This window comes from Rana temporaria, chromosome 7, assembly GCF_905171775.1.
Source record: "Rana temporaria chromosome 7, aRanTem1.1, whole genome shotgun sequence".
In the NCBI taxonomy this organism is placed as follows: Eukaryota; Metazoa; Chordata; class Amphibia; order Anura; family Ranidae; genus Rana; species Rana temporaria.
Genome location: NC_053495.1, coordinates 5,896,568 through 5,957,992, shown reverse-complemented (window position 1 = coordinate 5,957,992; position 61,425 = coordinate 5,896,568). Strand labels below are relative to the sequence as shown.

At 46.2% G+C, this 61,425-nt stretch overlaps 1 protein-coding gene across 1 annotated transcript; it reads left to right on the top strand.

Annotated features, from left to right (window-relative positions):
* The first annotated feature begins 34,904 nt into the window (after nt 1-34,904).
* Nucleotides 34,905-59,498, top strand: GNAT1 (G protein subunit alpha transducin 1). The gene is made up of 9 exons (XM_040358774.1): nt 34,905-35,192; nt 45,847-45,889; nt 47,103-47,244; nt 48,796-48,953; nt 50,250-50,378; nt 51,690-51,819; nt 53,778-53,931; nt 56,177-56,371; nt 59,358-59,498. Exons 1-8 carry the CDS (start codon nt 35,087-35,089, stop codon nt 56,365-56,367), a joined length of 1,053 nt encoding a protein of 350 aa, XP_040214708.1. The 5' UTR covers nt 34,905-35,086; the 3' UTR covers nt 56,368-56,371; nt 59,358-59,498.
* The last annotated feature ends 1,927 nt before the right edge of the window (nt 59,499-61,425 follow it).

Genomic DNA, 61,425 nt, shown 5'->3' with positions numbered 1-61,425 from the left:
GAGCCCCCCAGTGATGGAGTCCTCCAAGTGATGGTGTCCCCCCAATGATGAAGTCCCCCTGTGATGGAGGCCCCTAGTGATGGAGTTCCCCCAGTGATGGTGGACATCTCCCTAGTTATGAAGTTATCCCAGTGATAGTGTCTCCTTAGTAATGGCATTTTTCAAGTGATGGAGTGCCCCCCGCGATTGTGTCTCCTAAGTGATGGTGTCCCGCCAGTGATGAAGTTCCCCCAGTGATGGCATCCCCACAGTGATGAAGATCCCCAAGTGTTGGTGTCCCCCTAGTGATGGAGCTCTTCAAGTGATGGTGTCCCTCCAATGATGAGGTTCCCCCAGTGATGGCATTCCCCTAGTGATGGAGTCCTCCCAGCAATGGAGCCTCGCTAGTGATGGAGGTCACCCCAGTAATAGAGTTTCCCCAGTGATGCCCCCCCCTAGTAATGGAATCCCCCCAGTGTTGGTGTCCCCCTAGTAATGGAGTTCCCCCAGTAATGGAGTTTTCCCAGTAATGGAGTGCCCCCAGTGATTGCGTCTCCCAAGTGATGGCGTTCCCACCAGTGATGAGTTCCCCCAGTGTTGGTGTCCCCCTAGTGATGGAATTCCCCCAGTGATAGTGTCTCCCTAGTGATGAAGTTCCCCCTAGTAATGGCATTCCCCTAGTGATGGACTCCTCCCAGTAATGGGGCCTCCTCATTGATGGAGTTCCCCCAGTGACGGCATCCCCCCCAGTAATAGAGTTTCCCCAGTGATGGCCTCACCCTAGTGATGGAGATCCCCCAGTGTTGGTGCCCCCCTAGTGATGGAGTTACCCCATTAATGGCATTATCCCAGTGATGGAGTTCCCCCAGTGACGATGTCCCCCATGATGGAGTTTTTCCCAGTGATGGCGTCTCCCTCAGTGATGAAGTTCCTCCAGTGATGGTTCCTCCTCCAGTGATGGTGTCCTCCCCAGTGATGGCGTTCCTCCAGTGATGGAGTTCCTCCCCAGTGATGGAGTTCCTCTAGTGATGGTGTCCTCCATGATGGAGTTCCTCCCCAGTGATGGAGTTCCTCTAGTGATGGTGTCCTCCCCAGTGATGGCGTTCCCCAGTGATGGAGTTCCTCCCCAGTGATGGAGTTCCTCCCCAGTGATGACGTTCCCCAGTGATGGAGTTCCTCCCCAGTGATGGAGTTCCTCCCCAGTGATGGAGTTCCTCCAGTGATGGTGTCTCCTCCAGTGATGGTGTCTCCTCTAGTGATGGTGTCCTCCCCAGTGATTGAGTTCCTCCCCAGTGATGGAGTTCCCCCCAGTGATGGCGACTCCCAGTGATGGTGTCCTCCCCAGTGATGGAGTTCCTCCAGTGATGGCGTCCTCCCCAGTGATGGCGTTCCCCAGTGATGGCGTTCCCCAGTGATGGCGTCCTCCCCAGTGATGGCGTCCTCCCCAGTGATGGAGTTCCTCCCCAGTGATGGAGTTCCTCCAGTGATGGCGTTCCCCAGTGATGGTGTCCTCCCCAGTGATGGCGTTCTCCAGTGATGGCGTCCTCCCCAGTGATGGCGTCCTCCCCAGTGATGGAGTTCCTCCCCAGTGATGGAGTTCCTCCCCAGTGATGGTGTCCTCCCCAGTGATGGCGTTCTCCAGTGATGGCGTCCTCCCCAGTGATGGCGTCCTCCCCAGTGATGGAGTTCCTCCCCAGTGATGGTGTCCTCCCCAGTGATGGCATTCTCCAGTGATGGAGTTCCTCTAGTGATGGCGACTCCCAGTGATGGTGTCCTCCCCAGTGATGGAGTTCCCCCAGTGATGGCGACTCCCAGTGATGGTGTCCTCCCCAGTGATGGAGTTCCTCCAGTGATGGCGACTCCCAGTGATGGTGTCCTCCCCAGTGATGGAGTTCCTCCAGTGATGAAGTTCCTCCCCAGTGATGGCGTTCCCCAGTGATGGAGTTCCTCCCCAGTGATGTATTTTCCTTTGATCCCCTTTGATGAGGATATTATGTAAGTGCCGCCAATCACTGTATACAGATATCCTCATTACAGGGATGTCTATACAGAGCGAGGAGTGAAGACTTCTCCCTCCAGATGGACTTAATTACTGATGAATCCCCTCCCCCCCCCCTATGAAAATGACAGAATACGTTTTTAAATGGCCGGCCAGCAATTGTAACAAAATGTTTCTGTATCAACGCAAACACCGCCATATGGATGATTAAAAACTAAACCCGTAAAGGAATCATAAACAGCCGTCCAGAGAACCGCGGGACGTCCTGATAAACAGCTTAATACTGAAAAGCAAACTCATAAATTCCTCCGGAGCGCAGTTCACATTCACACAATGAGGGGCGCCGCAGTAAAATCCGCAGAGAAATCTTCTGTTTCCTCAACTATATGAAGTGATGAAGATTACACACAACTCATCACTTCATGGGGAAATAGTCACATGACCAGCAAGCTCACAGTGTGGAGTAATCAGGAGTGGAAAATACACCGCAATGACTGGAGAGGGGAGACTGAGGAAATGCTTCCTCCTGCCTGTAGCAGACTAAAGACATCATCCCAGCCTAGTCTGGAGCTCAAGAATTGCTTTTTAATAATAAAAGGTGATGCTTTTCTGAAAAATGTATTCCTTATATTGTGACATATTAAAAATACAAAAATTACTTATTACTGACAATACAATATAAGATTACTTTAAAAATCTCCTTTCATATTGGGAGTGCTGCCTGTCTGCTGGCCATCTCTTTCCACAACTTCCCAGAATCTCTCCATGCTTTGCAGCTTCTCCTCCATTTATAAGCACTACATATCCCATGGTACCTTGCTGCCTGCAAGCGGTGATTCCAGTACTGACTCCGCCTCCTGAAACTCCTCCTCTCAGAAGGCAGGCTCTGTGAAATGTGTGACACAGCAGTGCCTGCTCACAGGACACAGTGACTTTGGGTCACAGAATTCAAGGCAGCAAATGTGTGGGTGCAGGCAGGGCAGCCATCAGAAATTGTGGGGGCCCTTACACAGCTTTAGGACTGGGCCACACCGAGCCTGACCACCATTCCCCAGGGCCCGCCCACTGACTGTCTCTCCATATCCGCCCACTAGCCATCCCACCAAGTCCTTTAGTGCCTAATCCCCCCTCACACCTGTACGCTCTCAGTCCCCTCACACCTGTACGCTCTCAGCCCCCCCTCACACCTGTACGTGCTCTCAGCCCCCTCACACCTGTACACTCTCAGCCCCCTCACACCTGTACACTCTCAGCCCCCTCACACCTGTGTGCTCTCAGCCCCCTCACACCTGTATGCTCTCAGCCCCCTCACACCTATACGCTTTCAGCCCACCTCACACCTGTACGCTCTCAGCCCCCTCACACCTGTATGCTCTCAGTCCCCTCACACCTGTATGCTCTCAGCCCACCTCACACCTGTACGCTCTCAGTCCCCTCACACCTGTATGCTCTCAGCCCCCTCACACCTGTACGCTCTCAGTCCCCTCACACCTGTACGCTCTCAGTCCCCTCACACCTGTACGCTCTCAGCCCCCCCTCACACCTGTACGTGCTCTCAGCCCCCTCACACCTGTACACTCTCAGCCCCCTCACACCTGTACACTCTCAGCCCCCTCACACCTGTGTGCTCTCAGCCCCCTCACACCTGTATGCTCTCAGCCCCCTCACACCTATACGCTTTCAGCCCACCTCACACCTGTACGCTCTCAGCCCCCTCACACCTGTATGCTCTCAGTCCCCTCACACCTGTATGCTCTCAGCCCACCTCACACCTGTACGCTCTCAGTCCCCTCACACCTGTATGCTCTCAGCCCCCTCACACCTGTACGCTCTCAGTCCCCTCACACCTATACGCTTTCAGCCCTCTCACACCTGTATGCTCTCAGTCCCCCCCCCCCCCACACCTGTACGCTCTCAGCCCCCTCACACCTATACGCTTTCAGCCCCCCTCACACTTGTATGCTCTCAGTCCCCCCCCCCACACCTGTACGCTCTCAGCCCCCTCACACCTGTATGCTCTCAGCTCCCCCTCACATCTGTACGCTCTCAGCCCCCCACACCTGTACACTCTCAGCTCCCCCTCACACCTGTACACTCTCAGCCCCCTCACACCTGTACGCTCTCAGCCCCCTCACACCTGTACGCTCTCAGCCCCCCCTCACATCTGTACGCTCTCAGCCCCCCACACCTGTACACTCTCAGCTCCCCCTCACACCTGTACACTCTCAGCCCCCTCACACCTGTACACTCTCAGCCCCCTCACACCTGTACACTCTCAGCCCCCTCACACCTGTACGCTCTCAGCCCCCTCACACCTGTACACTCTCAGCTCCCCCTCACACCTGTACACTCTCAGCTCCCCCTCACACCTGTACACTCTCAGCCCCCCCTCACATCTGTACACTCTCAGCCCCCTCACACCTGTACACTCTCAGCCCCCTCACACCTGTACACTCTCAGCCCCTCCACACCTGTACACTCTCAGCCCCCTCACACCTGTACACTCTCAGCTCCCCCTCACACCTGTACACTCTCAGCTCCCCCTCACACCTGTACACTCTCAGCCCCCCCTCACATCTGTACACTCTCAGCCCCCCTCACACCTGTACGCTCTCAGCCCCCTCACACCTGTACACTCTCAGCCCCCTCACACCTGTACACTCTCAGCCCCCTCACACCTGTATGCTCTCAGCCCCACTCACACCTGTATGCTCTCAGCCCCCTCACACCTGTACGCTCTCAGCCCCCTCACACCTGTACGCTCTCAGCTCCCCCTCACACCTGTACGCTCTCAGCCCCCCTCACACCTGTATGCTCTCAGCCCCCCGTACACCTGTACGCTCTCAGCCCCCCTCACACCCCCCTCACACCTGTACGCTCTCAGCCCCCTTCACTCCCATACGTTCTCAGTCGCCCTCACACCTGTACGCTCTCAGTCCCCTCACACCTGTATGCTCTCAGCCCCCTCACACCTGTACACTCTCAGTCCCCTCACACCTGTATGCTCTCAGCCCCCTCACACCTGTACACTCTCAGCCCCCTTCACTCCCATACGTTCTCAGTCGCCCTCACACCTGTACAATCTCAGCCCCCTCACACCTGTACACTCTCAGCCCCCTCACACCTGTACACTCTCAGCCCCCTCACACCTGTACTCTCTCAGCCCCCTCACACCTGTATGCTCTCAGCCCCCCTCACACCCGTGTCCACCCCCGTACTCGTGTACTTCCCGTGCCCAACCCCTGAATCACCCATTGTGCCCGCCCCAATCTACATACATGTACCGTCCCATGTTCCTGCCCCCTACCCTCATCCTAATATACTCCCCAGCTACAATAGACCCTTTCAGCAACAATAGATCTTCCCAAACAATCATAGACCCCCCACTAACAAGCACTGGATCCTCCAGATCCTCATCAGCAACGATAGTTCCTCCACAGCCACATTTGGTCCCCTACCAGCAACAATAGTTCTACCCCAGCAACAATAGACTTCTGCCAGCAACAGTCGACCCCCCAGCTAGCAGCCATCATTAATAAAACCTTACGCAGATAGCAACAGTAGACCTCACCCAAAACAGTAGATTCCCCCAGCAATGATAGATCCCCCAGCAGCCAGCAACACTACACCCCCCCCCCCCACAGTCTCAATAGATCCCCCAGCAGCCAGCAACAATACACCTCTCCTCAGCAACACTACACCCCTCCCCCCCCCACAGTCTCAATAGATCCCCCAACTGCCAGCATCAATAGACCCTCAAGCATGCCCAAGGGCACCTTGCAGATACATAAAGTACATTCATTACTGGAGGTGCCGAAAACTGCATACCACGCCGCATTCCTCCCACAAAAAAAAAAAAAAAAGACCCGGTTCAGAGTAATAGGTGAGAAATAGTTGCAATACAATGTGGGAATGAAGATAGGATTGTACATTGTGAACATAGATAAGCTTCTAATAATCTGCTTCAAGGAGCTCCTGCTTGTGATTGGAGGAAGGAAGACGAAGGTCGATGAATTTGGTATATAACAAATTCCCATTAAAATGAAGAGTCTTCTTGTTTATTATATTATATTATTATTTATATTATTTATATTATATTATTATTTATATTATTATATTATTTATTGTATTATATTGTTATATTATTATTATTATTATTATTATTATTATATTATTTTATTATATTATTATTTAGATTATTATATTATTTATTGTATTATATTGTTATATTATTATTATTATTATTATTATTATTATTATTATTATTATTATTATATTATTTTATTCTATTATTATTTAGATTATTATATTAGATTATTATTTATATTATTTATATTATATTATATTATTATTTATATTATTATATTATTTATTGTATTATATTATTATATTATTATTATTATTATTATTATTATTATTATTATATTATTATATTATTATTTATATTATTATATTATTTATTGTATTATATTGTTATATTATTATTATTATTATTATTATTATTATTATTATTATTATTATTATTATTATTATTATTATATTATTTTATTCTATTATTATTTAGAATAGATTATTATATTAGATTATTATTTATATTATTATTTTATATTATTATTTATATTATTGTTTATTCCGGTAGTTTGTAGAACGCTCACGTTAAATTGTGACGCTGGCAAAATCGCGATTTACAATATTTATAGAAAAGAAAATATTGTATTATCAGGAATTTCTAAATCTCCCGGAATAAAGTTCCAATGAGATGATTGGATGGGTGAGGATGGAAGCGGAGCCTGGCCCAGGTATGGGGCACGCTGGGTGGGCCGTCTATTAGTTAATGTCACATTTAATGACTCCCCGAAGGGGTTAAGTCTCAGAGCTACTCAATGTCAGGATGATGAATGTTTCTGGAGAATTCTCAGGCTCTAATAGCTTATAAACCTGCCAAGAATGATCTGCCCCGGAGAGCGATATTGGAGGTAAGAAGGTCAAATCCACCCGGGAATAATTTACAGGCAGTTTGTTTTACCTGTAACTAATAACAGCTCCTATCATCCACCCATCCCATACAGACTACAACTCCTATCATCCACCCATTCCATACAGACTACAACTCCTATCATCCACCCATCCCATACAGACTACAACTCCTATCATCCACCCATTCCATACAGACTACAACTCCTATCATCCACCCATTCCATACAGACTACATCTCCTATCATCCACCCATTCCATACAGACTACAACTCCTATCATCCACCCATTCCATACAGACTACATCTCCTATCATCCACCGATCCCATACAGACTACAACTCCTATCATCCACCCATTCCATACAGACTACATCTCCTATAATCCACCCATTCCATACAGACTACAACTCCTATCATCCACCCATTCCATACAGACTACATCTCCTATAATCCACCCATTCCATACAGACTACAACTCCTATCATCCACCCATTCCATACAGACTACATCTCCTATAATCCACCCAATCCATACAGACTACAACTCCTATCATCCACCCATTCCATACAGACTACAACTCCTATCATCCACCCATTCCATACAGACTACATCTCCTATAATCCACCCAATCCATACAGACTACAACTCTTATCATCCACCCAATCCATACAGACTACAACTCCTATCATCCACCCAATCCATACAGACTACAACTTCTATTATCCACCCAATCCATACAGACTACATCTCCTATCATCCACCGATCCCATACAGACTACAGCTCCTATCATCCACCCATTCCATACAGACTACATCTCCTATCATCCACCGATCCCATACAGACTACAGCTCCTATCATCCACCCATTCCATACAGACTACAACTCCTATCATCCACCCATTCCATACAGACTACATCTCCTATCATCCACCGATCCCATACAGACTACAACTCCTATCATCCACCCATTCCATACAGACTACATCTCCTATAATCCACCCATTCCATACAGACTACAACTCCTATCATCCACCCATTCCATACAGACTACATCTCCTATAATCCACCCATTCCATACAGACTACAACTTCTATCATCCACCCAATCCATACAGACTACAACTCCTATCATCAACCCAATCCATACAGACTACAACTCATATCATCCACCAAATCCATACAGACTACAACTCATATCATCCACCAAATCCATACAGACTACAACTTCTATCATCCACCCAATCCATACAGACTACAACTCCTATCATCAACCCAATCCATACAGACTACAACTCATATCATCCACCAAATCCATACAGACTACAACTCCTATCATCCACCAAATCCATACAGACTACAACTCCACTCATCTATGCCAGCGCGGCTTTTTATAGTCTCCACCAGGGGGAGCATGTGACAAGGTGACAACCCAGGGGCACAATCAGGGGACAGGGACGGAGCGTTGTCACCCTATAACAGGAAGTGCCTGAAGGTGGCAGGACCCCCGGGGGATTACATTAGGGAATCTGCAGATGAAGTCATATTTTAAATAACTTTGAAACTTTAATGAATGTGTTCCTGTCTCTGTGGGAGATCCGGGGGTTTTGCATCTACTAATGTAAACTACAATAATGTATTGGGAGATTCTTGGTAAACATTCCGCAGTGTGTGCAATACAGAGATGTAAACATCTGCTTCCGATCACATTGTATACACAGAGGAACGGAGAAGACGCAATCACATGACCGAAATCCGCTTCATACCGACATGTAAAGTGCAACTCCAACATTTCCTTTTGTTTTGGGTGAAGTGGGTAAGGGTTAGATCCTCTGCTGCAGCCAAGAGGAAGCATTTCCTTAGTCTCTCCCCCCCCAGTGTTCAGATTGCAACATTGTAGGTTTGCCTAGGCTGAGATGACGTCATTATTCAGCTGCATGGAGGAGGAAGGATTTCCTCGGTCTCCCCTTGCACCGTTTATCAGAGTGCAACAGGGGGGTGGATTCAGAAAGCAATTGCGTCTGCGTAACCATAGTTACGCAGCGCAATTGCTTAGTTGCGCCGGCGTAACGACTTTTCTGTATTCAGAAAGCTCGTTACGCCGACTGCAGCCTACGATATGACTGGCATAAGGCTCTTATGCCCGCATATCTTAGGCTGCATTCTTACGATGGCCGCTAGGTGGCGTTCCCGTAGTGGTCAGAGTAGAGTATGCAAATTGCATACTCACGCCGATTCACAACTGTACGCGCGCCCTGCGTTCGCATTTTACGTCGTTTGCGTTTGTCGGTTTTTGCGTAAGTCTGCCCCTGCTATTAGCAGGGGCAGCCAATGCTAAGTATACCCGTCATTCCCGCGTCGCGATTTTTAAAAATTACGTCGTTTGCGTAAGTGAATCGTGAATGGCGCTGGACGCCATTTACGTTCACGTTCTTGCGACGTCATTTGCCGCAATGCACGTCGGGAAAGTTTCCCGACGGAGCATGCGCACTACGTTCGGCGCGGGAACGCGCCTAATTTAAATGATCCACGCCCCCTACGGGATCATTTAAATTACGCGCGCTTACGCCGGACATTTTTACGGAGCGCCCGCGCAAATTACGGAGAGCTACTGCTTCGTGAATGAAGAGTAGCGCAGGTAATTTACGGAGGCGCAGCGTTAAAACGGTACGCTGCGCCTCCGTAAGAGGGCGCAAAAGGTACCTGAATCTACCCCATTGTCAGGGGGATACTGTGATCTCTGGATGACTATGTGAGGCCAGAACTGGCTGAAACGCGTTGGCAAAGGGAAACCCTAATGCTGTTTCGATGACAGTGAAGTCTGGATGCATTTCTAACAGTGTGTTGGCTTTGTGAATCATTAAATGCTTCACCAAATACTCGCCGTGAAAAATACATCTCAGGTCCACTTTATATCGGCTCCTAAGAATTAGGACCACTAATTAAACTATTGAAAAATAATCCAACTGCTAAAACTGCAAAAAAAAAAAAAAAAAAAATTCAATGAAAACAAAAAATTAACACAATAAATAAATAATAATAATAAAAAATTGATAAATAATAAATATAATATTAGTAATCCTAATCATGAAAATAATAATAATAATAATAATAATAATAATAATAATAATAAACATATACATAATAATAAATAGATAATAAAAATAATCCTAATCCTAATAATATTAAAAATCATAGCAAGGTAAATATAAAAAAAAATATATAATAATAAATACATAAATAATGATAATAATAATAAACAAAATAATAATAGATAAATAAATAAATAATCATCACAATAATAATAATAGCAACAATAAATAAATAAACAAATTAGCGTGCCGCGGTTATCTTGTTGCTGATCTCATTGCTACAGACGTGACAAGATGAAGTACCTCCAGACTCAATTTTTCCAGCCGCAGGACCCCCCCCCCCCCCCCCACCACCATTCTTTGTGACCAACCCATAAATAACGACCCAGCGCCGGTGCCTACGTCTGTTTGGAGTAGGAAGGACGCAAGAAGTTCATCAAAACTGTTGTCCATTTCCCAGAATGCCCCCCCCCCCTTCCCCCCTCCAAACAACCACATTTTACAGCATCTGTAAATTCCCATCTTTATTGAAGAAAAAGAGAAAAAGTAAGTCAATTATTTACAGAAGCCGAGGAGTCCTGGAAGAGGAGACAATGGAAAGGCCGGAGAGTCCCCCCCCCCCCCCCCCCCGAAACATGACCCCCTCCGGTACCCTGCGGGCAGTGAGATGGGAGGGAAGGATCTCCGGGTACAAAGGCCGCTATTTATGGGATAAAGTCATCGCCTAGCAATAGTGTTCTGTATAAAATAAGAGATTTTATTAAATGTTTCTTCTACAATGTTACTTCTACAATGTTATCTCTACAATGTTATCTCTACAATGTTACCTCTACAATGTTACCTCTACAATGTTACTTCTACAATGTTACTTCTACAATGTTACCTCTACAATGTTATCTCTACAATGTTACCTCTACAATGTTACCTCTACAATGTTACTTCTACAATGTTACTTCTACAATGTTATCTCTACAATGTTACCTCTACAATGTTACTTCTACAATGTATCTCTACAATGTTATCTCTACAATGTTACCTCTACAATGTTATCTCTACAATGTTATCTCTACATTGTTATCTCTACAATGTTACCTCTACAATGTTACCTCTACAATGTTACCTCTACAATGTTATCTCTACAATGTTATCTCTACAATGTTATCTCTACAATGTTATCTCTACATTGTTATCTCTACAATATTACCTCTACAATGTTACCTCTACAATGTTATCTCTACAATGTTATCTCTACAATGTTACCTCTACAATGTTACTTCTACAATGTTACCTCTACAATGTTACCTCTACAATGTTATCTCTACAATGTTATCTACAATGTTACCTCTACAATGTTATCTCTACAATGTTATCTCTACAATGTTATCTCTACAATGTTATCTACAATGTTATCTCTACAATGTTACCTCTACAATGTTACCTCTACAATGTTATCTCTACAATGTTACTTCTACAATGTTATCTCTACAATGTTACCTCTACAATGTTACCTCTACAATGTTACTTCTACAATGTTACTTCTACAATGTTATCTCTACAATGTTATCTCTACAATGTTATCTCTACAATGTTATCTCTACAATGTTATCTCTACAATGTTACCTCTACAATGTTACCTCTACTATGTTATCTCTACAATGTTATCTCTACATTGTTATCTCTACAATGTTACCTCTACAATGTTACCTCTACAATGTTACCTCTACAATGTTATCTCTACAATGTTATCTCTACAATGTTATCTCTACAATGTTATCTCTACATTGTTATCTCTACAATATTACCTCTACAATGTTACCTCTACAATGTTATCTCTACAATGTTATCTCTACAATGTTACCTCTACAATGTTACTTCTACAATGTTATCTCTACAATGTTACCTCTACAATGTTATCTCTACAATGTTACCTCTACAATGTTACCTCTACAATGTTATCTCTACAATGTTACTTCTACAATGTTATCTCTACAATGTTACCTCTACAATGTTATCTCTACAATGTTATCTCTACAATGTTATCTCTACAATGTTATCTCTACAATGTTATCTCTACAATGTTATCTCTACAATGTTATCTCTACAATGTTATCTCTACAATGTTATCTCTACAATGTTACTTCTACAATGTTACCTCTACAATGTTATCTCTACAATGTTATCTCTACAATGTTATCTCTACAATGTTATCTACAATGTTATCTCTACAATGTTATCTCTACAATGTTACCTCTACAATGTTTCCTCTACAATGTTATCTCTACAATGTTATCTCTACAATGTTATCTCTACAATGTTATCTACAATGTTATCTCTACAATGTTATCTCTACAATGTTACCTCTACAATGTTTCCTCTACAATGTTATCTCTACAATGTTATCTCTACAATGTTATCTCTACAATGTTATCTACAATGTTATCTCTACAATGTTATCTCTACAATGTTACCTCTACAATGTTACCTCTACAATGTTATCTCTACAATGTTATCTCTACAATGTTACCTCTACAATGTTATCTACAATGTTACCTCTACAATGTTATCTCTACAATGTTATCTCTACAATGTTACCTCTACAATGTTATCTCTACAATGTTATCTCTACAATGTTATCTCTACAATGTTACTTCTACAATGTTACCTCTACAATGTTACCTCTACAATGTTATCTCTACAATGTTACCTCTACAATGTTATCTCTACAATGTTACCTCTACAATGTTACCTCTACAATGTTACCTCTACAATGTTATCTACAATGTTATCTACAATGTTACCTCTACAATGTTACCTCTACAATGTTATCTACAATGTTACTTCTACAATGTTACCTCTACAATGTTATCTCTACAATGTTACCTCTACAATGTTACCTCTACAATGTTACTTCTACAGTGTTACCTCTACAATGTTACTTCTACAGTAGATGCCGGGAAGACCCTTTTAGCCGAAGTTACAAAATCCACGGATTAGCCAATCAGGAAGGCCGGCTTTGGGGGTAAAGAGCTGAAGGCCCCCAACAGATGGCTGGGAAAACAAAGAGAACACAATTCTTCCTGTTATTTATAATATGTAACAATTCGAACCAGAAAGAAGCACAAACCGTAAACAGGCGATGATTTATAGCGGCCGGGCCAAACAAACACAGAATCACGCAGAGGATTGGTCGTACATCTGAGATCTGACCTGTGACCCCGAACGCTCATCTGTCTTCATTCATTTCACTCAAGTTGCCAATATTCCGAATTCCCTTTCACTGCTGCTAATTCTCTCCCCCCCCCCCCCCCCCCTGCAGACACTCGTGATGTTTGGAGAGCGAGGGATACAGCGAGAAAAATGCAACAAATCCGACTGAAATGGACAAAAAAAAAAGAGATAGCAATAAAAAAAAATCAGTTATATTGGTGAGAACTGTACTGGGGGGGGGGGGGGTACTGATGGTGTAGAACTGAAGGGAATTAAATTAAAATCGAAGGAGGTCCAGTTAGTAAAACTTTCTTCCAGCAGAGGTCCAAATCTCATGTATGCGCTATGACTCAGATCCTGGTACATATGGAGTCATTTTTTGTTGATCATATAATAAGAAATCCATTATTTCTGCTGTTTATCAATTTCGAAGTCTATTAGAGCCAACGGCTCTAATCAGGTGCTTCCAAAAACACCCCCCGCTGCTGTAAGGGGGTCAGACACCTGAATAGGGGGCGGCAGCAGGGACCACAGATCGATTCATGCAATACATGTATCTATCTATGGTGATAGAGCGGTGGCAGGAGAGAGGGGGCGGCGCTCCTGCGCCCCCTTTATGGATGCAGCGCCACTGATAGGAACAGCCCAACGTGACCCTTTCACATCTTTCCGGTCCATTGTGGCCTCTCCATTTTGAATGTGCTGCCAATGCACGGCAATTGACGAAGAAACAGGCCTGCGTATTTTATCTCAAATCAAGGCGTGTGCATTGCGGAGCACCACAGCGCAGATAGTTACATAGTAGGCGAGGTTGAAAAAAGATGCCTGTAGGCCTGCATTGGGAGCCCTTCTAAATAAATGGCACCATACAGAGTGTGATCCTGCCTAATCCTGTCAGCTTCCTACCACCCACCCCTGTCATCTTCATTCTCCCTACCACCCACCCCTGTCATCTCCATCCTCCCTGTCAGCTTCCTACCACCCACCCCTGTCAGCTTCTTACCACCCACCCCTGTCAGCTTCCTACCACCCACCCCCGTCAGCTTCCTACCACCCACCCCTGTCATCTCCCTACCACCCACCCCTGTCATCTCCATCCTCCCTGTCATTTCCCTACCCACCCACCCCTGTCAGCTTCCTACCACCCACCCCTGTCATCTCCCTACCACCCACCCCTGTCATCTCCATCCTCCCTGTCATTTCCCTACCCACCCACCCCTGTCAGCTTCCTACCACCCACCCCTGTCAGCTTCCTATCACCCACCCCTGTCATCTCCATCCTCCCTGTCATCTCCCTACCACCCACCCTGTCAGCTCCCTACCACCTACCCCTGTCAGCTTCCTACCACCCACCCCTGTCAGCTTCCTACCACCCACCCCTGTCATCTCCATCCTCCCTGTCATCTCCCTACCACCCACCCCTGTCAGCTCCCTACCACCTACCCCTGTCAGCTTCCTACCACCCACCCCTGTCAGCTTCCTACCACCCACCCCTGTCAGCTTCCTACCACTCACCCCTGTCATCTCCATCCTCCCTGTCATCTCCCTACCACCCACCCCTGTCAGCCTCCTACCACCCACCCCTGTCAGCTTCCTACCACTCACCCCTGTCATCTCCATCCTCCCTGTCATCTCCCTACCACCCACCCCTGTCATCTCCATCCTCCCTGTCAGCTTCCTACAACCCACCCCTGTCAGCTTCCTACCACCCACCCCTGTCAGCTTCCTACCACCCACCCCTGTCACCTTCCTAACACTTACCCCTGTCATCTCCATCCTTCCTGTCATCTTCCTACCACCCACCCCTGTAATCTTCATCCTCCCTGTCAGCTTCCTACCAACATACCCCCTGTCATCTTCATCCCCCCTGCCAGTTTCCTACCACCCCACCCCATTAAATTTACTGGTGCACAAAACATATGATGGACGCAGGGACAATTATATGCTTGACAACACAGACAGAAGGACGTTCATCCTTCCAGTGAAACCACAAATGAAGGGACATATTTATTTCAGTGACACCAAGGAAAGACATTCTTTTTTGGGGGGGGCGCACATAGCTGGTCTTGCCTAGGGCGCCAAATTGCCTAGCACCGGCCCTGCCTAATCGTTGCTGTGACTCGGTCCTATAGTTGTAATAAAGCAATTCAAGTATTTTATTGTGTTCCTCCTAGAAATAACAACGTAACCAGACAGGGATTAATCGCCCCATATCATTATTCTCCTATATTATGTTTATTGGCACATTGGACTTCATCAGGGATGGAACCATTTGGCGTCTCTGCTATCAAGGAGTAAAAATGATTTTTTTTAATGGACTATGAGGACATTAAAATCTGAATTATTACACACTGGCTCATCTTTCTCTCTAGGTGTTATCTATCCCGACAGCTGTTCTGTGGTGGAAGCAGCCGCTCGTGCATATAGAATGGAATTAACAGCAGAGGCGCTTTTCACAGGGGGCTGAATACCAAAACACCAAGATACTGAGAGACACCAGAAGACACGGAGGCACCAAGAGATACCGGGGCACCGAGAGACACTTATGCGCGTACACACGGTCGGAAATTGCGCCAGCAAAAGTCCGATGTGAGCTTTTGGTCAGAAATTCCGACCGTGTATGTATGCTCCATCGGACTTTTGCTGTCGGGAATTTCCACCAGCAAAAGATTGAGAGCTGGTTCTCAAATTTTTTCAACGGAAAAAATTCCAATCGGAAATTCCGATCGTCTGTAGCAAATCCGGCGCGCAGAATTCTGAGGCAATTTCGGAAACAATTCGACACATGCTCGAAAGCACTGAACTTCGTTTTCTCGCCTTGTCACCGCGTTCTTGATGGTCGAAAGTTCAGAGAACATTTGTGTGACGGTGTGTATGCAAGTCAAGCTTGAGCGGAATTCCATCCAAGTTTTTTTCCGCCGGAAAATCCAATCGTGTGTACGGGGCATTAGAGTTATCAAGATACACCAAGACATCACGTGACAATGAGACACCAAGCGACACCGAGACACTAATGCTCCATAAACACGATCAGAAGTTTACAATGGAAAAAGTCTGACTGACTGTATGCTCCATCGGAGTAATTCCATCAGAGATTCCGATGAATTCCATTGGAGTTTACATAGAGAACATGTTCTCTTTTCCTCCAATGGAATTCCGTCGGAATTTCCGATGTGAATTTGGTCGGACAAAGGTCCGATCGTGTGTACGGGGCATAAGAGACACTGAGACACCAAGAGACACTGAGATATCAAGACATCAACGTACACAAGATATCGAAAGATCAAGATGCATCAAGAGACACCAAGTGACCTCAGAACATCAGGAAACACTGAGGCACCACGAGACACCAAGACATCAAGTGACAAAGAGACACCAAGCAACATAGAGACACCAAGACATCAAGTGACAAAGAGACACCAAGCAACATAGAGACAAAAAGAGACACCAAGACATCAGGAAAAACTGAGACATCAAAAGACATCAAAGTCCCAAGAGACATTGAGATATAGAGACATCCATATACCAAATGACCCAGAGAAACCAGAATATACTATTGTAATTCGGAAATTTGGATACACCTGAATTTCATTTACGGAACGAAACAAACCGCACATGTCTAGCGCTTTAATGTGTGTTAATGTTGAAGCAAATGTAAATGAACATTCACACCGACACTAATCCTAAGAATGCCAAATTGTTTTTTGTCTTTTTGTCAAACACGTTATAAATCTAATTTAATGACATTTCAGAAAATGTCAAATCAATAATTTTGCGGTAAAATCAATTTTGATTAATTCGGTGATCGGTGATATCACTCATCTCATCCGTATCTGCAGGGCCGGCCCTATGATGGGACCGGGTGGTACCATGGGTACCAGGCAGCACTTTTAGGGGGGCAGCATACTGATACCCGCCAGCCCGTTCCGCCAGCTCCGCCACCCAAATAAAATTGATGTCCTTTTTTTCCCCACAAATAGAGCTTTCTTTTGGTGATATTTGATCACCTCTGCGGTTTTTATTTTTTGTGCTATAAATGTATATATTTTTTTACTTTTTGCTATAATAAATATCCCCAAAATAAACAATTTTCTTCAGTTTAGGCCAATATGTATTCTTCTACATATTTTTGGTACCAAAAAAAGGAACACAATTAGCGTACATTGATTAGTTTGCGCAAAAGACATTGTGGCCGCAGGCGATTCACAGGTCCCTTTATACTCCATGTATAGAGCCCATGTCAGGTCCTTTTATATGCCTATATACATGTATAGAGCCATGACAGGCCCTCTTTATACATCTATAGGGCCATGACAGGTCCTCTTTATACTCCTATATACATTTATCGAGCCATGGCAGGTCCTCTTTATATTCCTTTACATGTAAAGAGTCTCGACAGGTCCTCTATATACATGTATAGAGCCATGACAGGTCCTCGTTATACTCCTTTATACATGTATAGAGCCATGACAGGTCCTCGTTATACTCCTTTATACATGTATAGAGCCATGTCAAGTACTCTATATAGTCCTATATACATTTATAGAGCCATGACAGGTCCTCTTGATATTCCTTTACATGTAAAGAGTAATGACAGGTCCTCTATATACATGTATAGAGCAATGACAGGTCCTCTTTATACTCCTTTATACATGTATAGAGCAATGACAGGTCCTCTTTATACTCCTTTATACATGTATAGAGCAATGACAGGTCCTCTTTATACTCCTTTATACATGTATAGAGCCATTACAGGTCCTCTTTATACTCCTATACATGTATAGAGCAATGACAGGTCCTCTTTATACTCCTTTATACATGTATGGAGCCATGACGGGTCCCCTTTAGTTATCATGATATAAAATAATGAATGTGGGGGCATTTTGGTTGGCGTGATTTTTTTTCGGGGGGGGCAGCATTTCATTCTTGGTCCCAGGCAGCACCATGTCTTGGGCCGGCACTGTGTATCTGCAATGACTTATGAGAGGAAACTGCGATGGTGACACATTCATGGGCTGTGACCACTTCTGGTGGACGGTGGATGTGTCCGGCCCACAGAGAAGTCGAATGAATTGCCCCGATTTGGGGAAAGTGTTGGAATTGATAGAACATTATGTCCCCATCGTGTGACTTGTAACAGCTGCTCAATGGGATCTCAATTATTCACAACCCCCCCTTCCCCCCCCCCTTCCCACTACAACAAGCCTCTAGAAATATTTGTGGTTTCACGCTGGGTCTCATTATTTTATTTTACAAGGTTAGAAAAACAGTCCGCGGAGGGAATCATTTCCTGCCTTGCGCTTTCTAAACATATTTATTTGTGTAAATAATCCGTCTTCAGACTCTTCAACTGGATGGGGTCAAAAGCTAGTCTGAGGGGCTGCAAAGGTTGGGGGGGGGAAGCTGCTGCTGTAAGCTTGGGGGGGGCTTGTGTGAGATTCCCAGACGGGACCAGAGGCGCGGACGCACGCCGCACCAGAACACGTTCCACGCTGTCTGCACACAGACGACGCAATAACAAAATTATCGCCATGTTCAGACAGAAAAAACATGGCTGATTATTTGTGGTGGAGAATTGCGGAGTTCAAACTTCTCATCTGATAAGAAGTCAAAAAGTTTTATTGGAGGGAATGACTTCTCCGCAATTCATCTCACAGTATGAGACGCGGGTCATGTGACACAAATATAAAGAGTATATATCAGCCTTTCCCGAACCTTCACCCCCGAGGGACCCTTGAAATAGATTTCAGGCTTTGAGAAACCCCTGAAAAAAATATTTTATTGAAGATCAATGAGAAGAATGTCCCTTACATTGGTGATCAGTGAGAAGAATGTCCCTTACATTGGTGATCAGTGAGAAGAATGTCCCTTACATTGGTGATCAGTGAGAAGAATGCTCCTTACATTGGTGATCAGTGAGAAGAATGTTCCTTACATTGGTGATCAGTGGGAAGAATGTCCCTTACATTGGTGATCAGTGAGAAGAATGTTCCTTACATTGGTGATCAGTGGGAAGAATGTTCCTTACATTGGTGATCAGTGAGAAGAATGTCCCTTACATTGGTGATCAGTGAGAAGAATGTCCCTTAGATTGGTGATCAGTGGGAAGAATGTTCCTTACATTGGTGATCAGTGAGAAGAATGTCCCTTACATTGGTGATCAGTGAGAAGAATGTCCCTTACATTGGTGATCAGTGGGAAGAATGTCCCTTACATTGGTGATCAGTGGGAAGAATGTCCCTTACATTGGTGATCAGTGAGAAGAATGCTCCTTACATTGGTGATCAGTGGGAAGAATGTTCCCTACATTGGTGATCAGTGGGAAGAATGTCCCTTACATTGGTGATCAGTGGGAAGAATGTCCCTTACATTGGTGATCAGTGAGAAGAATGTCCCTTACATTGGTGATCAGTGAGAAGAATGTTCCTTACATTGGTGATCAGTGGGAAGAATGTTCCTTACATTGGTGATCAGTGAGAAGAATGTCCCTTACATTGGTGATCAGTGAGAAGAATGCTCCTTACATTGGTGATCAGTGGGAAGAATGTCCCTTACATTGGTGATCAGTGAGAAGAATGTTCCTTACATTGGTGGTCAGTGGGAAGAATGTCCCTTACATTGGTGATCAGTGAGAAGAATGTCCCTTACATTGGTGATCAGTGGGAAGAATGTCCCTTACATTGGTGATCAGTGAGAAGAATGTCCCTTACATTGGTGATCAGTGGGAAGAATGTTCCTTACATTGGTGATCAGTGGGAAGAATGTCCCTTACATTGGTGATCAGTGGGAAGAATGTCCCTTACATTGGTGATCAGTGAGAAGAATGTTCCTTACATTGGTGATCAGTGGGAAGAATGTTCCTTACATTGGTGATCAGTGAGAAGAATGTCCCTTACATTGGGGATCAGTGAGAAGAATGTCCCTTACATTGGTGATCAGTGAGAAGAATGCTCCTTACATTGGTGATCAGTGGGAAGAATGTTCCTTACATTGGTGATCAGTGAGAAGAATGTCCCTTACATTGGTGATCAGTGGGAAGAATGTTCCTTACATTGGTGATCAGTGGGAAGAATGTTCCTTACATTGGTGATCAGTGAGAAGAATGTCCCTTACATTGGTGATCAGTGAGAAGAATATTCCTTACATTGGTGATCAGTGGGAAGAATGTCCCTTACATTGGTGATCAGTGGGAAGAATATCCCTTACATTGGTGATCAGTGAGAAGAATGTTCCTTACATTGGTGATCAGTGGGAAGAATGTTCCTTACATTGGTGATCAGTGAGAAGAATGTCCCTTACATTGGTGATCAGTGAGAAGAATGTTCCTTACATTGGTGATCAGTGAGAAGAATGTCCCTTACATTGGTGATCAGTGGGAAGAATGTCCCTTACATTGGTGATCAGTGAGAAGAATGCTCCTTACATTGGTGATCAGTGAGAAGAATGTCCCTTACATTGGTGATCAGTGAGAAGAATATTCCTTACATTGGTGATCAGTGAGAAGAATGCTCCTTACATTGGTGATCAGTGAGAAGAATGTCCCTTACATTGGTGATCAGTGGAAAGAATTCTCCTTACATTGGTGATCAGTGGGAAGAATGTCCCTTACATTGGTGATCAGTGGAAAGAATTCTCCTTACATTGGTGATCAGTGGGAAGAATGTCCCTTACATTGGTGATCAGTGAGAAGAATGCTCCTTACATTGGTGATCAGTGGAAAGAATTCTCCTTACATTGGTGATCAGTGGGAAGAATGTCCCTTACATTGGTGATCAGTGAGAAGAATGCTCCTTACATTGGTGATCAGTGGGAAGAATGTCCCTTACATTGGTGATCAGTGAGAAGAATGTCCCTTACATTGGTGATCAGTGGGAAGAATGTCCCTTACATTGGTGATCAGTGGGAAGAATGTCCCTTACATTGGTGGTCAGTGAGAAGAATGTTCCTTACATTGGTGATCAGTGAGAAGAATGTTCCTTACATTGGTGATCAGTGGGAAGAATGTTCCTTACATTGGTGATCAGTGGGAAGAATGTTCCTTACATTGGTGATCAGTGAGAAGAATGTTCCTTACATTGGTGATCAGTGAGAAGAATGTCCCTTACATTGGTGATCAGTGAGAAGAATGTTCCTTACATTGGTGATCAGTGAGAAGAATGTTCCTTACATTGGTGATCAGTGAGAAGAATGTTCCTTACATTGGTGATCAGTGGGAAGAATGTCCCTTACATTGGTGATCAGTGGGAAGAATGTCCCTTACATTGGTGATCAGTGAGAAGAATGTTCCTTACATTGGTGATCAGTGAGAAGAATGTCCCTTACATTGGTGATCAGTGAGAAGAATGTCCCTTACATTGGTGATCAGTGGGAAGAATGTCCCTTACATTGGTGATCAGTGGGAAGAATGTCCCTTACATTGGTGATCAGTGAGAAGAATGTTCCTTACATTGGTGATCAGTGAGAAGAATGTCCCTTACATTGGTGATCAGTGAGAAGAATGTCCCTTACATTGGTGATCAGTGAGAAGAATGTCCCTTACATTGGTGATCAGTGGGAAGAATGTCCCTTACATTGGTGATCAGTGAGAAGAATGTCCCTTACATTGTTGATCAGTGAGAAGTGGTGACCAGGATGTTACCTCTACAGACAGGCAAAAAAGATCATTGGTGTCATGCCGCTGGTCCTGCCAAAAAGCAAGGCTATGGAACCATAAAATTAGCACTAAATGGGGGGGTCAACCAACCTTATCTTCACGGACCCCCTAGCAACTCCTGGAGGAGCCCCAGTTGAGAATGAATGGTAGATACAATATGAGGACTAGGACCATTCTCCACATTCATATTGGGGCCGTCTTCACATAATAGTAATTAAGGCATTGAAGCCGGAAGTACATCCTACTGCGGAGAGTACATCTCCTGTCTATGCAAACATCTCCCACAGTAACCTTAAATTAAATTCCTGAGCAGCGGGGGATTTTTTGGGGTCATTGAGGTCCCAACCTGAACATGCAGCTCCTGTACCTCCCCAGACAAGCATCTAACCTGGTCCGCCCGTTGCTTATAAGCTCTTTTCAGACTGGCATGTGCCTTATGAGTTCGGACATGTCAGTTCTTTCGGGCTCTTCCACCATTGGGTGCTCCTTCGGCTTTGCTGTTGATTGCAGTACAAGATACCCGATGCTTAGGTATCACACGGAAGGACTTTTTACTCCTTTTCACCAGGAAGCCTTTAGGAATGTCTGCTTCGGAAATGGTGTGGCCCTTTTTTTGGAGCATCAGAGCAGCCTGGGGGGCAAATTGCCCCCCTGGCCCAGTCTGCCCCTTGGGTGACACCACTGGCACAGCCAAGTCCCACAGCAAAGGTAGTGACCCAAATCCCAGAAGGAAGGTGAATATTGTTTATTTTTCCTTCCAATTTTTATTGCTCCTAATAGGAAGGGTGGGCCAGCAAGGTCAATTTTAATGGAAGGTCAACTTTTACGTTACAACAAGTTTATTAAAACTTTCTTATTCTTTGGTAAAAAACTGCAACAATCACGCCACTTATGTTACGCAAAAAAAAAAACAATATAACAAAAACGCCAACAGCTGCCCAATGCTTCTACGTATCGGAAAGGTCGATCACCGTGACCTACATCTTGAGGTTGTCTCCTCTTTTATAGCCAGCGAAAGGCCCGCCAGGGGGTAAAAATGTTTATCAAGCCCGGGTCACGGGGGAGCAGACGTCTATGTTTTCATATTGATTCATTCGTGGCGGCCCAGTGTCACTAATAAGCAGCTGTCACCATGACCAGGACTACTAGAGGAGGCTTGTAACTCAAGAGACAGCTAAGTGCCTGAAGGATGGCCGCCGGTCACACAACACTCAATGAACTGGGAGCCGTCAAGTCCCCCCCCCAAGCTATCGCAATCAGTCTTTATGTCCTTGACATGGAACCGTCATCGCTTGATGAGAGCGAAAGACAAGACTCACTAAATGACCTCAGTGGTAACCGTATCGGGAAAGAGACGATAGATGGAAGAATAGAACGCTCGCCATGACAAAGATACGAGAGGTAATGACGGCTCATCGGGACTTCAAGGACCACACAAGTCCACAATGTCACAGCAGAGGACCCAATGAGAGGACCATCAGATACTTCGTCCAACCAAAGACCAGCCATCCAACCGCTGTCCACATATTCACCGATCAATATATACAAATAGCCAACTTTCTACAAATATCCAAATTTCTACAAATTTCTACAAATATTCAAATTTCTACAAATATCCAAATTTCTACAAATATCCAACTTTCTACAAATATCCAAATTTCTACAAATATCCAAATTTCTACAAATATCCAACTTTCTACAAATATCCAAATTTCTACAAATATCCAAATTTCTACAAATATCCAACTTTCTACAAATATCCAAATTTCGACAAATATCCAAAATTCTACAAATATCCAAATTTCTACAAATATTAAAATTTCTACAAATATTAAAATTTCTACAAATATCCACATTTCTCCAAAAAAATTCATTTCTACAAATACCCACAGTTCTACAAATATTACATTTTATACAAATATCCAAATTTCTACAAATATTAAAATTTCTACAAACACCCAAATTTCTACAAATATTCAAAGTTCTACAAATATCCAAATTTCTCTAAATATCCAAATTTCTACAAATATAAAAACTTCTACAAATATAAAAATTTCTACAAATACCCACATTTCTCCAAGTATACAAATTTCCATATGATAACAGCGGCCAGAACAATAATAGCTCAAAAATGGAGAAAACTAACCATTGTCCACATACTCACCGATCAATACATACAAATATCTAAATTTTTACAAATATAAACATTTCTACAAATATCCAAATTTCTACAAAATACCCATATTTCTACAAAATACTCATATTTCTACAAATATAACAATTTCTACAAATATTTACATTTCTACAAATACCCACATTTCTACACATATTAAAATTTCTACAGATATCCAAATTTCTACAAATTTTAAAATTTCTATAAATATCCAATTTTCTACAAATATTAAAATTTCTACAAATATCCAAATTTCTACAAATATTAAAATTTCTACAAATATTCACATTTCTACAAATATTAAAATGTCTACAAATATTAAAATTTCTACAAATATTACAATTTCTATAAATATCCAAATTTCTACAAATATTACAATTACTACAAATACCCACATTTCTACAAATATGCAAATTTCTACAAATATTCAACTTTCTACAAATATCCACATTTCTCCAAATATCAAAGTTTCTACAAATTTCTACAAATATTTACATTTCTACAAATATTACAAATTTTAAAAAATACCCAAGTTTCTACAAATATTACAGTTTCTACAAATATCCAAATTTCTACAAATATTACATTTTTTACAAAGATCCAAATTTCTACAAATATTAAAATTTCTACAAATTTTTACATTTCTACAAATACCCACAGTTCTACAAATATTAAAATTTCTATAAATATCCAAATTTCTACAAATATTAAAATGTCTACAAATATTTGAATTTCTACAAATATTTGAATTTTTACAAATATTTACATTTCTACAAATATTACAATTTCTCCAAATATCCACATTTCTCCAAATATCCAAATTTCTACAAATATCCAAATTTCCATATGGTCACAGTGGCCAGAACAATAATAGCTTGAAATTGGAGAAAAACAACCATTGTCCACATACTCACCGATCAATACATACAAATATCTAAATTTGTTGCTGGCAGGGGGCAGACTTTTCTACCCCAGCTGTGGCTACTTTTGAAGCAAAACAAATGGCACTCTTAAAAAAGACCACTGATTCCACACACAAAGCATGAGCCCTTCTCTCCAGCATGCTGGTAAGGTACAGGCCTTCCTACTCCAGCTGTGGCTACTTTTGAAAGAAAACAAGTGGTACTCTTCAGAGAGACTACGGATTCCACATATAAAGCAAGAGTCCTTCTCTCCAGCATGCTGGCAGGGGACAGGCCTTCCTACTCAATCTGTGGCTAATTTTGAAAGAAAACCAGTGAAACTCTTCAGAGAGACTACTGATTCCACATACAAGAGTCCTTCTCTGCAGAATGCTGGCAGGGGCCAGGCCTTTCTACTCCAGCTGTGGCTACTTTTCAAAGAAAACAAGTGGTACTCTTCAGAGAGACTACGGATTCCACATATAAAGCAAGAGTCCTTCTCTCCAGAATTCTGGCAGGGGACAGGCCTTCCTACTCCAGCTGTGGCTACTTTCTAAAGAATAAAAAGCCTTGTGTTGGCGCACCCGGAACGTATTTAGTTGATGTAATCTATACAGTGACTGTATCATTCGCTCGCCCATAAAACGAGTTGATAGAATTGCGCTCTCCCCGGTCTCACTGCCATTATTTTTAGGTCTACAAATCTTCCCGATGACATTATCTATTTAGTGTGATGATTGCGTCTCAGAGGTTCTCGTTCACAAAGCTGCCGCTCTATTGATCCAGAAATTGATGCGCTCTATTTTTGTCATCCAAGATGCCGATGCTTTAATAGCCCCGTGACACTGGAGTCTCGGATAAGTGATGTTGTTATTGATCTGTTACAATGTAGCAAAGAGTTTTTGCTGGTCGCTGAACAATCCTGCCGTTACCTTGATGTATTGCAACACGCAAGCGGAACGTTCCAACCCGGATCAATGCAGTCCTTGCTGGCTGCCAAATGAAGCCTGTGCACAGATAATGCTCTATAATCGCACCCGGGGCTGGAGAGGGCGGCACGTAAAGCCCAAGTGAAGCCCCAGAAAGAGATATAAAGCCAAATAGACATTTTACACACAACCTCGATTTCATAATCCTACCGCCACTGAGCTTTATTGTCTAAATACAACTGTGCAGGGGGTAGGTTCAGTGCACTCCATAATCAGCACCTGGTCAGACACGCCCCTCTCTGATCAGACACACCCCCTCTCTGGTCAGACATGCCCCTCTCTGATCAGACACGCCCCTCTCTGATCAGACACACCCCCTCTCTGGACAGACATGCCCCTCTCTGATCAGACACACCCCCTCTCTGGTCAGACATGCCCCTCTCTGAACTGACACACCCCCTCTCTGGTCAGACACACCCCCTCTCTGGTAAGTCACACCCCCTCTATGGTCAGACACACCCCCTCAGTGATCAGACACACCCCCTCAATAGTCAGACACACCCCCTCAGTGATCAGACACACCCCCTTAATGGTCAGACACACCCCCTCAGTGATCAGACATGCCCCTCTCTGATCAGACACACCCCCTCTCTGGTCAGACATGCCCCTCTCTGATCAGACACACCCCTCTCTGGTCAGACATGCCCCTCTCTGATCTGACACACCCCCTCTCTGGTCAGACACACCCCTCTCTGGTCAGACATGCCCCTCTCTGATCAGACACACCCCCTCTCTGGTCAGACATGCCCCTCTCTGATCAGACACACCCCCTCTCTGGTCAGACACACCCCCTCTCTGGTCAGACATGCCCCTCTCTGATCAGACACACCCCCTCTCTGGTCAGACACACCCCCTCTCTGATCTGACACACCCTCTCTGGTCAGACATGCCCCTCTCTGATCTGACACACCCCCTCTCTGGTCAGACACACCCTCTCTGGTCAGACATGCCCCTCTCTGATCTGACACACCCCATCTCTGATCTGACACACCCCCTCTCTGATCTGACACACCCCCTCTCTGGTCAGACATACCACCCCTCTGGTCAGACACACCCCCTCTCTGATCTGACACACCCCGTCTCTGGTCAGACATACCACCTCTCTGGTCAGACACACCCCCTCTCTGATCTGACACACCCTCTTTGGTCAGACATGCCTGTCTCTGATCTGACACACCCCCTCTCTGATCAGACACACCCCCTCTATTGTCAGACACAGCCTCTCTATGATCTGACACACCCCCTCTCTGATCTGACACATCCCATCTCTGATCTGGCACACCCCCTCTCTGATCAGACACACCCCTCTCTGGTCAGACATTCCCCTCTCTGATCTGACACACCCCCTCTCTGGTAAGACACACCCCCTCTATTGTCAGACACACCCCCTCTCTAGTCAGACACACCCCCTCTCTGATCTGACACACTCCCTCTCCGAGCTGAGACACCCCCTCTCTGGTCAGACATGCCCCTCTCTGATCTGACACACCCCCTCTCTGATCTGACACACCCCCTCTCTGGTCAGACACACCCCCTCTCTGGTCAGACGCACCACCTCATCTTCTTTTGCAACAATGGGTCTGTGTGAAAACACTTGTGATGAGGGGTGTGACTGTAACTCAGCTCTGCCAGCACAGAGCACTGGAGGAGGAGAGCAGGAAGCATCTTCTTTCTCTTAAAGAAATGTATTATATATATATACAGGGATGGGACAAGGGGTGGGCAAGATAGACCCACCCACCTTTACGCAGCACACAGAGCTGAGGCTGTCAATCACAGGCTGTGTGCTGGAGCTCCCTCCCTGTCACCTTTTTTCTCATGGTGTCAGGAAAACTTTTCAGAAGTGACTCATGCAGATAGCAGAGGAAGGAGGCAGCAGACAGAAATGACACTTAGTGCTCTGGATGGAGACAAGTACACACTATAGAGGGATATGCTTTGTTCAGACTTCATGTCTGAGGTTTACATCCACACCTGAACCAGGAAGATTCACCTGCAGCGAATGTTTGGTGAATGTCAGATTCTCTGATTTAAATATTTGACCTGAATGTCCTCCATTTTCGGTTAACATCTACTTTATTAAAGTTTTACTTCTTTTAATTATTTCCCGGGGGGGGGGGGGGCACATTAATACAGAATTTTTTGAGCGGTTGGCGGTATATCCTTGTTGGCTGACGCAGGACATTTGGGGGTGGGGGCGGGGTGAACATTGTGAAGGTGGAAGCCGCTCGGTCTTGTCAGAGTTACATAGTTACCAGATGTTGAACCCGTGCGTGCTCGGCGGGCTGACCTCGGCGCGCTCGGGTTCACGGCTCCTTTCATTCCACGAGGCGTGATTACGCATAAACGTCTTTTTCATTTAATGGAGTTAATTACGTGATTCCGGCTGGGACGACGCAACGATCGCAGACTATAAGGCCCCATTCAAACCCCCGAGCGACGCACTTATTCGCTTTTTTTTCCGCTTTTTCTTTTTTTGCACGTTTTTTGTTTGACAGCGTAGGGCAGCCCATTGGCTTCATGTAGCAGGAATGCGCGTTCCCACAAACAAACGCGCCAATGTAGTAACTACTTTCAAGCTTCCCTGCAGTAGTTTGTGTCTCTGCCCCTCCCACAATGGCGAGATTTCCTGCAGTACTTGTGTCTCTGCCCCTCCCACAATGGCGAGATTTCCCTGCAGTAGTTTGTGTCTCTGCCCCTCCCACAATGGTGAGATTTCCCTGCAGTAGTTTGTGTCTCTGCCCCTCCCACACAAGGCGGGACTTCCCTGCAGTAGTTTGTGTCTCTGCCCCTCCCACAATGGGGATATTTCCCGTCAGTAGTTTGTGTCTCTGCCTCTCCCACAATGGTGAGATTTTCCTGCAGTAGTTTGTGTCTCTGCCCCTCCCACAATGGGGAGATTTCCTGCAGTAGTTTGTGTCTCTGCCCCTCCCACAATGGGGAGATTTCCCTGCAATAGTTTGTGTCTCTGCCCCTCCCACAATGGGGAGATTTCCTGCAGTAGTTTGTGTCTCTGCCCCTCCCACAATGGGGAGATTTCCTGCAGTAGTTTGTGTCTCTGCCCCTCCCACAATGGGGAGATTTCCTGCAGTAGTTTGTGTCTCTGCCCCTCCCACAATGGGGAGATTTCCTGCAGTAGTTTGTGTCTCTGCCCCTCCCACAATGGGGAGATTTCCCTGCAATAGTTTGTGTCTCTGCCCCTCCCACAATGAGGAGATTTCCTGCAGTAGTTTGTGTCTCTGCCCCTCCCACAATGAGGAGATTTCCTGCAGTAGTTTGTGTCTCTGCCCCTCCCACAATGGGGAGATTTCCTGCAGTAGTTTGTGTCTCTGCCCCTCCCACAATGGTGACATTTCCTGCAGTAGTTTGTGTCTCTGCCCCTCCCACAATGGGGAGATTTCCTGCAGTAGTTTGTGTCTCTGCCCCTCCCACAATGAAAAGATTTCTCTGCAGTAGTTTGTGTCTCTGCCCCTCCCACAATGGTGAGATTTCCTGCAGTAGTTTGTGTCTCTGCCCCTCCCACAATGGGGAGATTTCCTGCAGTATTTAGCTACAATCATTTATAATTACAGCTAATTACACAACACGGCCTCTTCTATAAGGCAACACTCTATGGAATGAATAATCAACAGAAATGTTTGGATTGTAAAAAAAAAAATGATGAAATTGTGTGAGGGCGGGGCATTACAGGAGATCCTATGATATGCAATTTAGGGGGTTATTTTCTCCCCCCTCTTTTGCAATCCCACTTTCATGTTTCTAGGTTTATTAGGATTTAATAGCAGAACTTGTATGTGAAATTTTACCAAAAAACGAACAAAGCACCTAAAAGTAGCATTTTGCTGCCATCTAGTGACGGAACGGTCAATTGCAGTACTGATCTGATCTGATAAAAAAATGTTGTGTTTATGGCTTCTGTAGTGAGATTTATAAAAGTTTTCACCTCATTTTATACAAAGTGCCCCATAGATTTTCATAAAATGATGTAACACAGGAGATTATCAGAGCCGGGGGTTCAGCCCTCCGACAAATGTAAATTCATAGAAAGTACAGCAAACCTTCAATGGTCGGTCTTCAGCTTCATATCCAAAACATAAGTTGCTTTTGGCAGCTTCTTCAGAATAATATTTAAAATTCTGTATTCTCTGCCCCTCCCACAATGGTGAGATTTCCTGCAGTAGTTTGTGTCTCTGCCCCTCCCACAATGGTGAGATTTCCTGCAGTAGTTTGTGTCTCGGCCCCTCCCACAATGGGGAGATTTCCTGCAGTAGTTTGTGTCTCTGCCCCTCCCACAATGGTGAGATTTCCTGCAGTAGTTTGTGTCTCGGCCCCTCCCACAATGGGGAGATTTCCTGCAGTAGTTTGTGTCTCTGCCCCTCCCACAATGGTGAGATTTCCTGCAGTAGTTTGTGTCTCTGCCCCTCCCACAATGGGGAGATTTCCTGCAGTAGTTTGTGTCTCTGCCCCTCCCACAATGGTGAGATTTCCTGCAGTAGTTTGTGTCTCTGCCCCTCCCACAATGGTGAGATTTCCTGCAGTAGTTTGTGTCTCTGCCCCTCCCACAATGGGGAGATTTCCTGCAGTAGTTTGTGTTTCTGCCCCTCCCACAATGATGAGATTTCCTGCAGTAGTTTGTGTCTCTGCCCCTCCCACAATGGTGAGATTTCCTGCAGTAGTTTGTGTCTCTGCCCCTCCCACAATGGGGAGATTTCCTGCAGTAGTTTGTGTCTCTGCCCCTCCCACAATGGTGAGATTTCCTGCAGTAGTTTGTGTCTCTGCCCCTCCCACAATGGGGAGATTTCCTGCAGTAGTTTGTGTCTCTGCCCCTCCCACAATGGGGAGATTTCCTGCAGTAGTTTGTGTCTCTGCCCCTCCCACAATGGTGAGATTTCCTGCAGTAGTTTGTGTCTCTGCCCCTCCCACAATGGGGAGATTTCCCTGCAGTAGTTTGTGTCTCTGCCCCCCCCCCACAATAGAGAGAGTTCTTGCACTAGTTTGTGTCTCTGCCCCTCCCACAATAGTGATATTTCTCTGCAGTAGTTTGTGTCTCTGCCCCTCCCACAATGGTGAGATCTCCTGCAGTAGTTTGTGTCTCTGCCCCTCCCACATTGATGAGATTTCCTGCAGTAGTTTGTTTCTCTGCCCCTCCCACAATGGTGAGATTTACCTACATCCTTACATTTTTGGCTTTGTCAGGCCCAATGTAGACTGTTGGTAAGCAGCAATGTTTAAGTTTTCCCACATACCTGCAGCTGTATTTAGCCACGGACTCTGGTAGGACAATCTCAGATATTCCTGGATGTCTGTGTCAGTGTCTGTGTTGGGGTCTGTGTCTGTGTCTGTGTCGGGGCTGGGGTCTGTGTCTGTGTTGGGGTCGGTGTCTGTGTCGGGGTCGGTGTCTGTATCGGGGTCTGAGTCTGTGTCAAGGTTGGTGTCTGTGTCGGTGTCTGTGTTGAGGTCTGTGTCTGTGTCGGGTCGGGTCTGTGTCGGGGTCTGTGTCTGTGTTGGGGTTGGATTCTGTGTCTGTGTTGGGGTCGGATTCTGTGTCTGTGTCTGTGTTGGGGTCGGATTCTGTGTCTGTGTTGGGGTCTGTGTCGGTGTCTATGTTGGGGTTGGTGTCTGTGTCTGTGTTGGAGTCAGGGTCTGTTTCTGTGTTGGGGTAAGGGTCTGTGTCGGGGTCTGTGTCTGTGTCTGTGTTGGGGTCGGGGTCTGTGTCCGGTCTGTGTCTGTGTTGGGGTTGGATTCTGTGTCTGTGTTGGGGTCGGGGTCTGTGTCTGTGTTGGGGTTGGATTCTGTGTCTGTGTCTGTGTTGGGGTTGGATTCTGTGTCTGTGTTGGGGTCTGTGTCTGTGTTGGGGTCGGGGTTTGTGTCTGTGTTGGGGTCTGTGTCTGTGTCGGGGTCTGTGTTGGATTCTGTGTCTGTGTCTGTGTTGGGGTCGAATTCTGTGTCTGTGTTGGGGTCGGGGTCTGTGTCTGTGTCGGGGTCTGTGTCTGTGTTGGGGTCGGATTCTGTGTCTGTGTTGGTGTCTGTGTCGGGGTTGGTGTCTGTGTCTGTGTTGGGGTCGGGGTCTGTGTCTGTGTTGGGGTCTGTGTCTGTGTTGGGGTCGGGGTCTGTGTCTGTGTTGGGGTCTGTGTCTGTGTTGGGGTTGGGGTCTGTGTCTGTGTTGGGGTTGGATTCTGTGTCTGTGTCTGTGTTGGGGTTGGATTCTGTGTCTGTGTTGGGGTCGGGGTCTGTGTCTGTGTCTGTGTTGGGGTCGGGGTTTGTGTCTGTGTTGGGGTCTGTGTCTGTGTCGGGGTCTGTGTTGGATTCTGTGTCTGTGTTGGGGTCGGATTCTGTGTCTGTGTTGGGGTCGGGGTCTGTGTCTGTGTTGGGGTCGGATTCTGTGTCTGTGTTGGTGTCTGTGTCGGGGTTGGTGTCTGTGTCTGTGTTGGGGTCGGGGTTTGTGTCTGTGTTGGGGTCTGTGTCTGTGTCGGGGTCTGTGTTGGATTCTGTGTCTGTGTTGGGGTCGGATTCTGTGTCTGTGTTGGGGTCGGGGTCTGTGTCTGTGTTGGGGTCAGATTCTGTGTCTGTGTTGGTGTCTGTGTCGGGGTTGGTGTCTGTGTCTGTGTTGGGGTCGGGGTCTGTGTCTGTGTTGGGGTCTGTGTCTGTGTTGGGGTCGGGGTCTGTGTTGGGGTCTATGTCTGTGTTGGGGTTACTGTCCTGCTGAAAGGTGACTTTTATTAATTTCAGATTGGACCCCGCCTGTATATGGCTTCACCATTCTTCCATAAATTCCCTCACACTTTGCATTGTGTACAGATGACAGGATGTCCACCTTTCCTCTCACCAGAGAACAAGAGAACTTCTCTCCATATTTCGGGGTCTCCCTCTCTGGCCCTTTCAGAGCTCCAAAGAATTACGATGTTATCTTCCTTAATTCCTAGCTGCGCAATGTTTGGGTTATCGGTGTCCCATGGACAGTTCCTTTGACCTTTGGGGGTCTTTGCAACTTCTTCGGGGGTCACCATTGGCCTTTGGGTGGTTCTCTGTCACTGTCACGCCTTCATTTTTCATATCCCATTTTTTTTTCTCCAGTTTAGTCCGATGCATATTCTGCTACATATTTTTGGTGGAAAAAAAAAATCACAATAAGCGTATAGTGATTGGTTTGTGCAAAAGTTATAGCGTCTACAAAATAGGGGATAGAATTCTGATTTTTTTATTTTTTTTTTATTTTTTACTAGTAATGGTGGTTATCTGCGATTTTTGTCAGGACTGCGATATTGCGGCGGACACATCGGACACTTTTGACACTTTTTTGGGACCATTCACATTTATACAGCGAACAGTGCTATAAATATGCATTGATTACTGTATAAATGTGACTGGCAGGGAAGGGGTTAACACTAGGGGGTGAGGAAGGGGTTAAATGTGTTCCCTGGGAGTGATTCTTACTGTGGGGGGAGGGGACTGACTGGGGGAGGTGACCGATCCGTATCCCTATGTACAAGGGAGACACCATCAGTCTCCTCTTCCTGACTGGACGTGGAGCTCCAAGGGAGCTGTAGAAAATGAGTTAGAGGGGCCGGAACTCCACTGCACTATCACTGCTACTTTTACAAGGTAACATAACTTTGTCTGCAAGGCGAGAGAATACGTTACAATGTCACAATGCATGTTACGTCAGCAGCTGGTGCTAAACTTTTTTGGGGGGGGGGGCGGCAACCAAAGCCCCCCTTCGGTCGGCACTCACCCCTCCACCTACGCGGCTTCCTCGACTTCTTCCACCGGCCAACCCGATTCACCTCCTGTTCTGATTGGCTCGGAGGAGAAGCCGGAAAACAATAGCAAATATTGATTTGCTAGTGTCACAAGTGGGTGGGTTCACTGCGCCCCAAGCCAATTAAAACCTCAGGCTCTAATCATGTGGCTTCAGAAGAAAAAAGCCCCGCATGCATCCCCTCATGCAAACTAGGGTAGCGAACCTTATGGACCGGACGCACCTGCCCCTCAGTATACATCAGAAAGTTTTCACTATGTTGGAACATTGGGGTTAATTTACTAAACAAAGTCCAAAACAAGCACCACTCAGGCCGTCGAGGTGCAGTATCTCAGCAGGTGCTCGCCCCGCCTTACCACCGTTGCTGAGGTATGTAGAAAGAAGAAGTTGGCCGCACACTGGAACGAGATGTTTGCTTGGAAGAAATCTTTATTGCCTCATGCCAGGCAGACAAAACAGGACCGAGGTTACCTTTTCGCACGGGTATTGTTTTGCTAGTGTCACAAGTGGGTGGGTTCTCTGCGCCCCAAGCCCAAACTTTCTCAAGCCAATTAGAACCTCCGATTCTAGTCATGTGGCTTCAGGGAAAAAAAACCTCATAGGAACCTATGAGTACGGTGCCCCGCATGCATCCCCTCATGCAAACTAGGGGGGTGGCCCCTTTTGGACCGGCCCCTCCTGCCCCGTCAGTATACATCAGAACATTTTTACTTTGTTGGAACACAACGGGTTTGAATTACTAAACAGATCGGGAATGTCTGCTTTGCTTAGTAAATATGGAGGCCTTGCATTCACTTGAAACTCGCTATTTGGCTTGCACACGATTGGGTGATTGATGCGATGACAGCTTCACTTTATTACAAAGATGAGCGAACATTCTCCACTCGTTTAGTAGATGAGCCGTGGAGTGAGGTGTTTTCCTCTCTTCCTCTTGTCAGTATTTTTCGGAGGTGTTGGTGAGCGCAGGGTGCAGATGGCTCAGTGTAAGTCTCCTGGACTCAGCGTATACAGAGTATTAAGATAAACCTCTTCGCTGGATCAGGATATCTATCTGTCCGGGGTCAGACACTTCAGCTGAGCTCAGCAACACCCACACCCTCATCGAGCCCCCTTACCTGTCCTTGGCTCCCATAGGCCGGACGGGGTCATGTGACCACCTGTGGCTGTAAAATCCTGGTGGGAATTAGAGAAGATGAGATTTGGGAGAAGGGCAGGACTCATTCCTCCGGTAGCCCTAGCGGTAGTCAGACAGGCAGTTCGCTAACTGCGACTCCCGTCCCCCCCTTAAGGAGGGCTGCCCATCTTTATCCGGAGGAAAGTCCTTGGTGCGTCGTACTCCCCCCCCGCTTGGGACACAGGAAGATGGGAGCCGGGGCCAGCGCCGAGGAAAAGCATTCCCGGGAACTAGAGAAGAAACTGAAGGAAGATGCCGAGAAGGATGCCAGGACTGTCAAACTGCTCCTACTGGGTAAGACGTAGAATTGGATTATAATGAAGGACATTTGGGGAAATATCGATACTGGAGATCCCAAACAAACCCAAGGCCAAGTAATATTATCATCAATATAGACAGCATTGACCACATGGGATACAAATACTCTACAAAAGAAACCTATCACTCCGGTAAAAGGAAAGTTAGCGATATTGGGTGGGTGAAGGTTCAATTGGTCGTTGTAGCAACATCCAGTCATTCAAAAAGATTTCAATGTAACTCAAAAAGCAATGGAGGAGCGAAAAGTAAGGGGACTGCAGATGCAGCCAATCAAATTTCAACTTTGGTTTTCCTATTGCGTTTGAGGGAAAGATAAAAAACATTTTGGTTGTTATTGGTATTAAGAATCTTCCTTTCACTGCAGATTTCAGAGCTCGGCACAACCACAAATCTGAAAAACGACTTATTCTAATTATAGAAATAACCCTGCATGTAGGAAATAGTCTGTGTTATTGGAAGAAGTATGGGGCCCCTTTATGTCCTTTGTGTATGTAGTAATGGCAGACCATGCAACTACTATGGGGCCCCCTTTATGTCCTTTGTGTGCGTAGCAATGGCAGACCATGCAACTACTATGGGGCCCCTTTATGTCCTTTGTGTATGTAGTAATGGCAGACCATGCAACTACTATGGGGCCCCTTTATGTTCTTTGTGTATGTAGTAATGGCAGACCATGCAACTACTATGGGACCCCTTTATCCTTATGTCCTTTGTGTGTGTAGTAATGGCAGACCATGCAACTACTATGGGGCCCCTTTATGTTCTTTGTGTATGTAGTAATGGCAGACCATGCAACTACTATGGGGCCCCTTTATGTCCTTTGTGTGTGTAGCAATGGCAGACCATGCAACTACTATGGGGCCCCCTTTATGTCCTTTGTGTGTGTAGCAATGGTAGACCATGCAACTACTATGGGGCCCCCTTTATGTCCTTTGTGTGTGTAGCAATGGCAGACCATGCAACTACTATGGGGCCCCTTTATGTCCTTTGTGTATGTAGCAATGGCAGACCATGCAACTACTATGGGGCCCTCTTTATGTCCTTTGTGTATGTAGCAATGGCAGACCATGCAACTACTATGGGGCCCTCTTTATGTCCTTTGTGTATGTAGCAATGGCAGACCATGCAACTACTATGGGTCCCGCTTTACATTCTTTGTTGGGATATAGCAATGGCAGACCATGCAACTACTATGGGGCCCCCTTTATAACATCGATTTGTAAGGGTAGTAGTACCATTTGGCATATACATTTGGGAAAATAGAACGATAGATGGTTGGGGAACCTCTAAAAGACTGATATAAAAGTAGATATTCTATATCACTGGAGAAATTGCCTTTAAATGGGGTTAGAGAGACAGGGGGTCCATTTATTGTTTTAAAATAGGGGGTCCCAACACACATAGTTAGGACCCTGCTGCCCCAGCATACCATGTAAATATAAATGGCTTGTTCCTTCTGGGAAATGTGTTGCTCGTGCTGCCAGTGCCGGGTCGAGACCATCCAGCGCCCAGGGCAAAGATGCCAAACTGTGCCCCCCCGCCCTTTCCCTTAGGGTTGAGTCAGGGCTCCCACATATCTGCAATAAACCCTAGAGCCCAGGGCAGACGTCCCTCCTGTTCCGGCCCTGTGTCCACCTAGACACTTTATGGAGGGGATGGACCTACCAACAAGCTGTAGGACCACTTTGAATCCCCCATGAGGCTTCTATGGCCAGAAGCCACCCTGAGAGGCCATGTTCATGTACACTTAGAATAGATAACACATATACATGAGTTGTAGGTGCTGCACACCCCAATTTGTTGTATTAAATGGAAAATCCCTCAAGGGTTTTTTTCAGCAGCGAAATTTAAAAAGAGAAGCAATAAATATACATAAAAATTCATATTTATTTATTTGTGTCATGGTATCAAAGAGTATTTCCATAAATACACAGGAGTCATCAAGGATGGGGAAAATGCACATAACTCATGTTATATAAACTCTTGTATAGAGTTTTACAGGATAACCCTACGCGTTTCGACCTTTTAATTATTGGTCTTCTTCGGGGGTATTGTTCAATTATTGGTCTTCTTCGGGGGGAAAATGTACAATTAAGCAGTAATTAAGCAGGGTTGGGTCAGGGCTCCTACATATCTGCAGTAAACCATAGTGCCCAGGGCAGCCGCCCCTCCTGTTCCGGCCCTGCATGCTGCTGTAGAGGGACCAGTGGGGTCCTCCCAAGGGAAAGCTATGCCATGAAAGTGTCCTCCTAGCCCCTTTATGGAAGGAAATGGACCTACCAACAAGCTGTAGGACCAGTGTGAATCCCCCATGAGGCTTCTACAGCCAGGAACCACCCTGAGTCATCAAGGATGGGGAAAATGCACATAACTCATGTTATATAAACTCTTTGTGCTTGTATAGAGTTTCACAGGATAACCCTACACGTTTCGACCTTTTAATTATTGGTCTTCTTCGGGGGTATTGTTCAATTATTGGTCTTCTTCGGGGGAAAATGTACAATTAAGCAGTAATTAAGCAGGGTTGGGTCAGGGCTCCTACATATCTGCAATAAACCATAGCGCCCAGGGCAGCCGTCCCTCCTGTTCCCGGCCCTGCATGCTGCTGTAGAGGGACCAGTGGGGTCATCCCAAGGGAAATCTATGCCATGAAAGTGTCCTCCTAGCCCCTTTATGGAGGGGATGGACCTACCAACAAGCTGTAGGACCAGTGTGAATCCCCCATGAGGCTCCTACAGCCAGGAACCACCCTGAGAGGCCATGTTCATGTACATTGAAGCAGTACTTGTCCTTCGAAGGGAGCCACTGCTGAGATCGAGTGAAGCAACACAATTCTTGAGCCCTTCAAGGAATTAGCTAAATATTTATGTAATGGTCAGGGGTTAACACCGTTTACGATATTCCATTCCTCCAACCCAAGACAGCTTATCCGACACTCCACAATCCAGCAGACACGATCCATATGGATTTTCCCAGAATAACGAGACACAAGCTCTGTTGTCTGGTTCCAAACGAATGAATACTTTAATGGTAAACTCAGCTCTTCTTATACAGTTAGCAACCAAATATGGACAATGACTTAACTCCACCCACAACATGACACAAGGAACTTCAATACACATTCCTTTAGATGGAAGTCAGACTTTCTGGCACCGAATCTACATGAGTCAGTTACTATAGCTGACATGGCAGACATCATGACTTTTAGAGTGTGTTAACCCACAACACATATTAGCATCAATAGAACTTTCACACAATACAGGGTTAGTTAGCATAGCACCATGAAATACCTTAGGAGCCAGGCTTAATTAACACAATAGACTGCAATCACAGCAAGCTTTCTATGTTCCACATTGAAGGAGACACTCTATTGACCTGTTGGGTTCAGAAAGGAACAACTTGTAATATTTCAAGATATCCTGCAATACATGAATTATCATTACTGTCCCATCTCGGTGTAATCCATGATATCAGTTCTCAGTCATTGTATGCCCCTAGTGGACATAGGATGACCCTAGACCAGTGATGGCGAACCTTGGCACCCCAGATGTTTTCAAACTACATTTCCCATGATGCTCAACTCCACTGCTGAGTGCATGAGCATCATGGGAAATGTAGTTCCAAAACATCTAGGGGGGGGTCAAGGTTCACCATCACTGCCCTAGACCCAAGAGTCATTGGTGAAGCTGACACAGGAGTACCCCGCATCCTTCAAGAGCCTCTGGGTCCCACGAGCCATACCGTTACAATTTACATCTAGGGGGGGGGGGAATGTGTTCTTTTGCTTCTAAATAAAAATCAGCATTTAGAACATAAAAAAAGAAGAAGAAAGGAGATGGATATTCCCAGCCTGACACTTTCACTGCATTGCATCACCTAATAGAAAATGCAGCGAGGTCTCTCCTGCAGCCGGTCTGAGATCTGGGTTAGGAACGCTAATCCCTCCAAAGGGTTTTACAAACAGATTAAGGGCAGACACATCTCTTCCATTTCAATGTTAGGGAACTGGCACCTTGAGGACGGTAATCTGATAGTATTAATGTTAATGCCATTTGGTAGCTGAAATAACAGCAGACGGTAATGATGGCGGATTTGGTGTCCACAGAGAGAAACAGACTCACAGTTACGAGTTTTCAACTAAGACTTAGTTTAGACAATCATCAAAATTATTCAATTAAAGTAACTCCCCCCCCACAAAAGTAAATTCCTACTTGAGCTCCCAATCTGTAATTTAGCTATGTGAACCCTATGTGACTTTAACTAATGTGAAAGAAAAACACTCCCAACAAAAATGTACATAAGGTGTATTAAAAAAAATATATATTTTTTGTAAACTCGTTTCTGTGCAAATGGGGTAAATCAAATGTTCTCAGGCTCATTTCTCTGCAGATCAGATGTGCAAATGGGGGATAATACAGTGTTATGGCCACTAGATGGCGCTGACTGTCATAGAAAATAAGTATGCTCCTCTTGCTCCATCTAGTGGCCATAATGAAATATTTTTCCCATTCACACTTTCAATCTACAGAGAAAATAGTCTGAATTCATTTGATCAGTGAGAAGAATGTTCCTTACATTGGTGATCAGTGAGAAGAATGTTCCTTACATTGGTGATCAGTGGGAAGAATGTCCCTTACATTGGTGATCAGTGAGAAGAATGTCCCTTACATTGGTGATCAGTGGGAAGAATGCTCCTTACATTGGTGATCAGTGAGAAGAATGTTCCTTACATTGGTGATCAGTGAGAAGAATGTTCCTTACATTGGTGATCAGTGGGAAGAATGCTCCTTATATTGGTGATCAGTGGGAAGAATGTCCCTTACATTGGTGATCAGTGAGAAGAATGTCCCTTACATTGGTGATCAGTGAGAAGAATGTTCCTTACATTGGTGATCAGTGGGAAGAATGTTCCTTACATTGGTGATCAGTGGGAAGAATGTTCCTTACATTGGTGATCAGTGGGAAGAATGTTCCTTACATTGGTGATCAGTGGGAAGAATGTCCCTTACATTGGTGATCAGTGAGAAGAATGTTCCTTACATTGGTGATCAGTGGGAAGAATGTTCCTTACATTGGTGATCAGTGGGAAGAATGTCCCTTACATTGGTGATCAGTGAGAAGAATGTCCCTTACATTGGTGATCAGTGAGAAGAATGTCCCTTACATTGGTGATCAGTGAGAAGAATGTTCCTTACATTGGTGATCAGTGGGAAGAATGTCCCTTACATTGGTGATCAGTGAGAAGAATGTTCCTTACATTGGTGATCAGTGAGAAGAATGTTCCTTACATTGGTGATCAGTGGGAAGAATGTTCCTTACATTGGTGATCAGTGGGAAGAATGTTCCTTACATTGGTGATCAGTGGGAAGAATGTCCCTTACATTGGTGATCAGTGGGAAGAATGTTCCTTACATTGGTGATCAGTGGGAAGAATGTTCCTTACATTGGTGATCAGTGAGAAGAATGTCCCTTACATTGGTGATCAGTGGGAAGAATGTCCCTTACATTGGTGATCAGTGGGAAGAATGGTCCTTACATTGGTGATCAGTGAGAAGAATGTCCCTTACATTGGTGATCAGTGGGAAGAATGCTCCTTACATTGGTGATCAGTGAGAAGAATGTCCCTTACATTGGTGATCAGTGAGAAGAATGTCCCTTACATTGGTGATCAGTGAGAAGAATGTCCCTTACATTGGTGATCAGTGAGAAGAATGTCCCTTACATTGGTGATCAGTGAGAAGAATGTCCCTTACATTGGTGATCAGTGGGAAGAATGTCCCTTACATTGGTGATCAGTGAGAAGAATGTCCCTTACATTGGTGATCAGTGGGAAGAATGTCCCTTACATTGGTGATCAGTGGGAAGAATGGTCCTTACATTGGTGATCAGTGGGAAGAATGTTCCTTACATTGGTGATCAGTGAGAAGAATGTTCCTTACATTGGTGATCAGTGGGAAGAATGTCCCTTACATTGGTGATCAGTGGGAAGAATGTTCCTTACATTGGTGATCAGTGAGAAGAATGTCCCTTACATTGGTGATCAGTGGGAAGAATGTCCCTTACATTGGTGATCAGTGAGAAGAATGTCCCTTACATTGGTGATCAGTGGGAAGAATGTCCCTTACATTGGTGATCAGTGAGAAGAATGTCCCTTACATTGGTGATCAGTGAGAAGAATGCCCCTTACATTGGTGATCAGTGGGAAGAATGTTCCTTACATTGGTGATCAGTGAGAAGAATGTCCCTTACATTGGTGATCAGTGGGAAGAATGTCCCTTACATTGGTGATCAGTGAGAAGAATGTCCCTTACATTGGTGATCAGTGGGAAGAATGTCCCTTACATTGGTGATCAGTGAGAAGAATGCCCCTTACATTGGTGATCAGTGAGAAGAATGTCCCTTACATTGGTGATCAGTGGGAAGAATGTCCCTTACATTGGTGATCAGTGAGAAGAATGTCCCTTACATTGGTGATCAGTGGGAAGAATGTTCCTTACATTGGTGATCAGTGAGAAGAATGTCCCTTACATTGGTGATCAGTGGGAAGAATGTTCCTTACATTGGTGATCAGTGGGAAGAATGTCCCTTACATTGGTGATCAGTGGGAAGAATGTTCCTTACATTGGTGATCAGTGGGAAGAATGTCCCTTACATTGGTGATCAGTGGGAAGAATGTTCCTTACATTGGTGATCAGTGAGAAGAATGTCCCTTACATTGGTGATCAGTGGGAAGAATGTCCCTTACATTGGTGATCAGTGAGAAGAATGTCCCTTACATTGGTGATCAGTGGGAAGAATGTTCCTTACATTGGTGATCAGTGAGAAGAATGTCCCTTACATTGGTGATCAGTGAGAAGAATGTCCCTTACATTGGTGATCAGTGAGAAGAATGTCCCTTACATTGGTGATCAGTGGGAAGAATGTCCCTTACATTGGTGATCAGTGGGAAGAATGTCCCTTACATTGGTGATCAGTGAGAAGAATGTCCCTTACATTGGTGATCAGTGGGAAGAATGTTCCTTACATTGGTGATCAGTGAGAAGAATGTCCCTTACATTGGTGATCAGTGGGAAGAATGTTCCTTACATTGGTGATCAGTGGGAAGAATGTCCCTTACATTGGTGATCAGTGGGAAGAATGTTCCTTACATTGGTGATCAGTGGGAAGAATGTCCCTTACATTGGTGATCAGTGGGAAGAATGTTCCTTACATTGGTGATCAGTGAGAAGAATGTCCCTTACATTGGTGATCAGTGGGAAGAATGTCCCTTACATTGGTGATCAGTGAGAAGAATGTCCCTTACATTGGTGATCAGTGGGAAGAATGTTCCTTACATTGGTGATCAGTGAGAAGAATGTCCCTTACATTGGTGATCAGTGGGAAGAATGTTCCTTACATTGGTGATCAGTGGGAAGAATGTCCCTTACATTGGTGATCAGTGGGAAGAATGTCCCTTACATTGGTGATCAGTGAGAAGAATGTCCCTTACATTGGTGATCAGTGAGAAGAATGTCCCTTACATTGGTGATCAGTGAGAAGAATGTCCCTTACATTGGTGATCAGTGGGAAGAATGCTCCTTACATTGGTGATCAGTGAGAAGAATGTCCCTTACATTGGTGATCAGTGAGAAGAATGTCCCTTACATTGGTGATCAGTGGGAAGAATGTCCCTTACATTGGTGATCAGTGAGAAGAATGTCCCTTACATTGGTGATCAGTGGGAAGAATGTTCCTTACATTGGTGATCAGTGGGAAGAATGTCCCCTACATTGGTGATCAGTGAGAAGAATGTCCCTTACATTGGTGATCAGTGGGAAGAATGCCCCTTACATTGGTGATCAGTGAGAAGGTGGGAGGTCAATCAGCCACAGCTCACAGAACCACAAACAACTTCTTCAGGAACTCTGGTTGAGAATGGTTGTAATAGATGTGGACAGCTCAGCACACAATGCGATGTTGAGTGTGTCAGTTTCCTTCATTGTGGAGTGATACATATATTGTGTATTCAGTATATATACGGGTATAATGTGCACAATACATGTACTTGTAGTTATAACGCTGTCTGGCTATCAGCAGTTCCCCTGAAGAGACATTTCCAGTTCTGGGAGATGAATGCGCTGATCCAGCTAGAGCTCTTCTATCCCATTAAACCTGCTCTGCCCTTGGTGGGAGGAGAAGATTAGAGGGAACACCTTGAGTGGAAGGTCAGGGGCCTAATCCCATGGGACACATCTTCTTCCTATGGAAAGTGCGGTGATAGAAGCTCTCAGATATTATAGTTATTGGGTGTGACCCATTCTGAGGAACTTCTGGCATGGCCGTCCTTTCTGATGTCCTCCATGTATAAAGACCACCGAAGCAACTATTCTACGGGGAATGTATGTCAATCCAGAGTTATTAGTTCACGATGCGTCAAAGTGATCCCCAATCTGGCCAAATGCGTCAAAGTGATCCCTCTCGGGCCAACTGTGTCAAAGTGATCCCTTTCTGACCAACAGCATAAAAGTGAGCCCCCCCCCCCCCTAGCCAACTGCGTCAAAGTGATCTTTCTCTTACCAACTCAAAGTTATCCTTTTCTGGTTAACTGTGTCAAAGTGACCCCTCACTGGCCAACAGCACCAAAGTAACCCCTCTCTGACCAACTGTGTAAAAGTGATCCCTATCTGGCCAATGGCATCAGAGTGTTTACTCTCTGGCCAAATACATCAAAGTGATCCCTCTCTGGCCAACTGTGTCAAAGTGATCCCTTTCTGACCAACAGCATAAAAGTAACCCCCCCCTCTAGCCAACTGTGTCAAAGTGATCCCTCTCTGGCCAATGACATCAAAGTGACCCCTTTCTGGCCAACCGTGTCAAAGCAATCCCTATCTGGCCTGTGGCATCAAAGTGATCCCTCTCTGGCCAATTGTGTCAAACAGATCCCTCTCTGGCCTATTATATCAAAGTGATCTTTATCCTGCCAATGGCATCAACGTTACAGCTCTCTGGCCAACAGCATCAAAGTGATCCCTCTTTAAAAAATTGTGTCAAAGTGATCCCTCTCTGAAAAATTGTGTCAAAGTGACCCCTCACTGGCCAACAGCACCAAAGTGACCCCTCTCTGGCCAATTGTGTCAAAGTGATCCCTCTCTGGCCAACAGCATCAAAGTGATCCCTCTCTGACCAACTGTGTAAAAGTGATCCCTATCTGGCCAATGGCATCAAAGTGATCCCTCTTTTGCCAACTATGTCAAAGTGATCCCTATCTGGCCAATTGTGTCAAACAGATCCCTCTATGGCCAACTGTGTCAAAGTGATCCTTCTCTGGCCAGTGGCATCAAAGTGATCCCTCTCTTGCCAATTGCATCAAACTGGTCCCTCTCTGGTCAATGGCATCAACGTGATCCCTATCTGGCAAATTGTGTTAAACAGATCCCTCTCTGGCTAATGACATAAAAGTGATCCCTTTCTGGCCAACTGTGTCAAAGCGATCCCTATATGGCCAGTGGCATCAAAGTCTCTCTGGCCAATGGCATCAACGTGATCCCTTTCTGGCCAAGTGTGTCAAAGTGATCCGTCTCTGGCCAATAGAAGCAACGTGATCCCTATCTGGCCAATTGTGGTAAAGTGATCTCTCTCTGGCCAATTGTGTCAAAGTGATCCCTATCTGGCCAATGACATCAAAGTGATCCCTTTCTGGCCAAGTGTGTCAAAGTGATCCCTATCTGGTCAAACGTGTCAAATGAATCCTTCTCTGGCCAATGGCATCAAAGTGATCACCTTCTTGCCAACTGTGTCAAAGTGATCCCCATCTGGCCAATTGTGTTAAAGTGATCCATCTCTGTCAAATTGTGTCAAAGTGATCCCCATCTGGCCAATTGTGTTAAAGTGATCCATCTCTGTCAAATTGTGTCAAAGTGATCCCCATCTGGCCAATTGTGTTAAAGTGATCCATCTCTGTCAAATTGTGTCAAAGTGATCCCTATCTGGCCAATTGTGTTAAAGTGATCCTTCTCTGGCCAATGGCATCAAAGTGATCCCTATCTGGCCAATTGTGTCAAAATGATACACCCCCCCCCCCACACACACACACACACGCACTCACCTGCTGCCCTCCAGTGCCTCTTCGGGCTCTCCCGTCCCATCAGGGAGTCCGGGATCTGATCCCGCTTACAATAGGGATGTTCATAGATCGGGAGCATGCAGATTAGAGCTCAATTTAATTTTTTTTTGGGGGGGGATTGGATTTTTGCTAACACATAACATCCTGGGGGGGGGGGGGGCGCAGGTTGGCATTTTCACCCTTGGCTATAGATGGCCTTGCCCTGGCACTGGGTACCTGCAGTTCTCATTGGCATCATCTACCATTGGAACCCAGCAATGCAGATAATGATAGACTTCCCCACAGGAACATCACTGGGCATGTTTATTTGCAGGGGACATGCGGCCATCATACCTAATACAGCGCTTTTGTACGTTCATCATGTGAGAGTCATGTACGCAGATCAACATCAAATGCCACGCAGTGACACATTCTCCTTTCAGATGTCAAATCATACAAAACATATAAAATGTAATTAATAAAAGTTCTGTATTATTTGTATGGAAAAAAGATATATCTGACCGTTATCACCATTCTGTGTACTTACAGGAGCTGGTGAGTCCGGAAAGAGCACCATTGTAAAGCAGATGAAGTAAGTTTACGGTTTACATATTTCACCTCTTTAGTAGTCCTTATGGTATACACAGTATCTCACAAAAGTAAGTACACCCCTCACATTTTTGTAAATCTTTTCATGTATCTTTTCATGTGACAACACTGAAGAAATGACACTATGGCCCGGATTCACAAACACTTACGCCGACGTATCTAAAGTCCAACGGCTCTGATAGGCATTCCGAGTACAGCCCTCGGGTCCCGGAAGCTTATACAAGGAATGCACTAGGGATGCGCTCCTTGGATAAGACTGACAGGCGTCTCAGCCAATCAGGTTGGCCGATTTTACAGGGCACAGCGGCGACGAAGGGCACAGTCAGTGACATCAATGTGCACAGTGGCGACAATAGGCACAGTGGGGACAATTGGCACAGTGGCATGAATGGGCACAGCGGCGACGAAGGGCACAGTCAGTGACATCAATGGGCACAGTGGCGACAATGGGGACAATTGACACAGCGGCATTAATGGGCACAGTGGCGACAATTAAAGGGCACAGTGACATCAACAGTGGTGACAATAGGCACAGTGGGGACAATTAAAGGGCACAGCGGCGACAATTAAAGGGCACAGTGGTGACAATTAAAGGGCACAGTGGGGACAATTAAAGGGCACAGCGGCGACAATTAAAGGGCACAGTGGTGACAATTAAAGGGCACAGTGGTGACAATTAAAGGGCACAGCGGTGACAATTAAAGGGCACAGTGGTGACAATTGATGGCACAGTGGCTGCATTTGATGGGCACAGTGAGGCGGCAATTTTTTGTTTGCGCCCCCCCAAAAATTTTGAGCACCAGCCGCCACTGGCGGCCACACAAAATATTGGCACTTTGGGCCCAATTTGGACATTTTCACTTAGGGGTGTACCCACTTTTGTTGCCAGCGGTTTAGACATTAATGGCTGTGTGTTGAGTTATTTTGAGGGGGACGGCAAATGTACACCGTTATACAAGCTGTACACTCACTACACAACATTGTAGATACAAAGTGTCATTTCTTCAGTGTTGTCACATGAAAAGATACAAGAAAAGATTTACAGAAATGTGAGGGGTGTACTTACTTTTGTGAGATGCTGTATATCCTCCAACCTGTTATAATTCATAGATCTGTCATTTTATTTATATGCCGTATTTTCATGTTATGGACATCATGCAAGATATTGGATATTAATTTCTTCCCTTTTATTCTAGAATTATTCACCAGGATGGTTATTCCCTTGAAGAATGTCTGGAGTTTATTACCATTATTTACGGAAACGTCCTGCAGTCAATGCTCGCCATCGTAAAAGCGATGAACACGCTGAACATCCAATATGGGGACGCTGGACGACAGGTGGGCGGGGCCTATACAAACTCCATATCCATAGACACATCCAACTTTCTTAGGAGACTCCATTACTTGATCAGAATGTATGCTGGAGGTATCACTCATGTCAGTACTGGAGGTATCACTCATGTCAGTACTGGAGGTATCACTCATGTCAGCAATCAATACCCTTTAAGAGATTTTCGATGTGGACCCCTGGTGCGTCCATAAAGGGCGCAGGAGCGCCGCTCCCCCCCCTCTCTCCTGTCACTCCCTAATTACCATAGATAGAGTCTTGCATTGCATGACTCTATCTATGGTCGCTGCTGACACTCCCTATTCAGGTGTCCAGACCCTTTTCGGGCGCCGGGCACCTGAAATACAGCGGCGGGGGTGTTTTTTGGATGCACCTGACTAGAGCCGTAGGCTGTGCATTCGCTTCTCACTCAGCTGTATGTTAGGGAAGCAAAGGAATTCGCCGTCACCCGCTGCCCACCCGAGACAAGGTAAGTCCTGGGCAGATGACGGGGGGGGCCCAGTGGCAGCACTTGGGGCACAGTGGCAGAACATGGGGCACGGTGGGAACATTTGGGGCAAAGTGACAGCACTTGGGGCACAGTGGCAACATTTGGGGCACAGTGGCAAAATTTGGGGCACAGTGGCAGCACTTTGGGCCCAGTGGCAGCACATGGGGCACAGTGGCAACATTTGGGGCACAGTGGCAGCACTTGGGGCACAGTGGCAGCACTTGGGGAACAGTGGCAACATTTGGGGCACAGTTGCAGCACTTGGGGCACAGTGGCAGCACATGGGGCACAGTGGTAGCACTTGGGGCACAGTGGCAACATTTGGGGCACAGTGGCAACATGTGGGGCACAGTGGCAGCACTTGGGGCACAGTGGCAGCACTTGGGGCACAGTGGAAGCACACGGGGCACATTGGCAGCACATGGGGCACAATGACAACATTTGGGGCACAGTGGCAGCACATGGGGCACAGTGGCAACACATGGGGCACAGTGGCAGCACATGGGGAACAGTGGCAACATTTGGGGGCACAGTGGCAGCACATGGGGTACAGTGGCAGCACTTGGGGCACAGTGGCAAAACTTGGGGCACAGTGGCAACACTTGGGGCACAGTGGCAGCACATGGGGCACAATGACAACATTTGGAGCACAGTGGCAATATTTGGGGCACAGTGGCAGCACATGGGGCACAGTGGCAGCACTTGGGGCACAATGGCAGCACTTGGGGCACAGTGGCAGCATTTGGGGCATCAGTTTGTTTGTGCCCCCCCAAAAATTTTAAACACCAGCCGCCACTGACCCCTAGGGTGACCTTGAGGCCATTTATGAAGCAATGTTTGCATGTCCTGCCACCCTGTAGTGCCCATAGTCATGTTCCGGCATCTTCTATGTGTTTCCTATTACAAGTCATGTCAGAAGGAGGAAAAGCAGATTATAATTTTTCTCTTCAGCTGGTGTCACAATAAAAACATAAATTATCAACATATATAAAGATAATCTGCGAGAATCGGTGTAGATCCTCCTGCTGATGACCGTTTCTTCCCTTTCCAGGACGATGCCCGTAAGCTAGCGCATCTGTCAGACACCATTGATGAGGGCTCCATGCCCAAGGAGATGGCAGACATCATCGGGCGCCTGTGGAAAGACACGGGCATTCAGGCGTGCTTTGACCGTGCATCTGAATATCAGCTCAACGACTCAGCGGGATAGTAAGAAACTCTTATATTGTGTTGTCTGTTTTTTAGATTTTAGAGTATATGGCTGTGACCACGGCCGGGACAAGGGGTGGGCAGAAGGAGAGGCTGCCCTGGGTGTATTGTAGGGATGGGGGCACCGCAAGTTCCTTCTACTATAAGGCTCAGGGCCGCTGATGGGGGGGGGGGGGACCGCCAGCCCTCCTGTATAGCGGAACATTCTGTCACATGGGTATGGCAAAGGGGGTGGAGCCAATGGGGGCGGCAAAATTAGGTTTCGCCTAGGGTGTCAAAAATCCTTGCACCAACCCTGCATCAAGCGCCCAGGGCAAAGATGCCAAACTGCGCCCCCCCCCCTTTCCCTTAGGGTTAGGGACAGGGTGCCCCCCATCCCTGCAATAAACCATTGCGCCAGGGGAAGACGTCCCTCCTGCCCAACCCTGTAGTGGAACCTCGGAAATTAAATTGACTTCAATGGCATGCAATACCGCATGTGGCCAGAGGTGGGGGAGGGGGCGCCGGGGAGCCTCGGAAACAGCCGGAAAACCTTGGTAACGGAGTATTTCTGTGTATTTCTGAGCACTTCTGAACGGCGCCGTTCGACTCCAGCGCCCCCCACCCACCTCAGGCCAAACACGGTACTGCACACCCCTTTGGCCTGAATCCTGTTAGGATCCTTAAAAATACACAGCGCTCGTTTTGCGAAATGCTTGTTAACTGCGTTACTCGCAATCCAAGGCTCCACTGTATAGCCAAATCAGAGAGCGATGCTTGACCTCCATATATCACCCTAGAGACATCACAGTCTACAAGCAGGGGCGCTCAACCCGTGGCCCTCTAGCTAATACAGAACTACAAGTCCCAAGGCTGAGGCCTCGTACACACGACCGAGTTTCTCGGCAGAATTCAGCGAGAAACTCGGTCAGAGCCGGATTCTGCCGAGAAACTCTGTCGTCTGTACACTTTTGGCCCGATGGAGCCGCCGAGGAACTCGTCGAGAAAATAGAGAACATGTTCTCTATTTTCTCGTTGTTCTATGGGACAAGTCGGCCCGCCGAGCTCCTCGGCGGCTTCATCCCTGAACTCGCCAAGGAACTCGATGTGTTTGGCACGTCGAGTTCCTCGGCCGTGTGTACGGGGCCTCAAAGTTACAAGCATGACTCCCAAAAGGCAGAGGCATGATGGGACTTGTAGTTTCACAACAGCTGGTCGGGCCGCAGGAGGTTGAGCACCCCCCCCCCCCCCCCCCCGTGGTCTACAGCTAGAGAGGTTGGATGTTCCTCCTCACCTGTGATTTTTTTTGGCTCTTAGTTACCTGAATGACCTGGACAGACTTGTGGCCTCGGGGTACGTACCCACCGAACAGGACGTGCTGAGGTCCAGAGTAAAGACCACCGGTATCATTGAGACACAATTTGGCCTCAAGGACCTCAACTTCAGGTAAAACGCGTGGGTTGTGTGGAGTCTATACCTACTGTTACCAGAGCCATCGGCCACAGGCTGGCATGTGACTTAGAGAAGGGCATCCAGGCCTTAATGTCAAATTCCAAGACACCATGACAAGGAAATAGGAACAGATTTATTTTTCTAAAGACTGTGGAGCAGATTCTCGTAAATCGCCGCATCTCTGCGGCGGCGTAACGTATCTCATTTAGGTTACGCCGCCGCAAGTTTTACGGGCAAGTGCTTGATTCACAAAGCACTTGCCTGTAAAGTTGCGGCGGCCTAGCGTAAATCCCCCGGCACAAGCCCGCCCAATTCAAATTAGGCGGGTAGGGGGCGTATAGCATTTAAATTATGCGCGTTCCCGCGCCGAACCTAATGCGCATGCGCCGTCCCTAAAATTTCCCGACGTGCATTGCGCTAAATGCAAGGACGTCATTGGTTTCGACGTGAACGTAAATGGCGTCCAGCCCCATTCACGGACGACTTACGCAAACAACGTAAATTTTTACATTTCGACGCGGGAACGACGGCCATACTTAACATTGGTTGCCCCTCATATAGCAGGGGCAACTTTACGCGTCGCAAATCTAACGTAAACGTCGTAACTTCACTGCGTCGACCGCGCGTACGTTCGGGAATTCACGTATTTTGCTAATTTGCATACCCAACGGGGAAAACGACGGAGGCGACACCTAGCGGCGAAAAAAAAAATTGCATTTAAGATCCGACAGCGTAAGAGACTTACGCATGTCGGATCTAATGGATATCTATGCGTAACTGATTCTAAGAATCAGTCACATAGATACGACGGCCCAGATTAGGACTTACCACGGCGCACATTGCGTTGCGCCGTTGTAAGCCCTTTGAGAATCTGGGCCTATCTATATTGTCGTTCAGAATTCTGGACGAGGGGGCAGCTTTCATTTTACAAAGACCAGGGCTAGCCCAGGAAATCAGGTGACATCATCAGGTGACATTATCAGGTGACATTATCAGGTGACATTATCAGGTGACATCATCGGGTGACGTCGTCAGGTGACATCATCAGGTGACATCATCAGGTGACATCCTGAGGTGACATCATCAGGTGACATCATCAGGTGACATCCTCAGGTGACATCATCAGGTGACGTCGTCAGGTGACATCATCAGGTGACATCATCAGGTGACATCCTGAGGTGACATCATCAGGTGACATCATCAGGTGACATCCTCAGGTGACATCATCAGGTGACATCATCAGGTGACATCCTCAGGTGACATCATCAGGTGACATCCTCAGGTGACGTGTTGTCTATTTTTCAGGATGTTTGATGTGGGAGGTCAGCGATCCGAGCGTAAGAAGTGGATCCATTGCTTTGAAGGTGTCACCTGTATCATCTTCATTGCTGCACTGAGCGCCTACGACATGGTCCTGGTGGAGGACGATGAAGTGGTGAGTGACGCATCCAATCGAGTTCTTTGTGTGTGTGTAGACCTGAATGACCTGGAGAGATGTGTGACCTTGGGGTCATGTACCCGCCGAACACTGGACTATCTCTTTTGGCGGTGCCAGATGGCTGAAACCCAAGGATGAAGGGTGTGGAACAGTGGTCTCCAGACTGCGGCCTGCGGGCTGGTTGCCACCTTTCGCTGGCCTTTATCCAGCCCCTTGGGCATTGTTACTCTCATAGATACAAATCTCCATCCCTCCCGCAGAAACCAACGATGAGACACCATGCCTTCCACTGACACCAACAATGGGGCGCTATTCCTCCCAATCACACCAACAATGGGGCACTATTCCTCCCAATCACACCAACAATGGGGCACTATTCCTCCCACTCACACCAATGATGGGGCAATATTCCTAGGGGCAATATTTTTCCAACTCAAACCAACAATGGGGTTCTAGTCCTCCCACTGACACCAACGATGCAGCACTATTCCTCCCACTTACACCAACAATGGGGCACTATTACTCCCACTCACACTAATGATGGGACACTATTCCTCCCACTGATACCAATGATGGGACACTATTCCTCCCACTGACACCAATGATGGGACACTATTCCTCCCACTGACACCAATGATGGGACACTATTCCCCCCACTGACACCAATGAAGGGACACTATTCCCCCCACTCACACCAATGATGGGGCAATATTCCTAGGGGCAATATTTTTCCAACTCACACCAACAATGGGGTTCTAGTCCTCCCACTTACACTAATGATAAGCAATATGACTCTCACTCACACCAATTAAGGGGGGATATTCCTCCCACTCACACCAATGATGGGGCACTATTCCTCCCACTGATGGTGCATTATTCCTTCCACTAACACCAACAATGGGGCACTATTGCTCCCAGTCAAACCAATGATGGGCAATATGACTCCCACTCACACCAATGATGGGGCAAAATGACTCCCACTCACACCAATGATGGGCAATATGACTCCCACTCACACCAATGATGGGGCAATATGACTCCCACTCACACCAATGATGGGGCAATATGACTCCCACCAATGATGGGGCACTATGACTCCCACTCACACCAATGATGGGCAATATGACTCCCACTCACACCAATGATGGGGCAAAATGACTCCCACTCACACCAATGATGGGACAATATGACTCCCACTCACCCCAATGATGGGGCAATATGACTCCCACTCACACCAATGATGGGGCAATATGACTCCCACTCACCCCAATGATGGGGCAATATGACTCCCACTCAAACCAATGATGGGCAATATGACTCCCACTCACACCAATGATGGGGCAATATGACTCCCAATCACACCAGTGATGGGGCAATATTCCTAGTACTCACACCAACAATGGGTTTCTAGTCATCCCACTGACACCAACAATGCAGCACCATTGCTCCCACCAATACCAGCAATGCCAGCGTGGGGCATTCTCAGCCCCTGCTGGGCACTCTCTGGTCCCACTAAGGTCTGATGGACAGTAGACTGGCTCTTTGTTTATAAGGTTTGGTGTAGAAGATCGGTTGGTGTAGGGTCCATTTGTGGGACCTAGACTGATCGACTTTTGAGGGACTAGCCTCGGTGTTGGTTTCTCATGGACTGGGTGGATGGTGGGTGGGGGAGGAAATTTTTAAAAAGGAGCTACGACTAAGGCTTCTGCCGAAACGCGTCAGAGTCATTGTTTCATCGTCACTCCGATGTACCAGTAAATTGCACTTCAAGGACTTCAGTGTTGCCGGCTCCTTTCTACAGTTTGTGACTTGCAATGTGATTGGTCGCCTCGAGCTCTGGCACCTGTGAGTGGATCTGGCGCATGGATTGGGTTGTCCCTGGCAGAGAGCGCAGTTACCTGTCTATCTTACCCCAGCCGCTTATCACTTCCTTCCGCGTTTCTCTCTCTCTGCAGAACCGAATGCATGAAAGTCTTCACCTCTTCAACAGTATCTGCAACCACCGTTACTTCGCCGCCACCTCCATCGTACTCTTCCTCAACAAGAAGGACGTCTTCACAGAGAAGATCAAGAAGGCTCACCTTAGCATCTGCTTTCCAGATTACGATGGTAAGCAGGGCTTTTTTTCTCAGAGAATAGGTGCAGGAACTCCCTCCTTCTGAGTCACCTCTTGTGTCCACCCCCTACCCACCTCCAAGCACCATTCCTTGGTTCCACCCCCTCCCCACCTCCGAGGCACCATTCTTTGGTTTCACTCCCTACCCACCTCCAAGCACCATTCATTATTTTCACCCCCTACCCACCTCCGAGGCACCATTCCTTGGTTCCACCTCCGAGGCACCATTCTTTGGTTCCACCCCCTCTCCACCTCTGAGCACCATTCCTTTTCTCCACCCCCTACCCACCTCCGAGCACCATTCCTTGGTTCCACTCCCTACCCACCTCCGAGCACCATTCCTTGGTTCCACTCCCTACCCACCTCCGAGCACCATTCCTTGGTTCCACTCCCTACCCACCTCCGAGCACCATTCCTTGGTTCCACTCCCTACCCACCTCCGAGCACCATTCCTTGGTTCCACTCCCTACCCACCTCCGAGCACTATTCCTTGGTTCCAACCCCTACCCACCTCCAAGCACTATTCATTGGTTTCACCCCCTACCCACCTCTGAGCACCATTCATTGGTTCCACTCCCTACCCACCTCTGAGAACTATTCCCTGATTCCAACCCCTACCCACCTCCAAGCACCATTCATTGGTTTCACCCCCTACCCACCTCTGAGCACTATTCCTTGGTTCCACTCCTTACCCACCTCCGAGCACCGTTTCTTGGTTCCACCCCCTACCCACCTCCAAGCACCATTCATTGGTTTCACCCCCTACCCACCTCTGAGCACCATTACATACATTCAGAGCTGGAGGTGCCGGAACTGCGTTCCCCCACGTTCCTGCTGAAAAAAAGCCCCGATGGTAAGACCCGGGAAAGTTGGGAAAAGAATCAAAGTGAAGGAAGGATAAGAAAGGATATTACAGGATAATGGTTTATAAAAGTGTAATGCCCATCCCCCACCACCCCCTCCCCGGGTTTACTGGGAGCAAAGAGGTACCTCCAGAGGCAGGGAGCGAGCTTCCATTCACCCCAGGGCTGAGTCCGTGGCTATAATGGGAAGTTAGAACAGAATTTGGGCGCCAGTCACTTTTATATATTTACTTTAATGGAGAACTTGAAAGAAGTAGCAGGAGAGAGTGTTAGGGGCAGGGCCGCCATCAGGAGTTACGGGGCCCCTCACACAGCTTCAGGCATGGGCCCCCTGGAGCAGAGAACAGGGGGGGGGGTGGTGCTGCCGCCTCAAATTAAGAAGCGGGGGGGCTTCCGCGAATTGAGAAGCGGAGTGGGGGGGTGCCGCCGCTAATTAAAAAGCAAGGGGGGGTCGTAAATTGAGAAGCGGGGGTGCCACAAATTGGGGGGGTTGCCCTGGGGACCTCTGGGCCCCTTAAAAATATATATATATAAATATATATATATATATATATATAAAAAGTGGGTAGCCATCCGGGGCCCTGGGGACCTCTGGGCCCTTTAATAAAAAGAAATATATATATATATATATATATATATATATATATATATATATATATATATATATATATATATATAAAGGGGGGAGTCCGTCCAGGCCCCTGGGGACCTCTGGGCACTTTAATAAAAAATATATATATATAGAAAAAAAAGGGGGGGTTGCCATCTGGGGCCTTGGGGACCTCTGGGCCCTTTAATAAAAAAAAAAATATATATAGAAAAAAAATGATTTTTTTTATATAAAAAAAGGGGGGGGGGGTTGCCATCTGGGGCCCTGGGGACCTCTGGGCCCTTTAATAAAAATAAAAACCTATATTAATAAAATGATTGAAAAAAAAAGGGGGGGTTGCCATCCGGGGCACACAGTACAAGGGGAGCCAGGAGGGCACACTACCAGGATCAGGAGGGCACACTACCGGGATCAGGAGGGCACAGTACCGGGATCCGGAGGGCACAGTATGGGGGGGGGCAGAAGCGCACAGTACAGGGGGAGCCAGGAGGGCACACTACCGGGATCAGGAGGGCACAGTGCAGGTTCTGGGATGTTGCCCAGGACGCGGCCATCCCGGCAAATCTGGGACAGTTGGCAAGTATAATGTAATGCAAACTTATTACGGGGCCCCCAGCGTACCTGGGGCCCCTGGGCAGTGCCCAGCACTGACTTGTTACACAGTCTCAGGTAACAACAGTATACGCCAGGTGAACCGTTTTTATTTATTTCTTGAAGCGTTAAGCCAATTGCGTTTTTTTTTTTATTGTCATTGATATGCCGCAGGTCCCAACACGTATGAGGACGCAGGAAATTATATCAAGACGCAGTTCCTGGAACTGAACATGCAACGAGATGTAAAGGAAATCTACAGTCACATGACCTGCGCCACCGACACCGAGAACGTCAAGTTTGTGTTTGACGCGGTAACAGACATTATCATCAAAGAAAACCTAAAAGATTGCGGTCTGTTCTGAGTAGGTACGGACCTTCCGAGTCTTGTCACAGCGACACAGACACCTGTATGGGAAAGATATTCATAGTGTGGGAGGGGTCATTCATAGGTCATAGGTCAGTCATAGGTCAGTCATAGGTCATAGGTCAGTCATAGGTCAGTCATAGGTCATAGGTCAGTCATAGGTCAGTCATAGGTCAGTCATAGGTCAAAGGTCAGTAATAGGTCATAGGTCAGTCATAGGTCAGTCATAGGTCAGTAATAGGTCATAGGTCAGTCATAGGTCATAGGTCAGTAATAGGTCATAGGTCAGTCATAGGTCATAGGTCAGTCATAGGTCAGAAATAGGACATTATAGAGAAGATAGGCATAGAGTCATGGGGGGTCAGAAGTTTCATCCTCCTGTAGGATAGTCGGGGTTGGTACAAGGATTGCCTTTCTTGCCACTCCCAACTAAGCTAGCAAGATTTTCAATAGTATGGGGAAGGTAGAAGAACATTAAGTTTCAATGCCAGTCCTGTCAGTCCTAACTCACCCTTTCAATGTAGACTGTCACTAGCAATTACCCAATGGTCTCGGGAAGGTAGAAGAACATTGAGCTCCATTACTAGTCATGTCAGACCCAACTCATCCATCCAATGTAGCATGTCACTAGCAAAATTGACAATAATCTAGGGAAGGTAGAAGAACATAGAGCTCCTTTGCCAGTCCTGATAGTCCAACTCATCATTACCAGTCTACCAATCCCATATAACTCTTTCAATGTAGGCTGTCACTACTAAGATTTCCAATGGTCTGGAGTAGGTAGATGAAAATTAAGAACCATTGCCAGTCCTGCCAGTCCCAACTCATCCTTTCAATGAAGGATGACACTAGAAAGATTGCCAATGATCGGGGGAAGGTAGAAGAACACAGAGCTCCATTGCCAGTCTGCCAGTCCCAACTCATTCTTACCAGTCTGCCAACCCAACTCATCCTTTCAATGTTGGCTGTCCCTAGAAAGATTCCCAATAGTCTGGGGAAGGCAAAGGATCATTGAGTTCCATAGCCAGCCTGCCTGTCCCAGTTCATCCTTCCAGTGTAGGCTTTTACTAGCAAGATTTCCAATGGTTTGGGGAAGGTAGAACATTGTTCATTCTTGCCAGTCCTGCCAGTCCGAACTCATCCTTCGAATGTAGGCTGACAATTTCAAGATTCCCAATGGTCTGGGGAAGGTAGAAGAACTTAGAGCTCCATTTCCAGTCCTGCCAGTCGCAACTCATCCTTACCAGTCTGCCAACCCAACTCATCCCTTCAATGTTGGTTGTCACTAGCAAGATTTCCAATGGTTTGGGGAAGGTAGAAGAACACTGTGCTCTCTTGCCAGTCCTGCCAGTCCCAACTCATCCTTCCAATGTAGGCTGCCAGTAGCAAGATTCCCAATAATCTGGGGTAGAAGAACACAGAGCTCCATTGCCAGTCCTGCTAGTCCCAACTCATTCTTACCAAAAGGGAAAAGTGCCAACTCATTCTTACCAGTCTGCCAGTCCCACAGCATCTTTTCAATGTAGGCTTTCAAATGCAAGATTACCAATGGTCTTGGGAAGGTAGATGAACGTTTAGCTCCATTGCCAGTCCTTTCGATGTAGACTGTCACTAGCAATTTCCCCATTGGTTTAGGGGAAGGTAGAAGAACATCAAACTACATTGCCTATCCTACCACTCCCAACTCCAATGTAGGGTGTCAATAGCAAGATTTCCAATGGTCCGGTGAAGGTAGAAGAACTTTGAGCTTCGCTGCCAGTCCTGCCTGTCCTAACTCATCCTTTCAAAGTAGAATGTCACTAGAAAAACTTCCCAATTGTCTAGGGAAGGAAGAAGAACATTGATCTCCATTGCCTGTCCTGGTAGTGCCAACTCATCTTTCCAATGTAGGTTGTCACTACCAAGATTCAAAATGGTTTGGGGAAAGTACAAGAATATCAAACTCTATTGCCCTTCCTGCCACTCCCAACTCGTCCTTCCAATGTAGGGTGTCAATAGCAAGATTTTCAATGGTTTGGGGAAGGTAGAAGAACATTGTGCTTTCTTGACAGTCCTGCCTGTCCCAACTCATCCTTCCAATGAAGTCTTACAATAGCAAGATTCCCAATGGTCTGGGGAAGGTAGAAGAACTTAGAGCTCCATTTCTAGTCCTGCGAGTCGCAACTCTTCCTTACCAGTCTGCCAACCCAACTCATCCTTTCATTGTTGGTTGTCACTAGCAAGATTTCCAATGGTTTGGGGAAGGTAGAAGAACACTGTGCTCTCTTGCCAGTCCTGCCAGTCCCAACTCATCTTTCCAATGGAGGCTGCCAATAGCAAGATTCCCAATAATCTGGGGTAGAAGAACACAGAGCTCCATTGCCAGTCCTGCTAGTACCAACTCATTCTTACCAAAAAGGAAAAGTGCCAACTCATTCTTACCAGTCTGCCAGTCCCACAGCATCTTTTCAATGTAGGTTTTCAAAAGCAAGATTACCAATGGTCTTGGGAAGGTAGAAGAACATTTAGCTCCATTGCCTTTCCTGCCACTCCCAACTCCAATGTAGGGTGTCAGTGGCAAGATTTCCAATGGTCTGGGTGAAGGTAGAAGAACTTTGAGCTTCACTGCCAGTCCTGCCTGTCCTAACTCATCCTTTCAAAGTAGAATGTCACTAGGAAAAGTCCCAATTGTCTGGGGAATGTAGAAGAACATTGATCTCCGTTGGCTGTCCTGGTAGTGCCAACTCATCTTTCCAATGTAGGTTGTCACTACCAAGATTCCAAATGGTTTGGAGAAGATAGAAGAACATTGGTTGCATTGCCAGCCCTACCAGTCCCAGATCATCCTTTCCATGTAGACTGTCACTAGCAAGATTCCCAATGGTCTGGGGGGAGGTAGAACAGCCTTGAACTTCATTGCTAGTCCTGCTTTATAAAACTGTTTCTTGCATCCCATTGCTTTACCTTACAACGTCCTTGTCTTTTTTCTTTTTTTTGTACCCCAAACAGATCGCCACAACATTTTTACTGAGGGTTTGGCCCACAAAAATTCACATGCCCTTCTTCCCACGATCAGCCTCTCAGCTCTGGAGTACCGTGCCCTGCCTCTCAGAAGACCGAGAAGAGACGCAGACCCTGTTAAAAAAAAAACTGTTTTGAATAAACATAAAAATCAGGGGGTGCAGATTGTGAACCCTCAGTGGCCCCCGATACCATTTATATTATATATCTCCTCCCTACCAGCTTGTATTCCTTCGCAGTGATTAGCTTACTAGGAAAGTGTCCGACCATTGCTAAAAAGACTGTAGACTTCTGTTTTATTGATTATAAGAGACCCTCCATGCATCCAGCAAGAAGAAATCCATAAAAAAAACGCCCGATGATACGCACATGCTCGGAGTTGGATGAAAATGACCAATGGTGACCGACAGATGGAGAACGGAGGACTTCACTCTCATCCGGAAGTTAAAGGGGCACCTCATAGTGGGCGCTGCCAGTCTGTTGATGATGCACATTATTTTAGCAGGTTGGAAATCACCTAAAGGTGTGGCCCTCTAATATTTCCTGGTGACCACCCCCCCGGGGCGCCTATCATGGAGAACACAGGAGATTCAGTGCTTTATGTCGCCCCAGTCAATGGGTCTATCCCTGTCAATGGGTCTATCCCAGTCAATGGGTCTATCCCTGTCAATGGGCACTTTAGTGCATCTTCATTGCGATTTCTGTGAAGTATTTAGCTTGTTCCCCCCTCCTTAAAAAATATGCAAATGAGTCCAGCATCGCCCTACATCCTCAGGTAGAAGGTTGAGCACCTCAAACTTTTTAGGGTTTTTGTCTTCTATGTATTTATTTTTATAAGTAAAAATTAATTAATTGTATTTTATCCCAATGCAGGGTCCGCAGTCAATTGTACAGTTAGACTGTAGCTGCTCTGTACCCGGCTTATCATACAATAAATGCCGTTGTTAGGCAGAATGATGTCACTTGATTCAAGTTTTCTTATTGGCTTTGGCCACTGAGCATTCATTCAGTTGAGCTTTAGTTATAAACAGGGTGGCGGACTGACCATTCGGGCACTGCCCGAGGGCCCCATGCCACTAGGGGGACCCATCAGGGTTGCCAGCCTCAGTAAAACCAGGGACAGTATGTAAAAATCTGTGTTTTTTTTTTACATCTGTCCCTGACCGACATCCTTTTGGTCTAAAAATCCCAAGATTATAGCTGCCCCACCTCTCCAGTACCTTCTCAGTGTGTGTAGGTATACTGGGCCAGATTCATGTAGATCAGCGGATCTTTAGATCCGCCAGATCTACCTGGTTTACGATCCGCCGGTGCAATTTAGCGAGGCTAGTGCATGATTCATAAAGCACTTACCTCGCAAATTGCACCGTCGGATCCTAACTCCCCCCGGCGGAATGCAAATTCCGCGGCTAGGGGGAGTGTACAATTTAAATCAGGCGTGTTCCCGCGCCGATTTAACTGCGCATGCGCCGCTGGCGAAAAAGCCCAGTGCTCATGCTCCAAATGACGTCATTGTTTTCGGCGGCTAGGTTACTTACGGCCATCCGTATTCCCGACGTACTTATGCAAACGACGTAACAAATTTAAAAATCGGCGCGGGAACGTCGGCCATACTTAACATTAGCTACCCCTCATATTAGCAGGGGTAGCTATCCGCCGGAAAAAGCCGAACGCAAACGACGTTGAAAAAGAACGACGGGCGGGCGTACGGACGTGAATCGGCGGTTCTCCTCATTTGCATATGCGACGTGTAAAAAAAAGCGACGACACCTAGCGGCCGGCGGGAGATTACAGCCTAAGATCCGACTGGTGTAAGTCACTTAAACCAGTCGGATCTAAGGGAGATCTATGCGGAACTGATTCTTATGAATCAGTCGCATAGATCCGCCGTCGTATCTCTTGATGAATCTGCCCCACTGTGTGTGTATACAGGTGTGGGTGTGTATACTGTATGTGCGTGGGTGTATACAGTACTGTGTGTGTATACAGGTGTGGGCAGGGCCATCTTTTCCATTGGGCACGCTGGGCAGTTGCCCGGGGGCCCCGCTTGCCTGGG

Excerpts from the sequence above, each read along its gene's own strand:
- GNAT1 (XM_040358774.1), top strand. The coding sequence starts at position 35,087 with ATGGGAGCCGGGGCCAGCGCCGAGGAAAAGCATTCCCGGGAACTAGAG. Across the intron at positions 35,193-45,846 it reads TGTCAAACTGCTCCTACTGG|GAGCTGGTGAGTCCGGAAAG; the intron begins GTAAGACGTAGA and ends GTGTACTTACAG. Across the intron at positions 53,932-56,176 it reads CTGCTTTCCAGATTACGATG|GTCCCAACACGTATGAGGAC; the intron begins GTAAGCAGGGCT and ends GATATGCCGCAG.